Source organism: Mustela putorius, unplaced genomic scaffold (assembly GCF_011764305.1).
Source record: "Mustela putorius furo isolate JIRA1106 unplaced genomic scaffold, ASM1176430v1.1 tig00000997_pilon_pilon_pilon, whole genome shotgun sequence".
In the NCBI taxonomy this organism is placed as follows: domain Eukaryota; kingdom Metazoa; phylum Chordata; class Mammalia; order Carnivora; family Mustelidae; genus Mustela; species Mustela putorius.
In genome coordinates, this window is record NW_025421527.1 from 3829325 (window position 1) to 3898694 (window position 69370).

Sequence of the window (69370 nt, forward strand, 5' to 3'; positions counted from 1 at the left end):
TGCCCCAAACCTTAAATTTATATTCTGAGAATCACAAAATTCATTTGTTTCAGAAACCTGGGGGGAAAAAAAAAAAAAAAAAACAGAAAAGCTTAGCGAAGTTTTTAGAGAAATTATCTAAAATTGCACTATCTAGTAATAAGCCGTTTTAACTTTTTCCTCTAGTTTTTTTCTCCGTGTATTTTAACACGATGAACACCATAATGGAGATGATCTTCTTTTTTTTTTTTAAGATTTTTATTTATTTATTTGAGAGACAGTGAGAGAGCACGAGCGGGGAGAAGGTCAGAGGGAGAAGCCGACTCCCCGTGGAGCTGGGAGCCTGATGCGGGACTCGATCCCAGGACTGCGGGAACGTGACCTGAGCCAAAGGCGGTTGCTTAACCAACTGAGCCACCCAGGTTCCCTGGAGATGATCTTTTCTTGTACCTGGTATTTCTGTTGAACTGTATCTGCATCACAGTATGTCTACACTGAGCACCTTCATAAAACCTGCATCTCTCTCACGTGCACCCGTCACACACTGAATCATACCCTTGGTATCAGACATACAGTTTACATCACGTGACCATCTTTGTGTACACCTTTTGTCTGACAACATTTTACAAACTCTTGACGTCACAATTCCTATCAGTGGAAATTAGTGTCTCCTTATCTGTTTGAAATAATAGTTAATTAGTTTTGGAACTGTGAACCAAGGTGCTTGTATATAATTATCTTCTTATAACTATTTTAGAAATGATACCATATTTGATGGAGGACCTAGTGGGTTTGGTTGTGTTGAACATTAGAGTTCATACTCGGAAAACCTGATTAAAGAGAATGTTGTCAGTTTTCAATCCTTGGAGGAATGAATGAGTAGGTTAGTAAATTTGGATTTTTATCCTTGAAGACAAAATGGAATGGTGATGAAAAATGATGTTCATATATGGCCGGCATGGTTTGTATCTGCTCAAGTGTGTGTTTACAAAGAAATAAGGTCAGTGTAAAATAGGAATGACTGAGAAAATAAATAAACAAACCTGTACTACATCCTGACTAGTGTTCGATGGGTGTCTTCCCTCCCTGTTGGTCTTATATCCTGTAGTCTTGGCAAACCCACTTAAGAGCCCCAGGAATTTTCTGTAAATTCCCCAGGATATTCTATGCAGACAAACCTATAAAGAGGGTCCATGATGATCTTTGAGTAGAGCAGACTGCCCTCCACAGTGTGGGTGGGCCTCACTCCATCAGTTGAAGGCCTCAGCAAGAGCAAAGACTGACCTCCCGTGAGCAAGGAAGAATTCGACAGCATACGGCCATCGGACTGGGAACTGGGGTATTGTCTCGTCCTTGTGTCTCCTCTGACGACCTTGGACTTGAACCCCAGCAGCAGATCTTCCCTGCATCTCAGCCTGGCTCACCCTCCCCGCAGACCTGACTCACCAGCCTCTATAACAGTGTGAGCCTTTCCTTACAGCGCATCTCTCTGGATCTATAAGCGTCCTATACTGCTGGTTCCTGCAGAATCCTGACTACTACCCACAGCACGTCTCTTCCTATCTCCTTCCTGCTAACCCAGCTCCCTCAGCACAGACTAGGAACACTGATTCCAGAGTGACCTGGGCCTTCAGTCCTGCGTCCAGTCTCCTGTCTGAGCAGCACCCATCTGAGTGCTCCCTGACCTTCCTCTGCCTGCTCCTATTCCTACCCCATCCCAGCACACACACTGAATGGCCCCACAGAAACCACACCACCTGCTGTCCACACCGGGCTTCAGTTTCCCCATCGGCTGATTTTCCTGAGATCGTCTCTCTCACCCTCACTTCTTCCTACCCCTTCTCCCACTGTCAGTGACTGTCCCAGTGAGTGTCACATTTCCCTTCTTGTCATAGGGTCCACACAGCCTGAGGAGACTCCCAGGGCATCTTCTGTCCCAGGGGGACCTCAGCAGGTGCATGGACACCACACCCAGACCTGGATGCAGAGGGAGGACAGGCGTGGGGAGGAGCCGAGCTGTGATGCCTGGACAGGCCTGTCCTTCCAGATCCTCTGAGCTTCTCGGGACAGAATAAGGTAACGCAGGATATCAGCGCTGCTCATCAGAACAGATTTTCTGTGTAGAAGTTTTTTAGTAAAATGTTGTGTCCAACAGTAAAGGGCCAGCCGGGAAGGAGAGAAATGTTGACAGACACTGACACGCACGTGCCCAGTGGCCATGGTCCAGCTACGGCATGACTCTTCATTGGCCGCACAGCCAGAGGTTGGAGGAAGGCTTGAGGACACAGAGGTGATGAGTCCCTGAGAAGGCACTGGACACGTGGTCTCCGAGTGGTTCAGTCCTGCCCGTCCATGTTAGAGGGTTGTGGGAAGGGAAACTGTATATCCCCATGATGCAGAAGATATAATCTGGGTGGATGGGACTTGAGATGTCCATAAATCTCTCAGTGCATCTTGTTCCTTCTACTGCGTCCCCATCCAGGTGGAGTGGAGAGGGACCCAGATGTTTCTGGCCACTCCCTGTCATCTCACTCCCTTCCAAACCTCCACAATCATGGGCATTAGTGGGATAGACCAGATCTTGGGTCCTGGTCAACTCTCCTCCAGGGGAGACTCTCCAAGACTCTAGAGCTCCTGCTTTCCTGATTTCTTTGGCAAAAGTGACCAGATAAAGTCTGTGTGAGGAACAGTCTCTCCGCTCCCTCTTCCCTTTCTCAGCTGCTCCCTGTGCAGCTCACAAATGCAGCTCAAGCTCATGGGGGTCCTTTGTTTCCGTGTCATTTCTCCCTCACGAGCCTGCAGGCAGTTTGAGGGCAGAATCGTCCCCTTGTTCTCTGTCCCATCACCTGTGACGTGGACAGAGCTGCTTCCTGGTACCTGTTCAATATTTGTTGGTGGGAGATGAGGAACATCTGCTCAGAAATCATTTGTCCCTCGTCTGGGCTGCTAGGAAAGCCCACCCAAGCCCCCACATCAACCAGGTGAAGTTGAATGTCATTGTCCCTGCAGATGACCTACCCTGAGATGCCCACATGGTTCTGCCAAGACAAGCTCCTATGTTTGGACCCACTCAGTGTGCATCCAGCCACGGACCTCAGCTGTCCTGGGATCATAGCTGCTGGGATCATGTCTCAGTCCATCTGCCCTCATGCTGACCTCCCATGGGGATTCCATCACCATGATATGACCAATGAGAAGGAAGTAGCAGACATACTACCTGTCTTGGTATGCAGAAGAGCATCAGAAAATTGATTATAAATCCCATGATAATCAAGGTCTAGACATTACAGGGAATGTTCTGGAGGTCCATTCATTTGGGGAAGCATCAGCTTGTAACTTCAAAATTACCTCATGTCTAGTGAGTAGATGTGACCTGGGTCTGGATAGTCTTGGGCTCCCTGTGGGGCAGCCAGTTCCACTCTCAGACCCTGATGCTCCAGGTCAACCACTTCCTGGGAGGGGGCCAGATCAGAGGGGCAGCTCCGAGGTGGGCTTTGCTGGGGGCTCAGGAGGCAGGAATGAAGGAGGGAGGTGGGCAGCAGGGGACTATCTAGTATCCACATCTTAATTTCTCCAGACTCTTGAGGGTTGAGGGGGAGAAAGGGGTACTAGGTCCTGTCTGGGATGCCCTCACATCCCCAGGACGGGCAAACCACCCTCAAACCTCTCTTAGGGACAGCAGGCTTTCTCCTGCTTGGGAGCCGAGGCTGAGATCACCGGCAGATCAGAGTCTCACTTTCCAGAGTCCTGCTTTGTCGGGAGAGCTCTGTCTACAATCTCAGGCCCTGGTGTGCACCCCGCCCCACTCCCCAGTGTGCTTGTGTCCCGGCTAAGGAGAGTGTGTGTGTGAGTGAGGGGCCAGGACAGCCTCCCAAGGCCTCTGCACTGACCAGCTGGGCTGTGACACTGTCTGCGGGGGCTTGGGGACAGGGTAAGGGACCCTTCCCTTCCTATCTGGGGGTGACCTTTCCTATAGCTCTTTCCAGGCTCTTGTGGTGGGAGGGGGTCTCCTGCAGGACGCCTCATGTGAACCAGGCCCTAACTTGGGGTCTACAGCTCTTCACAGTGCAGACAGGGGCTGAGCTCTGCAGTCAGAATCACTGGGTCACTCATTCTGCTTCTGCCTCACATTGATGGGCAGATTCCGGGTGTGGCCACAGAGAGCTCGCTCACTCCCCTGTGCTCCCACCGCCCCCACGCCCCGGCTCTCCACACAGACGCGGACACTGAGGGAACCTTTATAAAAGCTCAGGTCCCCTTTGTGCATCAATGAGAGAAATCACACCACCACGGTCGCTACCCAAGCCAAGGTCGCTACCCAAGCCAAGGGCGCGAGCACAGGGCGCGCAGAGACGGGACGGATCAGGTGCAGGAGCCCGAGAGATGGTCGTCCTCGCAGGTCAACGCACAAATGCAAATCGAACATTCTGGCCACCCTGTTTGCCTGTCAAATGAACGCATTTGTGTCTGTGGTGTTGAGTCCAGAGTGCAGTGACAGGGCAAGAACAGGCTCTCTCCTGTCTTATGGGCCTAAGTGTTCAGCCCTGGGGCAGCCTTAGGAATGACCTGACCCCAGCCCTGAGCTCTCCAGGTGTCTGCGGGGGAAGCTGTGCGAGCGGCGCCCCCTGGTGGAAGGGGCCGCAGCGACAGCCGCCTGCACCCAGGGCTCCCAGCCTCCCCTTCCTGGGCCACGGGGAGCAGGTCTGTCCTGGACACGTGAAGAGAAGACAACGCAGCCCTGCCCCAGCCCAGGCCAGCTCTGCTCCGGCCAGAGCCAGGTCTGAAAAAGACTGTTCAGAAGCCAAGTTCTGTCCCAGTGCCTCCCCTGTCCCCTGGTTCTCTCAGCTGTCCAGCACGGGGTGGGTTATGGGGCCGACTCTGAGGCCCCTCTGGCTCAGGCATCCTGGGATTCTCGGTCAGGATGGACCCGATGGGGCCCTGTTACCTTCTGACCTCCATCTCCTACCCGTCTTGCCTGGGCTCATAGATGCTCCAGCCACTCTGACTTCCTGCTCCTGGAACAGAGCAGGCAGGTCCCACCTAAGGACCACTCCATGGGCTGTCACCTGCGCCACGAAAGTGATTCCCCAGATGTCCACAGTCACTCCTCACCTCCTTCCAGTCTTTTCTCAGAAGTCTCCTTCTTGGGGAACCTGTTCTGACCTCCTGGTGTAACCTGGAAACCACACTGCCGGGTGCTGAGCCCCCCACCCTGCTTTTCCATGCAGAGCCCTGCTCGCCATATGGACTGTGGTTCCCGCACATGGCTTTCCCCATGGAGGAACGGGAGGAAGGCAGGGGGGAAGGCAGAGGGTTCGCTGGGTGCACTCGTACGTACATACGTGTGTGTGTGTGAGAGAGAGAGAGAGAGAGCACCTGGAGAGGAGCTGGTGCACAGTAGGAGCTCATGAACTGTTGGCAGAAAGATGAGTCCACCATTGAGGAAGGTCTGGGTCGTGGGCTGACGTGTCCCCCCTAAACAGCTCACGCTCAGTGTATGGATAGGGTCATGCTACTGTAACCATACAGGGGTTCAGGGAAAGGAGCTTGTGGCCCAGGAGCTGCCCTGTGGGGACAGCAAGAAGGGACAAAGGACACGTGAGGAGAACTCAGCACAGCTCTGCCGCTGTCACTCAGTGTGTCCACACTCGGGCCCCCGATTGACCCTCATTAGTGATTCTCGTGGGATCCAGGGACATGAGCTGTGAGAGACGCTCCTCAACACGGGATGGGGGGCCGAGGTCAGATGAATATGGAAACGCGACAACCACATCCCTCCTGAGATGTTCACCGCCCCGACTCCAGGGCAACGTCAGTTTTATCCTTTACTCTGAGATTCACAACATGTATGATCACGGGGTTCAGGTTCCTTCTTCCTTTTTTGGAGCAAAGTTCCTTTGGAGCTCCTGCTCTGTCATCACGAGCCATCACCTACTCTGGGAAATGTCCACTAGAAGAGGAAGCTGAACCCTGAGCCCAGCACCCACCCTTTGAGGCCCCCACAAGCAGCAGCAGGTCCTGGGTCTGGGCCTGCTGGGGCAGGGGTGAGGCAGGTGCTCACTAGGGTCGGTGGGGGGTGGGAGCAGCAGCCTTCTCTGGCAGGACCTCTGGAACCAGGCGGTGGGAGATCGGGGAGCAGAGCTCAAGCAGGCGGGGCTCTGAGCCGGGACTGGGTCTAGATCACCTTCCCGGGATGAGACCAGACAGGCCTGAGGCCCTTTGTCTGCGGTGATGCCCGTGGGAGGAATCTTAGGTTGCTTCGGGTGCGGTCAGTTACCCACATCGGGGCTTAGTGTCCAGAGGAGAGTTGTCCCAGGTCCACCCCAAAGCTTCTGGAAGCAGAGTCGTCCCCCCATCCAGCAAACATCCTTCTGCACCCACGCCCTGAAGGGCCCGTGTGACAGCTGAGGACACAAGAGGGAACGTGTGTCCTTGGTCTCAGGGGCCTGGATTTCCTACGGAGACCCCAGAATGTCCCCCAGCGGGACTGGGACGCACAGTCAGGGAGGAGGAGGTGTTGGTCCTGCACGTGCTGTCCACGTTCATGATGCCACGGGTCTGGGACACGGACCTGCCCACGGTCCTGGCATCTCAGGGCTGAGCCCTCTGGCCGTCACCCCGGGCAGCGTGGCCTGGCTCTGCCTCCCACATGTGGGCTGTCCTGGCTTCTCCCCTCTCCCCTCTGGGATTGTTCTCAGTGAGTAGCAGACCAGATCTGTCTGCTGCGGGATCCTGCGGTCACCGGGTCTGCAGGCGCCTGTCCTCAGAGGCCCTCAGTTAGGGCTTGGCCATGTGACCCGCCCTCCCCCAACTCACAGGGACCCCCTGGCCTGAATCAGAGAGCTGGAGGGGCCGTGAGGGACTGGGGTCTCTCTCTCCACCTGTTTGCTCCCCTCCCCCATGCCGAGGTCCCCCTCTTCACTAACCTCCCTGGAAGCCTATGAGGGGAGACCTGGACACAACAAGGATCCCCAGGCTACCCCCTCCCGATCTGTCCTTCCACCAGGCCGTCACTGCTATAAAGTCTCCTGCACGAGGAGCCCGTTTTCTCAACGCAGATGAACTTCAAGGCCACTCCAGACCAGCTGCTGGGCCCCCTTGGAACTCGCTCCTGCAGACTCAGGACAGGACCCCCGAGCACAGGGAGCGGTATCCTCTGGTTACGGCTGCAGGCCCTCTGTCAGGAGCAGAGACCCGGCCACAGGGCCAAGGTGCCTGTCTGCCCCTGCCTGCGGCTCCTCCTGGACCTGCTGGCCGCGTGCACCCAGCCGCCCCCTGACGGGGCATCCTGCTTCCCTCCTCCCAGGCCCCTTCCTGCCCTGTTTCCCTGTCCCTGGGCTGCTCCAGCTCCCAGGATGACAGACAATGCTCAGGAGCCTCTTCGGGGTGTGGGGGGGTAATCCTCCCCCTGCCCTGCCCTGCCCTGCCCTGGAAGGGTCTGTGCTTCTGCCTCCGGATAGCCTGTGCGTGCCCCTAGAACAGCGACTCAGCTTCCCCATGTGTTGCATACAGTAGGCGCTCATGACCTGTGTGTGCAGGTGAGCTGAGGTGGGAGGGCTCCTCTGCAGGAGTCTCTAGCGGCAATTCGAACCTTGGCCGCCAGGTGGCGTGGGTGCCTGCGCTCAGGGCAGGCTTGGGGCGCACAGGGGCTGCCCATGGGGGGGCTGCGGAGCCTCTCCCTTTGCTCCCAGACCTACCACAGGGCCAGGTCGGGGTAGGGGCGCCAGAAAAACGCAGGGGCTGGCAGGTCGACAGGGGCCCTCATACAGACATGAAGCTGTGACCAGGAATCAGGGATTAGGAGCCCAAACTGGGAGATCCTCTGGTTGGGGGGAGTGGGGAGAAAGGAGACAACACGGTGGAGACATCTGAGAGGAAGGATGGGGTGCCAGGGACCCTGAGGGCACTTCCTGTCTGATCCCCACCTGGAGCGCTCACAGCAGAGGCTCCTGTCTGTCTTCCCCCTCCCAGTTGTGTGACCCTGGGCAAGTCACCCGTCCTCTCTGTGCCTCTGATTTCTGCTGAGCGCAGTGAGGGTGCTGATGGGACTGACCTCTTCAAGCTGTTCACAGGATTAAATGAAAAACCACATGAACTGGTGATTAGCATTATGTACTCAGCAAGTAATATCTAATTTAAAAGGTTGTCTAAGAGTCTGGCTAACTCAGTCAGAAGAGCACGCAATTCTAAATCTGGGGGTGGCGAGTTCGAGCCCCACATTGGGCTTAGAGTCTAATTCAAGAAAATCAGTCTGAAGTTTGTTAGCTTAAATATTGAAAATTAATGACACAGAGGAAATAAATTGTTCTATGTTCTCTCGGGCAGAGAGCTCCTAATGATGAAGTTCATGTTGTACAAATATGATTGAAAATTGATGCAAATGTTTCCAGAATGAGAGTCTCCCTCCCACCTGTGTGTCCCACAGCCCCTCTGCTCCAGGGCAGCCAGTCCTACCTTCTGTGTTTCTCCAAGTTACACTGTATCTATAACCTATAACCGTTACCTTGTTGAAATGGCTACATTGTATCTATGCTGTATCTACATTATCCAACTCGGATCCATCAGTACTTTATGTCCCACCAAGTAACATCAGTGCGAACATGTATCCTGATCTCAGAGATGTCCACAGTGAGGACTCCTGAGCCCAAGTATCCTTGATGAGCAGGAGCCATCAGTCCCCTGCCGTGAGCCCCCCTGGCACTGCTTGTCCACGATGTGTCATTAGTGCTTTGAGTCCTTACCCCCACTTTTAAGGGAATGGCCTCACGTTCACAGGCTTTCTTTCTGTTTTGTTTGGCAAATGTGAGCCATCAGTCCCTCCCGTGAGCCTCCTTCCCAGTCATGCCTGCGACTCTCTCCTGGTCTCACTTTATTGACTCTGTGGCCTTTGTCCCCTCCCCTTCCTGCTCCTGGTTTAAAGCCTAAGTCAGTCTTTACTTGTCCCTCAGATTCCCAGACTGTTCCCTTGACCACTACCTAGTTAAGAGTGCCAGTCCCCGGAAGTGTCCTGTCCCCTCCTTCCCCTGCTGGAAGTTGACCCCCCCCCAAAGGCAGGGCTTCTGTCTCCCTCACCGGTGACCCCCATGGGGCCTCAGTCCATAGCAGGGAGTAGGGACTGAGCTGCAAGGGACCTTGGGGGCTCCTGGCTGGCCTGGTTAGGGTCCTGACACCTCCATTTGGGGCCACAGACCTTCTGGAGAATCTGAGGAGAGCTCGAGAGCCCCTTCCTAGAGAAACACTCACATTTGCCAAACCAAACAGGAAGAAAGCCTGTGAACGTGAGGCCATTCCCTTAGAAGTGGACTCAAAGCACTAATGACACATCGCGGACAAGCAGTGCCGGGGGCAGACGGTCAAGGTCACCATCCACAGTGTCAGGTGATCTCTCCCTGGGACAGGTGCTGGCTTCCTCTGAGGAGACCCCTGCAGATGCTCCCACTGGCTGTTTCCTGTCAGTTTCTTGATTTTGTTCTGGAAGCTGGGATATCGTCGGGGTGCAGCGGTGGGGCACCGAGCGGTATCTTCTCCATGACGGGGGGGAAATTGCACCTGACACAACCCTGCTGGGACGCGGTCGGACCTCTTGTCTGGGTGTCGAGCTGGGGGCTCCGAGTTCGGCTAGATGGGGCCTCCAACCTTCTCCGGGTTTTGCAGTTTCTCCAGGTTGGTGACACTTCACAGGTCAGGAGGGCCAAGCCCCTTCCTTAGGCATGAGGCCAGCAGACAGCCGCCCTGCAGAGATGCCAGGAAAATGCAGAGCACCGTGATGCCCCTACAACAACATTTCCAATTCTGTAAGCATCACCTGGAAGGCTCACCTTCCAGAAATTAAGAACACCAGAGGCACAGATGGAGATGGACTCTGGGGTGGAGGGGGGGGGGTGTCCCCAGATGGCCAAGGCAAGAGCTGACCCACAGCTTGAGTCCTTTCTGGGGAGCCCAGGGAATAGGATTCTGTGTTTATTTGAGGCAAGAGTGCCACACATACAAGGACTCCTCATTGCCATGCTGTGGAACCCATCCTATGTCATGAACTGCTGGAGGCAACCCAGAAGGACTGGCCATGGTTTCTTTTGACTGTGGGGTCAGTAGGGCCCATGGTCTCCTCCTGCCCATTGGTTCTCAGTGTTCTTCTGCTCTGGGGTTTGGGACAGTCCCCATTCTCCATAAAGTTCCAGCTTCTTCCCGAGAGCGTTTCCTCCTGTCCAGGCTGTCCCTGTCCTGTGGGGTGCAGACTGGGGTGATTGGACTGGCCAGGGAAGTGGTCTGCATGAGAGATGCCAGAGTCTGGAGAAGGATTGACTCAGGAGCTGGGCAGCCATTGGAGGCTCCCGAGAGCTGTGTGGTCAGAGTTCTGATGCCAGGCTATGGAACCTCGTCTCCTGGAAGCTGCCATGCTGGCCTCCTCCTGTGGGGCTGCACACTCTCCGCCTCACCTCCGCGGAAACTCTCCCCACCATTCCCTGCAGAGCAAGGCACTCCGCACAACCAGGGCTTCCCTTCCAATCTTTCTCCTGCACAGCAGAGCATCATGGAAACCACATGGACCACTAGTGAGCTGGGGACTGTGGATGCTTGAAACGGAGACGCTCTCCTACCAGATGGACATCCTTCCGGCAAATCCTGACCCCGGATCCCTTCCCTAAACTCTGATGGCTTGTGAGCCACACAAGGCCCTGATGGGGAACTGACAAGGAAACAATCAAGGAAAAGGGACATATTGAAGAACCATCCATGCAGAGTAGACTGAGAGCTAATGTCCACAGTGCAGCTAGAGCTCTTCCAAACATGAGCAGAAGACCATCAGCCCAATGGAAAAGTCTAGAGAAACTAGGAAAAGTCAGAGAAGAGACACAAATGATCACTTAACAAATCAGAGAATTTTTAAATTTGCTAATATTTAAGATATGTAAATGAAACACTGAGTTAATGTCACATAGACTGGTCATCACGGAAATGCAAAGCAAAGCAACTAAACTCCACTGCATACCTGTTAGAATGACTGAAATCTGGACCCCTGACAGCACTGGATGCTGGTGAGGACGAGCAGCAGCAGGAGCTCTCTGTCACGGCTGCTGGGAATGCGAGACACTGCAGCCACTTTGGAAGACAGTTTTGTGGTGTCCTAGAAAGAAAACATACTTCTGCATATGATCCAGCAGTCGTGCTCCTTGCTAATTACCCAAGGGCTGAAAACTTAGTTCATACTAGAACCTACATGCTGATGTTTTTAGCAACTTGGACCGTAATTGCCAAAATCTGGAAACAGCTAAGATTTTTTTAATTTAAAAAATATTAATAATCCTGGGAGTTGATTGGGTTTCAGAGATGGGCCCTCTCATACGCTGCTGGTGAGCTTCAGTTCACACAATTTAGGGAAAATGTGACAGCACCTGTGAAAATATATAGGGACATATCCTGTGCCCCAGAAATTTATCCTTCTGGATAACTCAGAGTAGCAAACAGTCATATATACACAAATAAGTTCCATCCAGCCGTTTTTGAGGTAACAAACAGTCCAAGTGACCACTGATGATCTCGTGCACCAGACACTGATCAAAGGAAACCTGCAGACCTGTGCACTCCCCGAGCTCAGTTTTGCAAAAATATTAGACAGACAGATGTGTGCACAGGAATGATCTAGACTCAACTACATATGACTCAGGGATTTTTGCAGAGTCGATCAGGGTGACCCTTCCTCACTGTCTACAACGTATGCTTCTACATTATACACATCTTGCACGGTGCTCAGATCCTCCCTTTAAAAAGCAGACTTTATTTTCAAAGAGTACTTTTAGCTTCTCAGGAGCACCAGGCAGAAGGGACAGGGATTTCCTATAAGCCCTGTGCCAGCACGCATGCACAGACTCCCCATTATGAACATCCACCCGCAGACTGGGACATTTGTCACAGTGAAGTCACCTCCCTCCACGTCATCATCACCCAGAGCCCGGAGTTTACCTCAGGGATCACTCTTGGTGTTGTTGAGTTTATGAGTTTGGACAAAGGTACAAAGACATGCGTCTGCCATTATAGAATCCTGCAGAATGTGTTCTTTGGCCTAATATCAAATGATCCACCTCTTCATGACTCTCCCCCCCACACACCCCTTGCAAACACAGAGGCTTTTACTGTCTCCATCATTTTGTCCTTCAGAGACAGTCAAGTAGTTGGAATCATACAGTGTATGCACTTTTCAGATTGGCTCCATTCATGGGCTAATATGCACTTGCATTACCTGCAGCTCTTTCCCTGGTTTGATAGCTCACTTCCGTTTCATGCTGAGTGATAGTCCATCGATGGACCCACTGATTTCTTTCTTCATCTAGTACAAGACATCTTAGCTGTTTCCAGATTTTGGCAATTACGGTCCAAGTTGCTAAAAACATCAGCATGTAGGTTCTAGTATGAACTAAGTTTTCAGCCCTTGGGTAATTAGCAAGGAGCACGACTGCTGGATCATATGCAGAAGTATGTTTACTTTCTAGGACACCACAAAACTGTCTTCCAATGTGACTGCAGCATCTCGCATTTCCAGCAGCTGTGACGGAGAGCTCCTGCTGCTGCTCGTCCTCACCAGCACCCAGTGCTGTCAGGGGTCCAGATTTCAGTCATTCTAACAGGTATGCAGTGGAGTTTAGTTGCTTTGCTTTGCATTTCCCTGATGACATATGGTGGGGAGATCTTTCCAGATGCTTAGCTCCCATCTGTCTGTTTTGGGGAAGGAGTTTGTGAGTGCCTTTGGCCTAGTATATAATTGGGTTGTTTTCTTATTGAGTCTTCAGAGTTCTTTATATATGTTAGATAAGAGTTTTTTATCAGACTTGTCTTCTGCAGACATTTTCCCCCAGTCTGTGGTCTGTCTTTTCCTTCTTATGACATTGTCTTTTGCAGAACAGGTGTTTCATTTTACTAAGTCCAACTCACCTCATCTTTCTTCCATCAACTGTGACTTTGGTATTTTTTCTGAACATCATCACCAACCCAAGGAAACCTAGATTTCTCCTGTGTTATCTTGTGGGAGTTGCATAATTCTCCATTTCATGCGGGGGTCATTAATCCACTCAGTTAATTTTTGTGAAAGGTGTAATGTCTGTGTCTCGGTTCCTTCTCTTGTCTTTCTTTCATCCTTCCTTCCTTTCTTCCTTCTTTTCTCTCTCTCTCTTTCTTTCTTTCTTTTCTTTTCTTTTCTTTCTCTTGTGGAAGTCTGGTTGTTCCAACGCCATTTGTTAGAGAGATGGTCTTTCTTCCATGGTGTTGTCTTTGCTCCTTTACTAAGGTCAGTTGACTTCTCTATGTGGCCCCGTGCCTGGGCTCCCATTCTGGTCCATTGCTCCACTTGACTCTTCTCTTGCTGATAGTGTGCTGTCATGATTACTGATGGTTTATAGTAGGTTTTGAAGTTCAGTGCTGTCAGTCGTCCACGTTTGTTTTTCTGCAGTGCAGTGTTGGCTACTCTGAGCCTTTTTCTCCCCATACATACGTTGGAATCTCTTCATCCACATCCACAAAGTAACTTGCAGGGATTCAGATTGCAATTGCACTGAATCTATGGATCAACTGGGGAACAACTGATATCTGGACAATAGTGAGTCTTATTATCCATGAACATGGACTATCTCTCAGTGTATTTAGTTCTCTGGTTTTATCTACCAGAGTCTTGTCATTTTGCTCATAAAGATCTTGTGCAAATTTTGTTAGATTTAGATTTACATAGTTTATTTTTGGAGTGTCAGTGTAAACAGTCCTGTTTTCATTTTGAAATTCTTTGGAATTTCTTGGAAATTTTGAAATTTCTTTGTAATATAAGTGAGGTATATAAGTGAGGTATATAAGTGAGCAGGTGACTTCGGTACAGTGACCTCATGGGTCCTGCAACTGTGCAACCATCACTCGTCAGATCTAAGGCTTGTTCTCCTCCTCCTGTTCTTCCTCTTCCTCCTCCTCTACCTTTTCTTCTTCTTCTTGTTCCTCTTTTTTTGTTGATTCTTTTGGATTTTCTAACCATATCACCTGTGCCCAAACATAATTTTTAATTCTTCCTCCTCAGTGCATATTCCTATTTAATTCCCTTGTCTTGCTGTCTTAGCTGGGACTTCCAGTCCAACCCTGAAAGTGGTGGTAGGGGTCCTCCTGCCTCATTCCTTGCCTTAGAAGGAGTGCTTCCTATATCTCACCATTAAGTATGCTGGGAGCTGTGGTGTTTTTGGAGATGATCATTATCAAGTTGATAAACTATTCCTAGTTTACTACGAGCTTATTATCCTGAGTGGGCCTTGGGGCTCGCCACTTTTGGAGTCTAAGAAAACAATGCAGAATATGTACTCGGTAAAGGAACACCACTTAGGCAAGTAAGACACATGGGCACAGGTGGACCCAATGTCCCCTGCTCTCTGGGACACAGAGTAAACACCAGAATCTAGTCTACCTACACAAATATCATATATAACTTCCAAGCTTCCAAGAACAATTTAGAACAAACTAGTTTAAAGCAAAAGGATTCATATCTCTTTTCTACACATATGGGAGTCAGAGCAGCTCTGGGGAAGACCATCTCTCACAACCAGACAAAGGTATAGCTTCCTAAAGGATAAGCCACAGAGTTCTGGGAGGAAAAATGGCTGCTCAGCTGAAATGAATGCTTGACTTGTCCAAGAACACTGACTAGTTGTCTGGACCCCAGGGTGAGCTACTGCTGAGCCCCGGGCACCACTATGAGGTCAGATGGTTGTGTTCTCCTTCTTCAGCAGGCCGTCACCATTGTTAATATAGTTAATGGCTGTCACTAATTCCTGGAGATGCGGATGCTCTGGTTCCCTGTCAGCCCCACCCCCTCCCAGTAGCCCCCCCCCCGAGACCCAGTCCTCAGCAGCAGGCACATCTCCAGCCTCAGGGAAAACTTCTTTTACGAGCTCAAGTATGTGTTGCCTACACCCCCCTCTGCACCATGGCTCCCACTCTTCCCTGCTTCTGGAACACATGTCCCCTTCCCTCCATTTTGAAATTAGGGGACAGTTAGGTAACACACCTGCAGTACAGGGGGTGTCATTCTTCCTAAAACACAACCTAAGACGTTTTGTGTCTTTTTTCCATTTTCAGTGTGTTACTGTTGTAGGAAAAGCACAAGTAAAACGATGCGCAAGAGTCATCTCCTGTCCCGCCCTCTCTGTCATCCAGACCCCTCTGCAAAACCATCACGTCCAGTTCTCAACTATTGATTTTGTCATTCACCTCTGTGCTTCCAGAAAATGTTCTTTTTTAAAAATAATGTTCTTATGTTGCTGTTCTTGGGTCAGTTTCAGGCATCATGTACTTTCTAGTACGAAAGATGAGGATTTTCCTCTCTTCCGTGGCTTTCCCTCAACTTACTCCTTCCCACTAACACACATGACATGTTTTTGGTTAAACCAATTGTATTTGTGATCTATATTTCTGTAAATAGCTCAACTATTTAGCATTTGTTATGAGCTAGTCACCTTCCTTATATGTGAACATGAAACTATTAATTAATCCAATAGATACTATAGTTATAATATAGTATAGTTTAGTTAGAGTATATTACAGTATTGGATTTATAGGTGATGACAACAAAGTGCCTCTTGCTAGGGTTTGTGAGATCGTGCAACCAATAAAGGGCAGAGCTGGGATCTGAGGCCAGACAACAGGTCTGCTTCTGGAATCCGAGCTTTGACCGCCGGACGATCCCACCTCCATAGCCTGTTCATGGAATGCTGACTATTGTGCTCAGTGCTGGGGCACGCGAATGCACAAAATTAATCCCCAGCCTCCGAGAACTTGTATTTTGGGGGACACTGGAAATAAACAAGTGGCCGAGTAGACATGAGGTCGGGGGTGCCCAGTGGGAGGAACACAAGAAGCAGAGTCAGACCGGGGAGCTGCTGTTCAAATGAGTCTCCCTGGGGAGGTGACAGAGGCTGAGCAGGGGTGAGTGGGAACCTCGGACAGAGGTGGGTGGAAGGACATTGCAGGCAGAGGTGAGGTGAGCCAAGGTCCGGAGCCCAGAACCTGCCCACAGTGCTGGAGGAGCAGCCAGTGGCTGGGGGCTGCAGGGGAGGGAGGGGAGCAGCAGGGAGGGGCCAGGGGAGGCAGCCTGAGCCCCTGGGAGCGCTGGGATCTTTCTAGGTGGGATGGGGGCTCAGCAGAGTATGTTGAGTGGTTGCAGAGGCTGGGTGTGAGGCTGACAGAGAGGCCCCAGTGACCATACATGGAGAGCACAGTACAGGGCCACATGGTGAGGGGGGAGCCTGGGAGAGGACCCGGCGGAGGGGCTGCTGGTGACTTAGCATCAGTTCAGAAGCGGGAGATCTGGCGCCAACGCCCCAGGCTTCCAATGCAGCTCTGCCCCCTCCTGGCTTCGCGGCCCTGGACAGTTTAGCAAGAGGAGCCCCAGGTTCTTCATGGGTAGAATGGAGACAGGGGTGGACATGGGGGATTCGTGAAATACTTGGGAAGCAACAGGCCTTCCTGATGGGTCGGATGTGGGGATGTGAGGAGGGGAGGTCTGAGGTGGCCCCAGGACCTGGGCTTGGGCACCGTGGATTGTGGTGGTGCCTCCAAGGGCATTCTGGAGCATACCAGAGTCTCCTGGAGCATGGGTGAGCTCACCAGCCTTGCACAGGCCCAAAGACTTGCCCAGTGACTCCTGCAGCAGCTCCCCGTCCCCACTGTGCTGAGAGCTCGGGGCTCAGGGCCATCCAGTCCTGTGTCCAGGGAAGGTATGGGGAAGAGAGACTCAGCCTCACTGTGACTGGTCCAAGAGCCCCCGCCTCCCCCGGCTGCAGATGGAGTCCCTGCATCTCCAGGAGGGTGTCCAGCCTGAAGCCCAAGGTCAGCACAGAAACAACGCTGCCCAGCATGTGTCCTCGGGCTCAAGGTCATGAGCTCCCTGCCCACCAGGGAGCTGTGTCCAGGCAGGATGGAAGTTTCCGGAAGAGCCTGAATGTGGGAGAAGCCACTCCCATCCTAAGCTGGGCTGGAGGTTCTGACCTGGGAGTGATGTAGCTAGTGCAGGGGAGCGGATGTGGCCAGCAAATGCCTGCTGTGGACCTCAGAGGCTGCAGAGACACAACCACAGGCTTATGTCCTCTGCTTGTGGGTGTGAGAGAGAAGAGAGCCTCGCTTCCCTCCCCCTCAGTGTGGCTTCTCAAGGTCCGGGAGGGACTCGAATCTAGAAAGACCAGTGGCCTAGGAGGCCTGAGACCTGGGCCTGGCTCTGCCCCTTCCTGGCGTCCAGACCAGGGGCTCATCAAATCACCTATGGGTCCTGACTGCCCATCTGTGACATGGACGGTAACCCTGAGCCCCACTGCCCCTCACAGGGAATGAGCTTAGGAACCACAGAGGCCTGGACACATGGAAGCCTGGTGACCTGAGCTGTTCTGCTGCACAGGATGGCGGGAGGGGACAGAGATCAGTGTCTGCAGGTATAGAAAGTCGCGGGGCTACCCCAGCATAGAGTGTTCCAGGCTGACCCTCCGGGGTCCCGGCCTGCAGCTACTGGGGTCTCCCTCCTAGGCCCTACACCCAACCCCAAGCTGGGGTTTGCACAAGCAAACAGTTCTCACCCTGAAAGGGCTCACTCAGGGCTGTAACGATGGGGACAGGGGCACAGTCGATTTGGTCCCCATCTCCCTGTGATGGGACGAGCTGCCCAGATCTGGACTCAGTCCAAGGACTTTCCGCCCATAAGGCTCAGGGACGGTCCCGGGAAGGGCTCTCCCATCACAGGGTGGGAGCGGGGGAACAGGCAGTGCCGAGGGCTCTCTGGGCTGAGGGGCACAGAGCAGTTCCGGGGGAGCCCAGACTGGATGCGGTGATCACTGGAGGCCACACACTGGGATAGGATAGCGGCGGTGACACGGGCTTTCTCAGAGTTCCTTGTTGGGAGTCAAGACCTTGACTCTTGCTCTGCTGGGTGACCTCTGGCAGGAGGACCAAACTCTTAGGACTCGGGTCTCACAACCATATAATGGGTTTAAGAGGCTGAGGATCTGAGGGTCTGAGAAGGTGAGGGGGAGTCAGAGAATGGGGGGAGGGGCACCGGCCAGGGGTTAGTGATGGAGCTGCTCCCCTGGGGTCCACGGGAGGCCAGGGTTCTCAGAGGATATAGGAAACCCTCTGGGAAGAGGAGGCCGGGCCTGAGTCGAGGCCACTGAGCCTGTGGCCAGAGGCACGTGTCCCTCTCCAGCCCTGCCTGTGCGTGAGCAGGCACCTGGGGCTGGCAGAGCCTCACAGGGAAGGGGGGCTGTGGGGCCGTTCTGTGGGGGGTGGGCTTGGTCCTGTGGTGGGGGGCAGGGCTGGTCCTAGGCTGCAGAAAGAGCCCTGGGGACCAGCAGTGGGGACGTGCCCGTGTGTGCATTGGGGTGTGGGGGTCACAGTTCCCAGGAGTGCTTTGTTCTAGGGCTCCTAGCTTCTCACTGTGACACCTGACAGTGAGGTTCCCAGAACATCAGACAGGAGATGTGACTCGTGAGATGGTGTAAAGACAGTGGACAGGCCCAAAGCAGGAGAGGCCCCGTGTCCTTGGCTCTAGGAGGGGACTCTGTGCCTGGCCATTGGCTGACACTGGCGAGCAGGGTGGCCCGGGCTGAATGGGAGCCCAGGGACACAGATCAGGGGTCCTGGGGGTGCAGGCTGGGGACGGGGGACCACCAGGCTGGTTGTGAGCACAGGGACGGGGTCTCTTCAGCACCGGGACTCCGAGAGGAGGCCGTCTCTACATTTATTCTGCTATTGCCTCCTTTTTTTTTTTTTTTTTTTTTTAACATATAATGTATTATTTGTTTCAGGGGTACAGGTCTGTGAATCATCAGTCTTACACATTCGCAGCACCCTCCACAGCCCACACCCTCCCCCGTGTCCATGACCAGCCACCCCATCCCTCCCCCTCCCCCTCTCCAGCAACCCTCAGTTTGTTCCTGAGATTAAAAGAGTCCCATGGTCTGTCTCCCTCCCTGGCCCCATCTTATTTCATTTTTTTCCCTTCCTTCCCCCTACAACCCCCTGCCCTTCCTCTTAAATTCCTCATATCACAGAGATCCTATGATAATTGTCTTTCTCTGTGCAGTTGTGCCTGAGGCCCCCCTGCAGGTGCTGAGCTAACCTTGAGAGATCAGAGTGGGTTACTCTAGGCTGGACCGTGAGGTCCCAGAATGAGCAGTCGGCCCCACCCCTGGGGTGTGGAAGACCCTAAGGGCTCTTCTCAGTGATGCTTTTCCTCTTTTCTAGATTCTGCGCTCTGGTATTTCCTCTGCAACCTCACAGGCCCAGGCAGAGTCAGCAGGGAGGCGGCCGGCCATGGGCGCCTGCTCAGAAGACCCCCACCTGTGCGGGGCCTCCTGGCTCCTGCGATTCACCAGCCTCCTCCTCAGTGAGTGGCCCGGGCCCCCTGGGAGGGAGGCCACTGGGCGGGCAGGGAGGCAGGAGCTCCCGGGCTGGCTGGGGTCTGTGCTGAAGAACCAGACGGAGCAGCTCCGTGAGGACGGAGCACACGCGGTGCGCTGGGTCAGAGCCCCAGGGTGGACAGAGGGAGCAAAGGGAGCTTTGGGCTGAGGCCAGGCTGGGAACCCCGACCCGGCTGCCTGGAAGGAATCCGTTCCCCCTCCCAGGGGGGTGAGGCCGGGAGAGCCTGGAGCCTCCTGTGGAGAGGGATGGAGGAGACACAGGAGTGGCTCTGGGGGACCCGGGGTGCGGATGGGCACCCTGCCTGCCATGCTCGGGGACCGTAGCCTCAGCAGCTGCCGTGTGCAGGAGGCGCCAACCCAGAGCCCCTGTCTGAGCTGGAGGGGCCGCGCTAGTCTGGCTCCTTGGGCAAGATGAGGCCCCGAATCCAGTGACATTCTGTTTGCAAGGGAAGGACAGGAGCCCCCAGAATTCAAGGGTCTGCGCCCACCTGCCGTGTGTAGGGGTGAGCCCGGAACGGGAGACTGCTGACTGGGCTCTCAGTGGGGGTGACCTGGGGGTAAGGGAGGGAAGCAGACATGGCTCCAAAAAGGGAACTGAAAGACTGTTTTACGGAGAGCCCGGTTTTCTGGTTCTTACCTCATCTAAGACCATCTGCTTCTGCGTAACATTTTAAATAAGAACAAAGGAGAAAATACTGTGCTCTTGGGATTTTTGAATTCTGCAGACACCTGGAACGCTTTTATTGTCTGTAATGTTTGCTGTGAACACATCAGCCCCTCCGTGCCTGTAGGATTCTAGGAAATTTTTGGATATCAGAGCATTTGTAAATAGAGAGATAAATCATTAGAAAAAGAGCTTTGCAAGACCCTTTTAGTAGGGTAACTTCCCGTCAGCAACTGGTGGGCTTTCTCTTTTCACTTTCATTGAACTGGGGAAATATGAGATATTACCTTGAACGTCCTCCATAAACATCTGGATTGTAAAATGAAAAATGATAGAAAAAAGGAGGAAGGAATGAAGAAAGAAGGGGAAAGGAGGGAAGGAAAAGAGGCAGAAATGGACAAAATGTTACATTGATGGTTGAAAGTCAAGTTGCACGGAGCACTGGGTGTGGTGCAAAAATAATGAATACTGTTACGCTGAAAATAAATTTTAAAAAATTTTTTAAAAATAGGAAAAAAAAATGAAAGTTAAGTTTCATCTTATTTAAATAAACTCCGACTCTCTTGCTCACAGCCACCCCGTCCCTGACCTTCAGTCCCTCTTTGGGGTCAGCACGGTTTGCAGATCTGAGCACTGTCGCGCTTTCCTCCTGTCCTGCGTCCTGCGTGGGCTTCCAGCTTCCTCAAGCTGATGTTCACCGTCCAGCCTCTGGGCCGCTCCTCCCCTGCAGCCTGGGGGCTGAGCCTCCTCTCTCCCAGGTTCCCCCCTTTCCAGCAGGTGCAGGTTAACCCTCAGGTAGCCCCAGTCCCTTCCCTGCTAAAGCCCGCCAAGTACTTGAGTCTCCTCTCCCGGGGCAATATTTGGGGATGAGACTTCAGATCTGCTCGGAGGCCCACTGACCAGACAGCAGTGCTGGGAGGGAGGAACCCTGGGCAGGGCAGAGGAAGCTGGGGGAGGGCAGGAAGAGGGCCCGGGGAGGGCTGTAGGGCAGTTTCCTACAGGGGAGGCACTGGTCTGACAAAGTGGGAAGTCCCCAGGACTGATTCTGCAGTGGGTGAATCCAGAACAGTTTTCTCCTGAGGGAACCCCACCTCTCCGAAAGGTTCCCTCAATTTCCCTCCAGCTGTGACATCCTGGGATTGCGGGTCTCCCCCTGGACAGGACTGTCCTGTGGTTTCTCCGAGGCCTCTCCTCCATGTCTCCCTCCTGTCTGTCCTCATCGTGTGTCCTGACCGGGACGGACAGCCGGGGAGTCTGCTTGGGCCCCATCAGAACCCAGAGCCCAGGACCACCCGTGGTCACCTCCTCCGCCCTCCACGGGGGGAGGGATGCATCTTCGAGGCTCCCTGCAGTCCTCGGGCCTCCGCTGTCTCTGTCTCTGCTCCTGAGCAGGTGTGCACCCCGGTGTGCACGGCCCACTCCGAACAGTGAGCTGCCTCGGCCGAGGTTGGGGGGGTGGGGGGATGGAGCAGCCGCTCAGGAACAGCCTGACCGGAGCCATGCAGCAGCTGCCCATGGTCCGTAGAAACGCCGACCTCCATGAACCTGTCCCCTGGGGCAGACCACTCTGACACACACAGGGGCACTGAGAGCGACAGTGTGGGCTCAGAATTCCTGGGGAGCAGCAAACAGGCAGGTGCAGACCTGGGGGAAGATCTGCTGTCCCTCAGGGAGCCCCAGGCACCGTCCCCTTTTGGAACAAGGGCGGCTTCTCAGACTCGGGGCGGGCGTCCTGTGTGCACCACACTCTGCGTATTTGTACACGAGATGGGCCGTGGCCGTGGACTGGGTGGGGACGCGGGTGTGACCGGACACTGTCGTTCTGTGCATTAATTCTTGAGGAGCCGCCAGGCTCATTCACAGGAGAAATGTTCCTTAGATATAATGGGACATAATGTTCTCATCAGTCTGGCGAAGGGCAGAAAGCTTGATCACCGTGTGCCGGTGGGAACCTCAGCATTATTGGGGGGAGAGCGGTTGGGGTCACTCTCAGGAGGCGATGAGCAGGGTCTGTCCGAGGCTGAGATGGAGCTGCCTTTGGTCTAAGACCCACTAGTGGGTTATCCCAGTGTCTGCACACCCACAGGGACTGTCTACACCACCAAGTGTGATGTTCGCACACCCACGTGTGGCACATATGCAGCTGCCTGTGGTGTGTACACTCGTGTGCTGGATACGCGGTCATGTGCGACCTGTACACACACAAGTGTGGCATGTGTAGCCCAGCGAGTGCTGTAGACACACCTGTGTGTGATGCGTGCACACCTGAGAGCGATGTGTGTGTCCCCGTATGTGAGGTGCATGTGCCCACATGTTGTGTGCTCCATAACATGTTGTACATGCACCTGTGCGTGACACATATGCCCCGTGTATGACACATAGTCCCCGTGTATAACATGTGTGCTCTGTGGGTGACGTGTGTGTCTGTGTGTGCAACATGCATGATTCATGTGTGACACATGTGCCCCGTGTATAACACGTATGCCCCATGATGATGCACATGTACCTGTGTGACTTATGGGCATGGAACAGGACAGATATGCCCCTGCGTGTGACTCCGTACGTCCCTGTGTGCAGAGCCTCCAATCCCAGGCTGCTCATGGGACCTGATGGCAGGAACCAGAGCCACCTGACCTCCCGTCACACGTGGAGGGAACTAGAGCCCCACGTGCAGCCGGACAGCTGTTCATGAGACGTCCCCGTGTGCAGACGCAGGCTAGAGACTATGCTAGAATCCCTTCTGGTCCCAAGCCGTGCAGAGAAGGGGGGAGCAGAGCAGCGCAGGCGGTGTGGGGTCGTGCAGGTGGAGACATACATAGGCACCTGTCAGTGCAGAGACCCCCAAAGGAGGGACACACGGGAACCTGGAACAGCAGCAGCCTGTGGGAAGGGCAACACGGCAGTGGGGCTCAGAGGTCGGGGAGAAGCTGCATTTCCATGTCTAGTGCCCACCTTTACTAGAATGTGGAATCTGCTTAAAATCTAAGACAAAAGCTGCTGAGTGTGGCTGAAATGCAACTTTCTCACCTTGGAAAGGGCACGACACTCCACACCTGCCTGCGTCAGGGGGTATCCTGGGATCCCGAGATGCTCAGAATCAGACGAAGCAGTAAACGTAGGGAAACGGCCTCACGTTCATGGGGAGCCTGTGGTCTCCGGTGAGCGAGCGGCAGGTGGCCCAGGTACCTGTAAACTCCCCACAGCCCTAACACACTGGGGAGACGACAAGGAAGCAGTCACTGTGGGGCTTTCTCGTGTGTCGTCACATTTAATCCTTGCAGGAGCCCCGGGGACACACTCACATCCCGTCCTGGTGGTTCCCATGTGGGAGCTCCAGGCTTAGACACTTTAGGAAATAGCCCGGGCCCGCTCACCCAGTGAAGGGAAGATCTAGAATGTGACCCCAGGTGTGTCTCACCCCAGAGCTCACACCCTGTGACCTGCTGTCCAGGAGCCCAGGCAAGGCCCCAGGAGCCCTCACTGGGGCTACGTGGGGTGGGGGCTGCATTCCTGGGCTCCTGCCTCAGTTTCCTGGGCTGCCGAAACAGGACAGTGTAAACCCTTAAACAACACAATCTTTTTGTCTCCTGGTTCTGGAGGCTGAGCCCAAAATCAAGGTTTTGGCCAATTCGCTTTCTGAAGAGAGGGCTGGAGCACTGGGCTGTGGGACGCGTGGCACTTGTGTCCCGACGTGCTAGCGGGACTGGAGGGGTGCAGTATGGCTGCGCCCGACTCAGTGGAGCCTGTGGGAGCCGTGTCAGGACCCCACCCCTCCCTGGCTGTTGGCCAGAGCCTGCCCTCCGTCCCTCCCCATGGGGGTCTCTCCACGGGGCTGCCCACAAGATGGCAGTGGGCTTCGTCACAATGAGCAGGACACAGGGTGAAAACAAGATGGGGTCACACTCCTGTCGGACCCGCTGTCCCTGAGGGCCATCCACGATGTTAGCGACACTCTGCTCCTTAGAGGGGAGCCCTGGGGGCAGACCCCCTCCAAGGGCAGAGCTCACACAGCCTGTGGGCACGAGGGGTCTCTGCAGCCCCGTGAGAACCTGCCTCCTGCACAAATGCACTCGCTGTGGCGCCAAAAGGTGCTCGTGCTTCAGACCTGAGATCTCCTGACATTCGTCCTCTCGCTGTCAGGGGTCAGGACACTGCAGGAGAGCAAGTTCCCGTGACCTGTTCACGGGGACACTCCCCTGGGACCGGGAGGGATTCCAGCCTCGCCTCAAATTCATGGCATCTCCTGTCTTCCCAGTAAAGGGGGCACACGGGATGGAATTCAGGAAGATGGGCTCTAGGGTTTCCTCCTTTATTCCTAATGAAAACCACCATTGTTTTCTGTGTCCTATGGCCTAGGTGTCTGCAGCGCTGTGACCCAGAGTCCTGGAGCCCGTGGGTCTGCCGTGGACGATTCTGGAAACCCTGTTCCTCTGAAGGGGACTCTGGGAGCTTCTGTGTTGTTTCACATGATCAAAAATCCGTATTTACCTCCAGGAGCCAAGCTGGAGAGTATTACTTGGGGCATTATAAATCAAAAAATGTACACACCCGTACTCCAAGTCAGTCCCGGGTTAGATGGTCCACGATGGCTCAACTGCCAGGAGAAGTTCAAGAAGAGGGTCCATGTGGTCAACACAACGACCCTGAGGATTGACAACCTGACCCTTGAGGACAGTGGGCTGTACCGGGCTCAAGAGTCCTATATGAGAGGAAGACAGTATGACCAGGATTTCCACCTGACGGTCTACGGTACGTGGCGGCCCCTCCCCCAGCCCCACAGCTGACCCCCTTCCTCTGTCCCCGGGAGCGTCCGAGCGCCCCGCTTGCAGGATTCCTTCCAGACCGCAGCCTTCGGACTCGATCTTCTCCCCAGAAATCCGATGCTGTGAGGTCAGCACAAGTGCAGGCAGAGCTGAGACTCACACCAGGGACGAGTCACGTCTGTGCTTCAGGAGGGAACACGGAATGGGGAGAAACGGGGATTTTGCCGGAACACTCGTTGTCCCCGTAGGACTCAGGGTCCTTGGTGGGACTCTTATTATCTAGTGTTCCTGTAACAGGTGACAGCACCTCAGTGGCTGACCACACCACCCCCTGGGGTCCTCCTGGGCTGTAGGGCGGGAGTCAGACCCCAGAGCCTCTGCCATGAGGTCCAGGTGTCAGCGGGGCTGTGCTCCTCTCTGCAGGGTCCGGGGAGAATCCACTTCTGCTCCTGTCCCCCCTTCTAGTGGCTATCACATCTCCTGGACCATGGCCCATTCCTCTCCCTTCCCAGGTGGCACTGGTGGGGTGAGTCCCTGGCACCGTGTCCCTCCCACCTCCTCTCCTGCCTCCTCCGACTTGTGAGGACCCTGTGATCACACGGAGCTTGTCTGGGGAATCCAGACCATCTCTAGTTTAGGATCAGCTGGTTTTCAGCCTCAGTTCCCCTTTGCCCTGGAACCTAAGACAGCTGCGGGCTCTGAAGGTCAGCACATGGCCATGGTTGGGGGACACTCGTCACCTAGCGGGATCCGGAATCCTGCACGTGTGGTTCGCCCCGTCCCCTCGTCCTTCTCAGTCCAGCCGAGTCAGCTCACTCACGGACTGCACGGTCCCCCTCTGAACCCCCACGGATGGAGAATTCACAGGGTAGCCCTTCCTCAGACCCTCAGGGAGCAGCTCGCTCTGTGTGCACCTCTCCCCCCTGCACAGGGAGACGTCCTGCCCCAGAGAGAGAGGGGCCTTTGCAGATTCAGGTCCTGGAGATTTCCAGGTAGACTCTCAGACTGTCCCTTGTCTTCCTGCTAGACCCCAAGTTCAGTGCATATTACAAAAATTGGGGTGGCCTTTCCTAGGAACCACCACCATGTCCCCCACTGTGGTCTTTCCTCGATTAGCCTGGGACCAATCTCTGGGCTCCCAGAGCTGGCCGGTGGCCATCCGCACCACGGGCTGTGTGATCCCGAGAATTATCTGAGCAGGAGTAGAGCCGGGGCCTGGACCAGGACAAATCCTTGTGTTTTACACTTAACCATCCTGTAGGGGACGCATCACTTTCTTGGAGTTCATGGTTTTCAGGCAGATGACTCCAGCATTTAATTTCTCAAGGGAGATTTGTAAGACGTGCTCAGTCTAGCGAAATCGCATAGAGCTGAACTCAGTGGCTCCCTTCCTTACTGGCACCTGCTGTTTATTTGGGTCAATTCTCTTGTTATCTGTAAAATGCAATCAGTGTCCTTAGGGGGAGGAAGCCAGAGCGTCAGGGAGAATCCGCAGGAGGAAGCAGGAGCCGTGATGTTCTACACTCACCTGAGACTGTCCTCTTGTCCCTCCCAACCCAGAGCCTGTTCCCCGTCCCCAGATCCGGGCCACAGTTGTGTCCCCCATACCAGGCTGGTGCAACCTCACCATGGAGTGTAACACCACAGAAACCAGGGAGGACCTGACCGTGTCCTGGGAGAGTGAGGGTCTCCCCAGGGACCTGGAGCAGAGACCGGCCCCAGGACCAGCCCCCAACCCCTGGACACTGGTTGTGAACCTGCCCCTGAGCCAGCCCAGCCCCAGCCTCACTTGTGTGGTCAGCAACCAGGGGGACAAGAAAACTGTCACCCTGGATCTTGGGGACCTCTGTGATCATGGTGAGTGCACCTGCCAGAGGGGAGGGACATTCTTGGGGTCAGGGAAACCTGGGTCAGGGTTCTCAGCTTTTTCCCCCCACATTTATATCACCCCGGCCTACCTGGCCACCCCATCCAGGACTCTGGCAGGAATATCCAACCTGCGTCTGCCCTTTGGGGTCTCTCCCTGTGCTGCTCTCCAGCCCTCACCCCTGCTGGTCCAGGCGGCAGCCAGCAGGTACCTCTCCCCGCCCTCATCCATCACCATGAGTGTGTCCACGGTGGCTTTCAGGAAAAGCGAGTTGGGGATATCGGTGGTCTGTGCCATCTGAGGGGTCTGAGCAGTGATTCCTGCAGGATTCAGGGTTCAGGGCTCCTCTGCCCATTTCTGGTCTCACGGACACATGTCACCCACCTGCTGGCTTGCATTCCCAATGTGTCCCGCTCTCCTCCACTGCCAGCCTCCGCTCAGGCCCCTCCCTCTGCCCTCAGCCCTTCCAAGTCAGGAGTCCCCCACTCCCCACTTACTCCCATCCAGGGACCCCCTCCCTGAAGCTGACTCTGGGGGCCTGTGACCCGGGCAGTCCCACAGGGCCACGTGCTGGGGGCAGTCCCAGCATGAACAGAGTTTGCACAGGGCTCTGCAGCCTTGATGGCTCAGGGCCCTGCAGGAGCTGCTGCTGTCCTGCCCTCACACCTCGTCTCCTCTAAGGAGTGGTCAGTGTCCCCACCCTGGGAGCTGATGCTCTGGCCCAGGATTAGTGTCCTGTGCAGGCTGAACCCCTGGAGGGCAGGGGCCATGTCTGCTGCTCCTTGGAATGCTTGTCCTAGGCTTAGCCTTGGGCCATTTGCTCACAGTCACTGTATCCCTAAATGAATGAATGACCTGGTTCCCTGTGATTCCCCTCACCCCTTCACCCACTCCTCCACCAGCTGATGGGAGACCTACTGCCTCCATATCCATGATCCCAGAGGAAGCTCATGGCTCACCGACCCGCTGGGCCCTCTGGAAACAGGCTCCTGCCTCCCTCTCATCCTCCCACCTGGCTCCCCCTACCTTGTCCCTCTCTGGCCTGCCCCAGTGGGTTCCAGCAGCTCCCAAGTTTGGGGAGCTGTCACAGCCATTCCTGGTCATGGCTCTGCACCCTGGCATGCCTCACCCTGAATATCGGGCAATCTCCTACTCCTCCCTCAATACCAGGTTTACCCATCACCTCCTCCAGGAGGCCTTCCCTGATGACCTGGGTACAGGCTGTAGCTCTAGTGCCCTGGGATGGCTCTGGCTGGCTGCTTCTGGCATGTGTCAGCCCTCCCCCTGCTGAGGGGCTCCTCAAGGGCGGGCACCATGTCCTGCTCCTCTCAGCACCCGGGCCCCAAGCAGGAGCTCAGGAACGGGCTGAGTGAGAGCCTCTGCCATGCTCCTCCCTGTTGAGCTTCTGACCAGGTCCCTTCAGAGTCTCCATGTGCCTGGCAATGGGCGTCCTCAGTTCTCTGTCGCCTTAACCTTCCTCACTCTCTGTGTGATGGAAACATATCCACAAGGACAGACCAGTGCTGCCCATTTGCGAAACATCCTGGTGTCTGTTGTGGTCGTGCTGCTGATCCTTGGAGCTGGGCTGTACCTTTGGAAGAAACGTGGGAATAAGAAGACCAAAGAGCCTGGGACAGGCAGGTAGCCCTTCTTCTTGTGGCCAAGACTTCCCTCCCCTACTATACCTTGAATTCTCTTTCCTCCTGCATTTTGCTGCTCAGGGATTGTCCCTGCAGGAGGCTGGCAGGTGTGGCCATGGTCATGGGGGTCATGGAGGGGGAGGGGACAGGTTCCAGGCTGAGACTCAACGTCCATCTGTGTGTGACTCAGGGGCAGGATCACAGGAGGAGTCCAGGGACCCGGATGGTGGCATCCACTATGCAGAGCTAAGCCATCAGGAGTCTGGAGACCACAGGGACAAGGTGAAGCTGGGAGAAGAGGCAGCCTGGGTTGTCCCAAGTCCCTCTATGCCTGGGTGTGTGCCTTCGATCCCAGTCATCTGCTGGCTTTTGTCTCCGTGTATCTGTAACCCTTTCCAGACAATACAGTATTAACTTAAGAACTTTCTCCTGGGGTCCATGCAGTGCTGGGTGCTGGGGAGGGGTCATGTCAGTAGCCCTGGATCTCCGTGGGTCCCTCTGCATCCCTCAGCTGTTCCAGGAACCCTCCGTCTGCATTGCAGGGTAGGGGAGAACCACATCTAGAAGAGGAGAACTCTCTCACTACTGTCTACAGTGAGGTCCGCAGGCCAGGCCAGGACATGACCATGATTTAATGGGAAGAAGCAGGAGAATCCCACCCTGGGGACCCCTGTCTCGTGAGTATGACGCCCGCAGCTCTGGCCCTGCCTCTTCCACCTCCGATGGCTCTGAGCAGGGACTAGATGGATCCAGCAATTCTTTCTGTGCTAAATCCTTGTGCACAAGCTCCCTGTGAGACACACACACTGGTTAACGCAGGGGAAACTGAGTAAAATTGGTCCAAACCTGTTCCAGGACCACTCAGCCTCTGCTACATGGCAACCCTAGTCGGCCCCCCTGTCCCTCTCATCTATACGACATCAAACTGGCTTTCAGACCCTCAGCCTCTGAGACAAATCATGGAGAATTCACAGCATCCCACCTGGACCCGTCTTGAGCACCCCAGCCGTCAGTCCTGCATGGAGAGCTCTTTACAGACAACATGAATTTGTAATTGTCCGCGCTTGTTGGAGACTGGCTCTGTGACACAATGTGCACATTTTGTTTGTAGGGAATATGGAAGAAGTTCTCTTGAGTCCTAGAAAAAGAAAAATACTGTAAGGTCCCCTCTTGATAAAGGACACACTTTCTCTCCTTCTATGCTCCACCATCATTCCCCCATGTGACAAAACTGCCTGCTGTTGGCCCAAATTAGTAATTCAAGCAGTGAAAAGTGGGTGTCAAATGCTCCATCCTCTCCATCTCACAGCTGAGCCGGGAAATCCAGTGGAAGCAGGTAGATCCCCTCAGATCAGAGGAAAGTAGAGAAACTTCTCATCCTAAAACCTCAGTGTCTGCACAGGAGTGCGCGCGCGTGCGCACACACACACACACACACACCAGCCTCCAGCCATGCAGCTGTCTGGTCAGAACTAGGGCTGTCCCACAAACACGCAGATCACAGTAGAAAGGAGGACTCGAAGTATCAGAGAACACTGTCCCATCAGGGTAGCTGCCAGAGCACGGCTGTGTCCCTGAGTCGTGTGGTCCGTTTCTGAGCTCAGCTCTGTTCCCTTCCGGGTCCCTACAACTCACTTGCTGGTGGGCGGGGAGCAGGGAGAAACCACGTCCCGGGCGCTGGGAAGCAGGAACTCCGGCAGGTGGTGACGCTGTTATTAGCCACACCGCACACGGTGGGTGACAGACGTTTGACGTGATTCCTATCCTCAGTGCAGCCCGGACAGTGCGGGGGTGAGGACTGGAGGTGAGTGAATGAGGCCACGGTACCCCCCAGAACCACGCGGGGCTCCCTGCCCCCCCGTCCCACCCTCTCACCCATGCCGTGGGCCTGGACTGGATGACTGTCCGCGTCTGCAGACCTCTCGGGAGCCTGAGTGCGCTCCCGGGACCCGGAGCACCGACCTCTAAATCTGTGTTCAAATCCCGACGAGTGTCATGACAGTCCCTGCCCTCCCTGTGACCTTGGAGCCTGCAGTCGTCGTGAGCTCACCTACTGTTCTTAGGAATTTCCTGTAGAAACTCTGGGATTTTCTGTCAGACACACATATAAACAGTGTCCATAATAAACACTAGTTTTCTCTTTCCCTTTCCAATCTGTATGTTATTTTATTTCCTTTTCTTGTCTTATCACACTGGTCAGACTTCCAGGGGATACTGCACAGCGGTGCTGAGAACAGTCAGCCGTGCTTCCTTCCCAGTATTCAGGGAAAAGCTAGTTTTCCACCACTAAGGATGCTATTAAGTGTAGGGTTTTTTGTAAATACGTTTTATTAGATTCATCAGTTTTATTTTCTCTGCTCTTGTCTTTCTTATTTTCTTTTTTCAAATTACTCTGGGTTTATTTTGCTCTTGTATTTCTAGATATAAAAGGTAAATGCTTTAACTATTAATTTGAGCATTTCTTCTTCTGTAATATCTGCCTCTCATAATATCTATTTCCCTATAGGCACTGGGTTAGCTTCTGGTCACACACTTTGATATCTTGTATTTTTCATTTCCATTCACTTCAAATATTTAAAAATTTTTCTCAAGACTTCCTCTTTGACCTATGGGTTATACAGAAATCTTTCTTAATTTCTAAGTGGAAATTTTTCTGTAGTTTGGGATATTAAATTCAATTCTAATTCTATTGTGATCAAAGAAATACGTTATTTCAAATCCTTAAACGCCGTCAGGTTAGTGTTATGACGCAGGACAGGATGTTGTATGGGGAGGCTCCTGAGTGCACTTGAAAGGAATGTGAGGTCTGCTGCTGGGGTTGAACGTTCTCTAAATGTCAGTGAGGTCGCGTGGGCTCAGGGTCGTGTTCGCTGGCTGTCTTCTTGCTGATTGTCCATGCGGAGAGCGGGTGCTCGGCTCTCTGACCGTGACAGTGGACTCACGTGCTTCTCCTTTCAGTTCTGTCAGCTCCTGCGTCATGGGTCCAGTGCTCTGCTGTTAGGAGCTCACGCACCTGGGGTTCTCCTCACTTCCTGCGGAGTTGGCCTTCCGTCATTCTGCACCACTCTTCACCCGGGAAACAATCCTTGCTCTGACGTCTACTCTCTCTGACGTTTACCTGCCCATCAAAGTGTCTTTGGATTCATGTTCGTGTGTTGTCATCATTCATCTCATGTGTCAAAGTGGCTGGGCCCCTAGTGCCAAGACTTGTGGTCAAGTATTATTCCAGAGTTTTCTAGGAGGAGATTTGGGATGAGATACACTTAAATGGATGAACTTTGAGTAGAGCAGACTGCCCTCCACATTGTGAGTGGGCCTCACCCCCATCAGTTGAAACCTGAGTGAGAGCAAAGACTGACCTCCCCTGAGCAAGGGAGAATTCGACAGCACACGGCCATCAGACTGGAACTGGGGTATTGTCTCGTCCTTGTGTCTCCTCCTGACGACCTTGGACTTGAACCCCAGCAGCAGATCTTCCCTGCATCTCAGCCTGGCTCACCCTCCCCTGCAGACCTGACTCACCAGCCTCTATAACAGTGTGAGCCATTCCTTACAGTGCATCTCTCTGGATCTATAAGCGTCCTTACTGCTGGTTCCTGCAGAATCCTGACTACTACCCATAGCACTTCTCTTCCTATCCCCTTCCTGCTAACCCAGCTCCATCAGCACAGACTGGGATAGAGTTCCAGAGTGACCTGAGCCCTTGGGTCCTGCGTCCAGTCTCCTGTCTGAGCAGCACCCATCTGAGTGCTCCCTGACCTTCCTCTGCCTGCTCCTGTTCCTACCCCATCCCAGCACCCACACTGAATGGCCCCACAGAAACCACATCACCTACTGTCCACACCGAGCTTTGGTTTCCCCATTGGCTGATTTTCCTGAGATCGTCTCTCTCACCCTCACTTCTTCTTACCCCTTCTCCCACTGTCAGTGACTGGACCGGGGTGTGTCCTGCTTCCCATGTTGTCACAGGGACACATCCAGCATGAGGAGACTCATAGGGAGCCTTCTGTCCCTAGAAGACCTCAGCAGGTGCATGAACACCACACCCAGACCTGGATGCAGAGGTGTGAGGGAGGAGCCGAGCAGTGATGCCTGGACAGGTCTGTCCTTCCAGCTCCTCTGAGCTTCTCGGGACAAGAAGAAGGTCACACAGGATATCAGCGCTGCTAATCAGAACAGATTTTCCTTGTAGAAGTTTTTTAGTAAAATGTCGTTTCCAACAGTAAATTGCCAGCCAGGAAGGAGAGAAATGTTGACAGACAGTGGTCCAGCTATGGCATGACTCTTCATTTGCTGCACAGTCAGAGGCAGGAGAGGAAGCATTGAGTACACTGGAGGTGACAAGTCCCAGAGAAGGCACTGGACACATGGTCTCCGAGTGGTCCAGCCCTGACTGTCCATGTTAGAGGGTTGCAGGAAGGGAAACTGAATGGCTCCATGATGCAGAAGACAAAATCCGGTGGATGGGACCTGAGATGTCCATAAATCTCTCAGTGGATCTCATTCCTTCTACTGCCCCATCCAGGTGGAGTGGAGAGGGACCCAGGTGTCTCTGGCCCCTCTACTCCCTCGGCCATCTCACCCCTTCCAAACCTCCACAATCATGGGTATTAGTGGGAAAGACCAGACTCTGGGTCCTGGTCAACTCTCCTCCTGGGGCAACTCTCCAACACTGTAGAGTTCCCGCTTTCCTGATTTGTTTGGCAAAAGGGAGCAGATGGAGTCTGCGTGAGGAACAGCCTCTCCTCTCCTCTCCCTCTTCCCTTTCTCAACTGCTCCCTGTGCTGCTCACAAATGCTGCTCGTGCTCATGGGGGTCCTTCATTTCCGTGTAATTTCTCCCTCACGAGCCTGCAGGCAGCCTGAGGGCATAGCATCTCCTTGTTCTCTGTCCCATCACCTGTGACGTGGACAGAGCTGTTTCCTGGTTCCTGTTCAATACTTGTTGGTGGGTATAAGGGCATACTTAATCAGAGGGAGCCATTTTGTTGTTTATGCAGTAAACTTAGATTGACCCTGCCCCCCCGCAAAGGAACTTACTTGCAAAGCCCAGATACAAGGGTGGGTCAGGCCAGGTGGAGACATCCAATCAGTGGGGCGCCCATACCATCTCCCTAGTTACTGGCCCCAGGTAGCAAAGCCCAGATACAAGGGTGGGTAGAGACATCCAATCAGTGGGGCACACATATATCTACTAGGGTGAATTGTAATTCAATTGACCGCCCATGTGTGACCTAACATAACTGTGCAGTTTTCTCTGTGTATTGCAATCTCATTGGCCACCGGTGTATAGCCCGGCTAAACTACCTCTATAAAAGTTAGTCTGTGAGGCTGGGAGGGGTCACCTCTTTGCAAGAGATGCCCCTGACTGGTCAGTTTGATTCTCGATGTTTGGCGTGAAATAAAGCTTTGCTTGACCTTTGCTTTGTATCAGTCTCGCTCCTTTGATTATGGACCCTAAGAGTGGGAGATGAGAAACATTTGCTCTGAAATCATTGGTCCTTCATCTGGGCTGCTAGGGGAGCCCACACAAACCCCCATGTCAGGTCACATGGAGTTGAGTGTCATTGTCCCTGCAGATGACTTACCCTGAGCTGCCCACGTGGTTCTGCCAAGACAAGCTCCAGGGTCTCCTATGACTGGACCCTCTCAGGGTGCATCCAGCCACGGGAACTCAGCTGTGCTGGGTCATAGCTGCGAGGATCATGTCTCACTCCGTCTGCCCTCATGCTGACCTCCATGGGGACTCCATCACCTTGATGTGACCAAGTGAGAAGGAAGTAGCAGGTATACTAGATGTCCCAACACAAAAAAAAAAGGTACCAGAAATGGATTACAAATCCCAAAAAAAATCAAGTGTCATGACAACATGATAAAGTTTCTCGTTGTCCAGTCATTTTGAGAAACATCAGCATACTCCTTCAGTTATTTAAGTTTTGGTTTATCTAAAGTTCTAGGTTTAGATATTTATTCTCTGTATCATTGTTTGTTTTCCACATTTTATACACTAAATATGGATTCTTCTCATCAGAGAAAACTCTTATTATTCAAATCTGCATGCCTGTCGTTCATCAGGCAATTTGAGTCCAGTGGTGTGTCCAAGGATTCAAAGAAATGAGGGACCCTGGGGGACACAAGTTGACCTGGTCACAATGCCTAGGTGGGGGATAGATCAGAGTGGAAGCTCCAGGGTGGGCGTTGCCGGGGTTCAGGTGGCAGGTGTGAGGGAGGGTGGTGGGCAGCAGAACTATGTGGACAGCAGGGGTTTTTCTGGTATCTACACTCTGATTTCTCCAGAGTCTTGAGGGTTGAGGGAGGGAATGGGGGAACCAGGGCCTGTCTGGGATGCCCTCACATTCCCGAGGATGGGGAAACCACCCTCAAACCTCTCTTAGGGACGACAGGTCTTTGCCCTGCTCTGGGGGCCGAGGCTGAAATCACCAGTAGCTCAGAGTCTCACTTTCCAGATCCTGCTTTGTCGGCGGAGCTCTGACTACAGTCTCAGGCCCTTGTGTGCACCCCTCCCACCCCACAGGCTGCTTGAGTCCCAGCTCCCAGCTGAGGAGGACGTGTATTGTGAGTGAGGGGCCAGGACAATGTCTCTGCATTAGTGACACCGTTTGCAGGCAGGGGTGAGGGGCAGTGTAAGGGGACAGTCCCTTTCTATTTGTTGGTGACCTTTCCGTGTGGTTAGAACCATTTTTAGTCTCCTATGGGGGTATGCTACAGGCAGCCTCTTGTGAAACAGGCTCTGACTTGGTGGCCTGGACCCGCTCATGTTCTGCTCATGTCACGGTGCAGAGAAGGGCTGGGGCTCTGCAGTCAGACCCAGTGGGTCACTCATTCTGCTTCTGCCCCATATTGGTGGGAAGATTCTTATTGTGTTCCCAGAGAGTTAGCTTACTCTCCTGGGCCCCCAACCCCCTTCCCTCCACACAAACATGGACACTGAGGGAACTTTTCTTTATAAAAGCTCAGGTCGCTCTCGCCTATTAGTGAGAGAAGTCGCACCACCACGGTCATTACCCAAGCCAAGGGCGGGAGCACAGGGCGCGCAGAAAGAGACGGATCAGGTGCAGGAGCCCGAGAGATGGTCGTTCCTACAGCTCAACGCATGAATGCAAATTGAGAATTCTGGCCACCCCGTTTGCCTGTCAAATGAACACATTTGTGTCTGCGGTTTTGAGAGTCCCGAGTGCAGTGACAGGGCGGGGACAGGCTCTCTCCTGTCTCCCTAGCAGCTGTATAAGAAGAAAAAGCTCCTGGTGGTCCCTGTGATGTGTCAGAGACCCTGAGCCATTTCATACGCTAATGCCTAGGGTCCCGCCAAATCTGTATTTCTTTCCTCTTCTACCCACAAATGCTGGGATTTCCTGATTCGGGTCCTGGGGCATGCCGGGTGGGTAAGCAGGCAGGAAGCTCTGCGGGGGTTCTTCTTGGAGACGCAGGTGGTCCAGGCTTCCCCTCTATGTCCCCGGAGCTCTGCCACTGTTGAGCCTGCACAATGTCTCTCCCCAAGCTCAGAGAGCCATGAGCGTGGCAGCGGGAGGATAGTCCTGGAAGCCACCTGTGCCCCCAGCAGACCCATGTGTGTTCTCTGGGCTGCCCAGCAACCACGCTGGCCGGACATGCCCCAGAGAAGGGGGGCAGGTGTCCCTGCCTCAGGCACAGGGACGTCACCTTACCTGCTGCCAGAGCCAGGCTGCCCAGAGTCCCCCATGCTGGGAGAGGACAGGGGTTTAGCTGGGCCTGGTGGTTCTCCCAGGGATGTCCTTTCTGTCCTTCAACACTGACAAATAAGACTCTTTCCTGGGAACACGACTTGGAGTCAGGCAGATTTGGGCAGGAATGGCTTCATGACGAACTCGTTTTTATAAACAATCGAAATTATCTGATCCAAGTTCACTTCTACTTCTTTTTCAAAAGGATGATTTTTAAAACAGTCAAAGGATATTGTATCACACTGCCATATATAAGTGTAGGTCTCTGCAAGTCCGTGAGGGACACTGTCGTGGACGGATGTCTGCACGTGTCCTCGAGGCAGGACACAGGACCGTGGGCAGAAGCCACCAGAGTGCAGAGCTCCTCCCAGACTCTCATAGGATTGGATTCAGTCCTCTTCCTGTGTGTTTTGTGTCTTCCAGAAGGGCACTGGGAGCGTGACCACCGGGAACCTGGAGCCTATAAGGACTGTGGCACCGTCTTTCTAGTGGTTTTTCCCAGGCTTCCCGGAATCAGAACTCCATCTCCTTGTTCCTAGTAAAGAGTCTGTCCTGCAGTCTGGGAGAAACCCCTCCGCAAATTGGTTCAATATGAGTGAGAAAGACAGACAGACAGACAGACAGACAGGAGTGGGGCGGCTCGCAGACCCTCAGGTGCGCAGGTCACCAGTCCTGCTGGGTGAGCTCCTGCCTCCGTCTTCACTGCACAGTTGGTCTCTGGAAATTCCCTCAGTCCCAGCTTTTCCAGAGGCCTGGCCACTTGCCGTCTCTTTGATCATGTGGTTCCTGTTCACACCCCAGCATCGCTGTGGGGATCCCGCTGTCCCCCACTTCAAGGTGATTTGTCTGAAAGATAAACCCCTGAGTCCGGGGGGGCCGAGCACGCACAGGATCTCGCCTCTGCCGTCTTTCCCCTCCGCCTCCCAAAAGCCCAAGTTCCCAAAAGATGAAATTAGAATCAGGAAATGACCATAAATACAAAGGAACTGAAACAAAATTTAACTTTGGTGAACCTTATACAGATACACCGAACCCTCAGGTGAGAGGGCGATTCTCTGGGAAGCTCATCTGCCGCGAGGACCCCAGAGGGGAAAGAGCGTCGGAGCGGGTAAGCCTCTGCTTGGGAGCAACTCGCTGCCGTGTGTCTTCCTCAGCCCCAGACCCCCCCACACCGCGGCTGACCCTGGATGGGGGGTCATTCCCCACACCAGGCACCTTTGTGGTTCTTGCATCCCTACTCGGTGTCCTAGAGTCTCAAGCAGTCCTGACGCCGTGTCCCTGCAGCTCAGGCCAGACCCCACGGGGTAGGGTTCGAGGTCTCTGCACCGGCACTGGCACTGGGACGCCAGGCAAGCTGTGGTCTGTGCCTCTGTGCACCTGCCGTGACTGGCAGGTTCCCATGAGCTGCTTGTCTGGTTGGTTATTTGCTGGAGCAGCTCACGCGACAACGGGGACTCAGTCCCTTCCAGCCTAGAGCTTGGTTTGCAGAACGAGCCGGTGACAGAGGGGCCGAGAATGAGGCATGTGGGGAGGGGTGCGGAGCTGCCTTCCCTCTAGGTGAGCCCTTCCCCCACAGCGCCTGTGTGTTCTCCCACCCAGAAGCCCTTTGAGCCCCGATCTTTTGGGGTTTTCTGGAGACATCGTTACATGGGTACCGCTGATTAAATCCTTGACCACTGGGGACTGGGGAACTCGTGCTCCAGCCCTTCTCCCTCCCCAATGGTCAGTGAGTGGGTCCCTAAGTTCCCACCTGCTAACAGGGTTCACACCTCAGCAGCCGGCCCTTGACCTTGGCAGTTTTCCCAAAGTTATGTCGTTACCACAACTTCAGGGGCGGCTGTAGGGGCTTGTCGTGAACAACCCGACACCCAATCCACCTTCACGGCTCTGGCCCGATTGCAGGAACTGGGAGCCATCCTGAATATAACAAGACATGCCCCTGGGTTCCCATATAGGACCTGACCAGATTCCGGGGTCTGCGTGCCTGGGATAGTGCAGGAAGACTGACACCTGCTTCTGTTATGAGTCACAAGAGAGGATTACATTATTGTCCAAATAATGACATTGTCTAGGACCCACTCTGAATTTTTTAGTATAATTATAATTAGTTATTTTCCTCCTCTGGCTCTGTGGCCGCACACTCAGCAGGTGTCCCCAGCGGCTCCTTCTCCGTCTCTCTTTCTGACCCTCCTCCTCTGCTGGTCAGTGCCAGGCCCTCGGCTCTCCCCTGGCCATATTTCCTCCCTCGTGACTTTAGAGACCCCCAGGGCTCTCAGCAGCCCGGCCATGCTGAGGCAGCAGCTCCAGCCCTGACGGGACCCCCACCCCGACTGCCTGATGAACTTCTGCTCTCAAAGCCAAGTGACCATGCGGAGCGCTGAGTGCCCGGCTCCTGCCTCCCCGCCCCCACACCAGCTCCTCCCTGGGCTTTCTCGATACCTGCAGCTCAGGAACGTCACAGCGTCCTACAGCTGCTTCAGCCGAACTCCTGGAAGTCACCTTGCATTCTCTTTGCCTCCCCTCTGGGGTCCGAGCACCAGTGAGCCCTGGTTCCCAGGTCCCTCCCCTTCTCTCCCATGGCAGGCCTCTCTCCCTGCACCTGCGCCAGGACCTCCTCCGGGAGCTCCCTCATCCTGGTCTGGTCCGTGTTATTTCACCGCATTTAGAAAGTTCTTCAAGTGCTTTGTACATAGTGTTTCCCTATAATTTTCAGTGTTGTTCTTATCCGTGTTTATGCCTTGATCCTCAGTCCTAATGACAATTACGTAGAACTGCAACCTTTGTTCAGACCTCGGTATTCTGCTTCTGGTTGGGGTTGATGTTTCTACATCAACTTTTGATGCTGCTGATTGACCTCCTTCGTCATTGTCATCGTGCACAGAAGTCAGGACGACGTCTGCTGGCTGCCAGCGTCCGGCTTGGCTGCCACAGGCTGAAGCAGGTGGGGTCTTGCTCTGGAACAGGAAGTCAGGCGACAGCAGAGGCTGGGGTCAGGCTGTCTGCTCAGCGGGGTGCCGGGCTCCCGGGCTGCCCCATCTTTCTGCTCCACCGTCCTGGGCGCTGGGTCTTGTCCTCCTGCTTCGTCCTCATGGTCCCGGACGGCTCTGTCTGCAGACACCAGCCCACACAGAAGATGGCCAACGAGAGAAGGACGAAGGCCAAAGTTGTTTTGTCATAAGACTCTGACTTTCCAGGACTGAAGACCCTTCCTTCCATCCAGCACAATTCCCCTACCTCAATGGTCAGTCCTGGGTCAGTCCTGGGGAAGACTGGACCCCAGCTCTGAGCTCTCTGCGGTCCGAGCAGGGGAGGCCAGGACAGACAGGGCCGTGGGGCTGAGTGTGCAGGGAGCTGCGTGCCAAGCTGGCCAGGGGCTGTCCGTGTCAGGGCAACCTGGGCTCTTGCCTCCCCTCTCGTCTGTGGGGGGCCTGTCCCCCAGAGAGAAATATTCTTCTCCAGGAAGCATGCATTTGGGCCGCTAACCCTGGGACCCTGCAGTGTTTTGGTTTGGATTTTCTGGTTTGCTTTCTGACGTTTCTCCAGCTCCATATCGGTTGTTCGGTCCGTAGGAACTTACCCCTCTCTGTGTGGTCTGCTTAGCGTGTTCTATGTGAACCTGGATTGGGTTTGTTGTGAGCGTTGTGACAGCTGCCCTCATGTTGTCGACGTGTCCCTTGTTGATGGATTCCAGTCTCTTGCTGTTCCCCTTCCTGCCCTGTTTCCTGTCCCTGGGCTGCTCCAGCTCCCGGGATGACAGTGCTCAGGAGCCTCTGGGTGGAGGATCCTCCCCCTCCCCCGCAAGGGTCTGTGTTTCTGCCTCCCCATAGCCTGTGCGCCCCCTAGGACAGCGACTCAACTTCCCCACGTGCTGCATACAGTAGGCGCTCATGACCTGTGTGTGCAGGTGAGCTGAGGTGGGAGGGCTCCTCTGCAGGAGTCTCTAGCGGCAATTCGGACCTCGGCCGCCAGGTGGCGCGGGTGCCTGAGCTCAAGGCCTGGAGGGGGGATGCTCAGGCAGGCTTGGGGGGCACAGGGGCTGCCCATGGTGGGTGCCGCGGAGCCTCTCCCTTTGCTCCCAGACCCACTACAGGGCTAGGTCGGGGTGGGGGCGCCAGAAAAACGCAGGGGCTGGCAGGTCGACAGGGGGCCCTGGTACAGACACGAAGGTGCGGCCAGGAATCGGGGATTAGGAGCCCAAACTGGAAGGCAGGAGCCCAGGGGAGTGATCTGGGGTGAGGTCCTGATGTAGGAGCGTGCAGATTCTGGGTCAATGTTCTTTGGGGCCGGGATTGGGGTGGGTTACCTTTGGGAATGGGAAGCCTGCGAGATCCTGAATGTGAGATCTAAGCTCTAGATCCGGGTGTCTGGAGTGAAACAGCCTCAGGAGGAGAGAGGGCCCCTGTCGCCCCCCAACATGAGATAGACCCCAAGACGTGAAATCAAATATCCAAGAGGGGAGGTGGGATAGGGTCCTAAAGCGGCAGGCCTTTTGGGGAACGCACCTGGCCGTGAGAAAATGTTTGGATCCCTGGACATGAAGCCTGCCTGGAAAGACTGAGAAAAGTTCGCAGCAAACTCCACTCCCCAGTGAGGTGTCTGTCACCCTGTCGTGCCCTGCCTCCTCCCCTCTCTGGACTGGCTTTCTTTCCTGGGGAGTGGACGGTCACCCCGTCAGGCAGGTGGAGACACTCTGACAGGAAGGGTGGTGTGCCAGGGACCCTGAGGGCACTTCCCGCCTGGTCGCCACGTGGAGCGCTCACAGCAGAGGCTCCTGTCTGACTTCCCCCCTCCAGGCTGTGTGACCCTGGGCAAGTCACCAAGCCTCTCTGTACCTCTGATTTCCACTGAACCCAGTGAGGGTGCTGATGGGACTGACTTCATCAAGCTGTTCACAGATTTAAGTGAAAAACCAGATGAATCGGTGATTAGCATTATGTAATCAACTAGTAATACCTCATTTAAAAGGTAGTCTGGGGGCCTGGCAGGCTCAGTCAGAAGAGTGGGCAATTCTAGATCTGGGGGTGGTGAGTTCGAGCCCCACATTGCACTTAGAGTCTACTTCAAGAAAAAGCAGGCTGAAGTTTGTTAGCTCAAATATTGAAAATTAACAACACAGAAGAAATAAATTGTTCTGTGTTCTCTTGGACAGAGAGCGCCTGAGGACGAAGCTCATGTTGTACAGGCATGATTGAAAATTGGAGCACATGTTTCCAGAATGAACATCTCCCTCCCAGCTGTGTGTCCCACAGGGCTCTGGTCCCGGGGAGCCCGACCTATGTTATGTGTTTCTCAGAGTTACACTGTGTCTATAGCTGCGACATTGTTGAAACGGCTACATTGTATCTATGCTGTCTGTGACATTGTTGAAATGGCTACATTGTATCTATGCTGTGTCTACACTATCCAAAGCGGATCCATCACCACCGAGTACCATCAGTGCGAACATGTATCCTGATCTCAGAAATGTCCGCAGTGAGGAAACCCAAGCCCAAGGTCTTGACGAGCAGGAGCCATCAGTCCTCTGCAAGGAAAGTCACATTCAATTCTCTCTCTCTTTTTTTTAAGATTTTATTTATTTATTTGACAGAGATCACAAGTAGGCAGGGAGGCAGGCGGAGAGAGAGGAGGAAGCAGGCTCCCCGCTGAGCTGAGAGCCGGATGCGGGACTCGATCCCAGGACCCTGAGATCATGACCTGAGCTAAAGGAAGAGGCTTCAACCCACTGAGCCACCCAGGCACCCTGTCACATTCAATTCTGAACAATTTCTTAGGGCATTTACTTCTTTGTTTCTAAAAATGTGCTTTTCAAAAAATAATGGTCTTACATTACTATTCGCAGACCATTCAGGCACCATGTGCATCTGGTATGAAAATTGAGGCTTTTCCTCTCTTCCGTGGCTCTCCCTCCCCTTCCTTCCTCCAACTAACATACACATGGCATACTTTTTGTTAAAGCGAGAGTATTTGGCATTTATTATAAGCTACTCACTTTTCTAAGATAAAGATAAAACTACTTTAGTAGTGAAGATAGAAGTGAAGATAAAACTACTAATTCAACCAATTAATACTAAATATATCTAATTTTTATAGAACAAAGTGCCTCTTGCTAGGGTTTGTGAGATCGTGCAGCCAATAAAGGGCAGAGCTGGGATCTGAGGCCAGACAACAGGTCTGCTTCTGGAATCCGAGCTTTGACCGCCGGACGATCCCACCTCCATAGCCTGTTCATGGAATGCTGACTATTGTGCTCAGTGCTGGGGCACATGAGTGCACAAAATTAATCCCCAGCCTCCAATAACTTGTATTTTGGGGGACACTGGAAGTAAACAAGTGGCCGAGTAGACATGAGGTCAGCGGTGCCCAGTAGGAGGAACACAAGAAGCAGAGTCAGGCCAGGGAGCTGCTGTTCAAATGAATCTCCCTCGGGAGGTGACAGAGGCTGTGCAGGGGTGAGTGGGAACCTCGGAGGTGGGTCGAAGGACATTGCAGGCAGAGGTGAGGTGAGCCAAGTCTCCAAGCCCAGAGCCTGCCCACAGTGCTGGAGGAGCAGTCAGTGGCTGGGGGCTGCAGGGGAGGGAGGGGGCAGCAGGGAGGGAGTGGGGGAGGCGGCCTGAGCCCCTGGGAGCGCTGGGATCTTTCTAGGTGGGATGGGGGCTCAGCAGAGTGGGCAGGGCATGAGCCTGACAGAGAGGCCCCTGTGGCCTTGGGTGGAGGATACAGTGCAGGGTCACATGGTGAGTGGGGAGCCTGGGAGAGGACCCGGCGGAGGGGCTGCTGGTGACTTAGCATCAGTTCAGAAGCGGGAGATCTGGCGCCAAAGCCCCAGACTACCAATGCAGCTCTGCCCCCTCCTGGCTTCCCGGCCCTGGACAGTTTAGCAAGAGGAGCCCCAGGTTCTTCATGGGTAGAATCAAGACAGGGGTGGGACATGGGAGATTCGTGAACTACTTGGGAGCCGACAGGCCTTCCTGATGGCTCGGATGTGGGGATGCAGGAGGAAAGGCCTGAGGTGTCCCCAGGACCTGGGCTTGGGCACCGTGGATTGTGGTGGTGCCTCCAAGGGCATTCTGGAGCACAACCGGGGTCTCTTGGAGCATGGGTGAGCTCACTGGCCCCACACAGGCCCAGGGACTCGCCCAGTGACTCCTGCAGCAGCTCCCCGTCCGCACTGTGCTGAGAGCTCGGGGGTCGGGGCCATCCAGTCCTGTGTTCAAGGACATGCATGGAAGGTGTGGGGAAGAGAGTCTCAGCCTCACCGTGACTGGTCCGAGAGCCCCCGCCTCCCCCAGCCACAGACCGAGTCCCTGCATCTCCAGGAGGGTGTCCAGCCCTAAGCCCAAGGTCAGCACAGAAGCCACGCGGCCCAGCACGTGTTCTCGGGCTCAAGGTTGAGCTCTCTGCCCACCAGGGAGCTGCGTCCAGGCAGGATGGAAGGTTCCAGAAGAGCCTGAGTCTGGGAGTAGGCACTGCCACCTTGAGCTCTCGGGGTCTGCCCAGCAAGCCCCCTTTGTGGGGGGAGACCCTATGAATGGTCGGGGGGATCCTTGGGCTCCGGGGTGGACAGTGGACCCCAGACAGGGCAACCTTTATTTCAGATGAATAAACTGGCCTTTTACTTTGTGTATCATTCCTGACAACACTGCGGCAGCACGAGCATCACCACGTCTGCACGTTAGTAAAGATTATCGCAATTCCCGGCATGGAACAGCGTCCTGAGCACAAGACGGGACTTTGAGAGTCTCCGCTGGGGGCTGCAGAGCCCTGCGGGGACTTGGGCGACATCCCTGAACTCCGAGGGAGAAGGCGAGGCCACAGAGGACCCACAGGTTACACCAGGCGGGAGGGAGGTGATTGCAGGGCTGTGGGAATGGGGGCGGGAAGGGGTCAAGGCAGAGGAGGAGAGCCACCGGCACTAACAGAGGGTCGATCTGAAGGCACGGGATGGTGATCACCGGGTTACACATGACGGCTCCAACCCTAACCCAAGGTCACACCACTCATCCCGACACCCCTTCCCTCCAGCAACCCTAAGTTTGTTTCCTGATATTAAGGGTCTTACGGCTTGTCTCCCTTTCTGGTTTTGTCTTGTTTCATTTTTCCCTCTCTTCCCCTATGATCCTCTGGGTTATTTCTCAAATTCCACGTATCAGTGAGATCATATAATTGTCTTTCTCTGATTGACGTATTTCACTCAGCATAATACCCTCTAGTTCCATCCACATTGTTGCAAATGGCAAGATTTCATTTCTTTTGATGGCTGCATAGTATTCCATTGTATACATACACCACATCTTCTTTATCCATTCATCTGTTGATGGACATCTGGGGTCTTTCCATACTTTGGCTTGTGGACATTGCTGCTGTTAACATTCGGGTGCACGTGACCCTTTGGATCACTAGGTTTCTATCTTGAAGGTAAATACTCAGTAGTACAATTGCTGGGTCATAGGGTAGCTCTATTTTCAACTTTTTGAGGAACCTCCATGCTGTTTTCCAGAGTGGCTGCACTTCCCACCAACAGTGTAGGAGGGTTCCCCTTTCTCCGCATCCTCGCCAACATCTGTCATTTCCTGACGTGTTAATTTTAGCCGTTCTGACTGGTATGAGGTGGTATCTCACTGATGTTTTGATTTGTATTTTCCTGATGCTGAGTGATCTTGAACACTTTTTCATGTGTCTGTAGGCAATTAGGATGTCTTCTTTGCAGAAATGTCTGTTCATGTCTTCTAGGGCCGCAGTCCTTGAAGGCAGCACAGATGCGGGTCAGGTTCAAGTGCTTGCGCTCACCGTCTTCTTGTGTCTGAGAGCAGACGCCTGAATCTGAGCCGTACTATGTGTCTGCCTGTGTTTCCCTGGACAGCAAGATGCTGACAGGGATGTGTGTTTGGGCCCAACTCCTACTGGGCTGTGCCTGGTCCTCAAGGTCTGGGGCACCAGCCAGGACAGGATAAACCATGCCCTTACCTGGTGACAGTGTACCTGGCTGCTAAAGGCCCCAGGAGAACCCACAGAGAGCAGCTCCCTGCCTTCCCCAGAAGCTGGATGGGACCCTCGGGAGAAGTGTCTGTTCCAGAGCAGGTGTTGAGCGGGTCAGTTGCCTGGGAAAGCACCGCGGGCTCAGGGACGGCAGCATATGGTCGCCGGGGCCGCCCGAGGAACATGTGTACTCAGTAAACACTTCTGAAGGGTCAGCACAGATGGCTGCCACACCCAGTTTAGTGGGAAGCTGCTGGTCTTATCCGGCACGTATGTGAACCCCCACTGTCCTCAACGGGAAGGTTGCGACAGAGGGAGGCAACAACATCTCCTCTCAGCTGCCCACCCTGCGCCTGCACCAGCCTGACACCGGGACCACCTGCCTCCGCTGAGCACAGGACCCCAGACCCATCAGCAGGGGGAGGGCAGGACCCAGTGTGGGTGGGACAGGAGAGGCTGCTGGGGCCCCGTGAGCTGCCTCTGGAGGGGTCAGCAGACAGGTGTGGGGTTAGTGATGGAGCTGCTCCCCTGGGGTCCACGGAAGGCTACGGTTCTAGACGTTATGGGAACCCATCTGGGAAGAGGGCGCCTGGCCTGACCCTCCACATGCAGCCAAGACTCCGAAGCTGCTGAGCCTGCGGCCAGAGGCGCGTGTCCCTCTCCAGCCCTGCCTGTGTGTGAGCCTGGCCCAGGCCTGGCAGAGCCTCACAGGGAAGGGGGGCTGTGGGGTTGCTCCTGTGGGGGTGGGATTGGTCCTGTGGGGGGCAGGGCCCGCCCTAGGCTACAGACAGAGCCCTGGGGACCAGAGTGGGGACATGCCGTGCGTGCACTGGGATGTGGGGGTAACTCTTCCCAGGAGGCTTTGTTCTTGGGCTCCTAGCTTCTCACTGCGACACCTGACAGGTTCCTAGAACATCAGACAGGAGATGTGACTCGTGAGATGGTGTAAAGACAGAGGACAGGCCCAAAGCAGGAGAGGCCCCGTGTCCTTGGCTCTAGGAGGGGACTCTGTGCCCGGCCATCAGCTGGTGCTGGCGAGCTGGGCAGCCCAGGCTGAGTGGGAGCCCAGGGACAGAGGTCAGTGGTCGTAGGGGTGCAGGCTGGGGACGGGAGACCACCAGGCCGGTTGTGAGCACAGGGACGGGGTCTCTCTGGCACTGGGCCTCCTAGAGGGGGGCTGTTCCCACATTTATCTACAGTTATCCCCTGAGGCCCCTGCGGGTGCTGAGCTCACATGAGTGATGGGAATGGTTTAGTCAAGACTGGCCAGCTGTGCCCCAGGAACTAACAGTCAGCTCCGCCCTGGGTGGGGAAGGGCTTGGACCTCTTCTCAGCTAAGCTGTTCCTCATAGGCCCAGGCAGAGTCAGCAGGGAAGCAGCCGGCCATGGGCGCCTGCTCAGAAGACCCCCACCTGTACGAGGCCTCTGGGCTCCTGCGATTCACCAGCCTCCTCCTCAGTGAGTGGCCTGGGCCCCCCGGGAGGGAGGCCGCGGGGCGGGCAGGGAGGCAGGAGCTCCCGGGCTGGCTGGGGTCTGTGCTGAAGAACCAGACGGAGCAGCTCCGTGAGGACGGAGCACACGCGGTGCGCTGGGTCAGAGCCCCGGGGTGGACAAAGGGAACAAAGGGAGCTTTGGGCTGAGGCCAGGCTGGGAACCCCGACCCGGCTGCCTGGAAGGGAATCCGTTCCCCCTCCCAGGGGGTGAGGCCGGGACAGCCTGGAGCCTCCTGTGGAGAGGATGGAGGAGACACAGGAGCGGCTGCCGGGAACCTGGGGTGGGGACGGACATCCCCCGCCCCTGCCGTGCAGAGGGGACCGGCAGCCTCTGCAGCTGCCATGTGCAGGAGGGGCCGACCCAGAGCCCCTGTCTGAGCTGGAGGGGCCGCGCTAGTCTGGCTCCTTGGGCAAGATGAGGCCCCGAATCCAGTGACATTCTGTTTGCAAGGGAAGGAAAGGAGCCCCCAGAATTCAAGGGTCTGCGCCCACCTGCCGTGTGTAGGGGTGAGCCCGGAACGGGAGACTGCTGACCTCTGATCTGGGTGGGGGTACCTGGGGGGCAGCAGAGGGGGCCCCAAAAGAGAACTGAAAGACTGTATTAACAAGAGCCCCATTTTCTGGTTCTAACTTCATCGGAGTCCATGTGCTTCTGTGGAACAAATGAAATAAGAACAGAGGAGAAACCAGACCTCCAGAACCGTGAATCCCGGGGACGCTTGGGAGGCTGCTGTGGTCTGTACTGTTTGCTGCGACGCACCAGCCCCTCGGCTCCTGCAGCGATTCTAGGGAAATTCCGGAAACACTGGACACTTGGAAACAGGAGGGTCACTCATTAGAAAATGACCTTTGCCAGTCATTGAGACCCTTTTTTGAACAAAATCACTTCCTGTTGGTAAATGCAGGCTTTCTCTTCTTTTCAGTCGGTTTAACTGGAGATACAAGGGGAAGTTACAGGATTCGCCTCCATAAAGATCAGGGTGAGAAGATTTTGTAAGAATGAAAGGAAGGATGACAGGGAAAGGGACAACATTTTAGGTTAATGGTTGAAAGTCAGATTCCATCTGATTTACATAAACTCGGACTCTCTAGCTCACAGCCACCCGCCCCTGACCTGTCCCTCCTTGGGGTCAGCACCGTCTGCAGATCTGAGCACTGTCGGGTCTTCCTCCCGTCCTGAGTGGGCTTCCAGCTTCTGGGCCGCTCCTCCCCCGCAGCCTGGGGGCTGAGCCTCCTCTGTCCCGGGTTCCCCCCTTTCCAGCAGGCGCCGGTTAACCCGCAGGCAGCCCCGCGTCCCCGCCCTGCCAAAGCCCGCCGAGTACTTGAGTCCCCTCTCCCGGGACAGTAGCTGGAGGTGAGACCCCAGATCTGCTCAGACCTGGTGACCAGACAGCAGAGCTGGGAGGGAGGAACGTAGGGCCGTGCAGGGGGAGGGCAGGAAAGAGCAGGGACGGGAGGGTGCAGGTCATCGCCCTGCAGGGGAAGCGCTGGGCTGGGAGAGATGGAAGCCACCTCAAGGTCTGGTTCTGTCCTGGGTAACCTAGACCAGTCTACCCACCCAAGGGAGCCCCTCCTCTGTGAAAGGTCCCCTCAAGACCCTCCAGCTGGGACATCCTGGGATTGGGGGTCTCTCCCGGATGGGACTGTCCTATAGCTTCTCTGAGGCCTCTGCTCCGTGTCTCCCTCCTGTTCTGTCCTCGTCCTGCATCCTGACGGGGACGGACAGCTGGGGGGTCTGCTTGGGGCCCCTTCAGCACCCAGACCCCAGGACTACCAGTGGTCACTTCCTCTGCCCTCCGAGGAGGAAAGGATGCATTTTCGAGGCTCCCTGCAGTCCTCGGACCGTCTGCTGTCTCTGTCTCTGCTCCTGAGCAGGGTCTGCTGAGCTCCCGCCCCGGTGTGTGGACCCCAGTGTGCAGGGCCCGCTCAGGACAGCGAGATGCCGCGGGGACAGGGTGGGGGGGGGGAGTGTACCGTTGAGCAGCTCCTCAGGAACAGCCTGGCCAGAGCCGCGTGGCTGCTGCCCATGGTCAGCAGAAACGCCAGCGTCCATGTCCCTGTACCCTGGGACAGACCCCTCTGACACACACAGGGGTCACTAAGAGCGACAGTGTGGGAACAACCCTGCGGGCAGGTTCTACCCTGGGGACAGATCTGCTGTCCCTCAGGGAGCCCCAGGCACTGTCCCCCTGTTGGAACAAGGGCGGCTTCTCTGACTCAGGGTTGGTGTCCTGTGTGCACCACACTCTGCGTATTTGCACACGAGATGGGCCCTGACCCAGGACTGGGTGGGGACGCGGGTGTGACGGACACTGTTGTTCCTCATGAGGAAATCCCGTCCCAGGAAGAGTCAGAGTCCAGCCCCATCCAGGCCCCCAGGAAGCCCGATGGAACGACACAGATGTCCTGTGTGTGCGCGGGTTCGTCGTGTTTGTGGCCGACAGAGAGGACGCACGTCCTTCACGGTGCTGACTTTCAGGAGGATGCGCCCCCTGAATTTCTGCTTGACTCAGCCCAGAATCCATAGGATAGCGTTGAATGAGCCCAGAATACTGTCCAGTCCCGAGACGACCCGCTGAGGAGAGGGGACAGGCACACACCGAGCGCAGGCGCGATAGATTGTTGTCACCTGTGCGCGGGAGGAGTTCCCGTCCTTCCTCCGTCTCCACCACTCTGCCCAGCAGCTCGGGGCACTCAGCCACCTGGGGACAGGGACGGGACAGGGACGGGACAGGGGCCTCGGAAGCCAGCTGCTGTGGACACAGCCAGGAGTGTCCTCTCGGTCAGGAAGGCCCCAGCCGGACTTCGCCTCCCCGTGGCCGCCTATGGGATCGCGCCCTGGGTGTGTGTGTCCCAGGGCCCATCCCTGATCCCAGGAGGAGCCCCCGAGAGGGGCAGCTGGGGGAGAGACCTGGGCTCCATCCTGAGCCTGGGAAGGCCGGGCTGGTCCCAGAGCGCTTGTCAAGAACCACCGTGGTGGTGAGAGCAGCTCACACGGATGGGAACGCCTTCCTCTCCTGACCTCCTAGCGCCCATTCTGGGGGCAGCACGGCTAGTACGTCCCCATCCCAGAGGAAAGGCCGAAAGCACGCGGGCCTCGTGGGCTGCTCCCATCCACTTGCTCACGGGGACAGAGGACCTGTCTCAGGCCTCCCAGACCCTCCCCTCCAGGCCACCAACCGCCCTGCTGCACCAGACCTCCCCGGGGTTGAGACCCAAGCACGGTCCCTGTGTGTCAGACTCAGAGCGGAATACTGAAGAAAGAAGGTTCCAGAAGGAAAGAAGAGAGGATTAGGAGCACACTCTGATGGGGGGGGGGGCTGATCTTTTTATGTGAGGGATAATCCGGGAAGCTTACAGGATCCGCACGCATAACTGCGTGAGGACAATAGCAGGGACATTAGTCCGAGACAATGCTGAGATGCAAACCCAAAACTATTCATATTATTTTTCTAGAAAACAGGCTGATCTTATCAATATAGAACTAGCTCTGAGGTGCTAAAAAGAGAAACACAGGCACGGGCCGAGGACAGGAGCAGACCGCTCACAGCGGCCAGAGGACATCAGCAGCTGTGGGACGTGGTGACCGGGTTCGTGTACAGAGAAATTCTCATTAGAATATGAGGTCACAGCACTTTCTCTTACCAATTTAGCAAAGATCAGAAAGTTCGGGGGGCACATGGGTGGTTCAGTGGGTTGGAGCCTCTGCCTTCGGCTTGGGTGGTGATTTTGGGGTCCTGGGATCGAGCCCCACATCAGGCTCTCTGCTCGGCAGGGAACTTGCTTCCTCCTCTCTCTCTGCCTGCTTGTGATCTCTGTCTGTCAAATAAATGAATAAAATCTTTTTAAAAAAAGAAAAGAAAGAAAGAAAGTTCGGTCACCGCGTGTTGGTGGGATACCAGAGCATTACTGGGGGGACAGCTGCTGGGGTCGCTCTCAGGGGGGCGATGAGCAGGGTGTGTCAGAGGCTGAGACGGAGCTGCCTTTGGCCGATTAGACATTCCATGGGTTATCTCAGTGTCTACACACCCGCCTGTGAAGCACATACGTGCATGTTAGGCAGGCACACACTCACATGTGACACGTATGTCCTGGGTATGAGTCCACGCACCCACAGAGGCGGATATGCCCCCCCAGCTGACGTCCCTCAGTCCCTGTGTGCAGAGAATCCATCCCAAGCTGCTGGTGTTTGCAGGGACAACATCAGTAGAACTGTCCCACGAGGAGGGAGCAAGAGCCCCGTTTGGGCCGTGGCAGCTGTTAAATGACGCACTTCCATGAGGGTAGACCCTGCAGACCGGTGGCCAGAGGCTGCCCTCTGTCCCTCCCCATGAGGGTCTCTACACAGCCCACAACACAGCGGCAGACTTCGTCACAGCGAGCAGGAGACAGGGTCACAGCACGACGCGGTCACACTCCTGTCAGACCTGCTGTCCCTGAGGGCCGTCCATCATGTTAACAGTGCTCTGCTCCTTAGAGGGGTGTCCCCAGGAGCGACCCCCTTCCAGGGGCAGAGCTCACACGGCCTGTGGGCACGAGGGGTCTCTGCAGCCCCGTGAGAACCTGCCTCCTGCACAAATGCTCTCGGTGCTGCCCCCGAAAGGTGCTCGTGCTTCAGATCCGAGATCTCCTGACATTCGTCCTCTCGCTGTCAGGGGTCAGGACACTGCAGGAGAGCAAGTTCCCGTGACCTGCTCAAGGGGACGCTCCCCTGGGACCAGGAGGGATTCCAGCCTCGCCTCGAACTCATGGCATCTCCTGCCTTCCCAGACTCAAGGGCGCACATGGGATGGACTTCAGGAAGTTAGGTTCTAGGGTTTCCTCCTTTATTTCTAATGAAAACCACCCATGTTTTCTGTGTCCTATGCCCTAGGTGTCTGCAGCGCTGTGACCCAGAGTCCCGGAGCCCCTGAGTCTGCAGTGGATGATTCTGGAAACCCTGTTCCTCTGAAGGGGATTCAAGGAGCTTCTGTGCTGTTTCTAGTGATCAGAAATCCAGAATTACTTCCAGAAGTCGAGCTGGAGAATATTACTTGGGGCATTATAAATCAAAAACTGTACACACCCGTACTCCAAGTCAGTCCCAGGGGAGATGCTCCACGATGGGTCAACTTCCAGGACAAGTTTGAAAAGAGGGTCCATGTGGTCAACACAACGACCCTGAGGATTGACAACCTGACCCTTGAGGACAGTGGGCTGTACCGGGTTCAACAGTCCTATACAAGAGGAAGACAGTATCACCAGGATTTCCACCTGACGGTCTACGGTATGTGGCGGCCCCTCCCCCAGTCCCATAGCTGACCCCCTTCCTCTGTCCCTGGGAGTGTCTGTGCGCCCCACTTGCAGGATTCCTTCCAGACCGCAGCCTTCGGACTCGATCTTCTCCCCAGAAATCCGATGCTGTGAGGTCAGCACAAGTGCAGGCAGAGCTGAGACTCACACCAGGGACGAGTCAGGTCTGTGCTTCAGGAGGGAACATGGAATGGGGAGAAACGGGGATTTTGCCATAATACTCATTGTCCCCATAGGACTCAGGGTCCTTAGTGAGATTCTTACTGTCTTGTGCTGCTGTAACAGGTGACAGCACATCAGTGGCTGACCACACCACCCCCTGGGGGTCCTCCTGGGCTGTAGGGCAGGAGTCAGACCCCAGAGCCTCTACCATGAGGTCCAGGAGTCCGCAGGGCTGTGCTCCTCTCTGCAGGCTCCGGGGTAGGGGCCCCAGTATCCCCTGGCTTCTGGACCCTTCCTCCCCCATCACAGGTGGCACTGGTGGGGTGAGTCCCTGGCACCGTGTCCCTCCCACCTTCTCTGCTGCCTCCTCCCACTTGTGAGGACCCGGTGATCACACGGGGCTTGTGTAGGGAATCCAGACCATCTCTAGTTTACAGTCAGCTTGTTTTCAACCTCAGTTCCCCTTTGCCATGGAACCTAAGACATCTTCAGGCTCTAAGGGTCAGCACATGGTCATGGTTGGGGGACACTCGTCACCTAGCGGGATCCAGAATCCTGCGTGTGATTCTCCCTGCCCCGTCCCCTCATCCTTCTCAGCCCCAGCCCGAGTCAGCTCACTCACGGACTGCACGGTCCCCCTCTGAACCCCCACGGATGGAGAATTCACAGGGTAGCCCTTCCTCAGACCCTCAGGGAGCAGCTCGCTCTCCCTGCGCCCCTCCCCCTTGCCCAGGGAGTCGTCCTGCTCCAGAGAGAGTGGCCTTCGAAGCCTCAGGACCCGGAGATTCCGAAGACTGACTCTCAGTCTGTCCCACGTTTTCCGGGGAGGACCCCAAGCTCAGTGCTCACTAGGAATGGCCTAGTGACTCCCACCGCGGTCTCTCCTGGTGGAGACTGAGTCTGATCTCTGGGCTTCCAGAGTTGGCCAGTGGCCGTCTATACCATGGATTGTGTGGTCCCAGGAACCCTCTGAGCAGAAAAATCAAGACCAGGACACAGAGAAGGGCAAATCCTGTTCCTGACTTCTCCTCATTCAGGGGGACACCCACTCTCTCAGAATTCATGGATTATTGGGGAACCTCCAGCAACTATTTTCTCACGACAGATTAGTAAGACATGCTCCGTCTAGTGAAATCGCATAGAGCTGAGCTCAGTGGCTCCTTCCTTTTCAGCCCCTCTGTATATTTGGGTCAATTCTCTGTGATCTGTAATGTGCAATCCCTGTCCTTAGGGGGAGGAAGCCAGAGCTTCAGGGAGAATCCGCAGGAGAAAGCAGGAGCTGAGATGTTCTCCACTCACGTGAGGTTCTGTCCTCTCATCCCTCCCTCCCCAGAGGCTGTGCCCCGTCCCCAGATCCGGGCCACAGTTCTGTCCCTCACACCAGGCTGGTGCAACATCACCATGGAGTGTAACACCACGGAAACCAGGAAGAACCTGACGGTGACCTGGGAGAATGAGAGCCTCCCCAGGGAGCTGGAGCAGAGACCGGCCCCAGGACCAGCGCCCAACCCCTGGACCCTGGCTGTGAACCTGCCCCTGAGCCGGCCCAGCCCCAGCCTCACCTGTGTGGTCAGCAACCAGGCGGACCAGAAAGCTGCCTCCCAGGACCTTGGGGACGTCTGTGGCCGCGGTGAGTGCACCTGCCAGAGGGGAGGGACTCTCCCGCAGCTCAGGGTGACGGTTCGAGGCTTCTGTCCCCCATGTTTATGTCACCCCCTGCTGCTTGGTCACCCTGTCCAGGACTCTGGCAGGAACATCCAACCTGCATCTGCCCTTTGGTGTCATTCCCATGCTGCTCATCTGAGGGGTCTGCAGGATTCAGGGCTCCGGGCTCCTCTGCCCGATTCTGGTCTAACAGACACACGTCACACCCACCCGCTTGCCTGCGTTCCCGATGTGTCCCACTCTCCTCCGCTGCCAGCCTCCGCTCAGGCCCCTCCCTCTGCCCTCAGCCCTTCCAAGTCAGGAGTCCCCCACTCCCCACTTACTCCCATCCAGGGACCCCCTCCCTGCAGCTGGCTCTGGGGGCCTGTGACCCGGGCAGTCCCACAGGGCCGCGTGCTGGGGGCAGTCCCAGCATGAACAGAGTTTGCACAGGGCTCCGCAGCCTCGATGGCTCAGGGCCCTGCAGGAGCTGCTGCTGTCCTGCCCTCACACCTCGTCTCCTCTAAGGAGTGGTCAGTGGCCGCACCCTGGGAGCTGATGCTCTGGCCCAGGATTAGTGTCCTGTGCAGCCTGAACCCCTGGAGGGCGGTGGCCATGTCTGCTGCTCCTTGGAAGGCCTGTCCCGGCCTCGGCCTCAGGCCCTTTGCTCACAGTCAGCGTGTCCCTGAGTGAATGAATGAATGAATGAATGAATGAATGACATGGTTCCCCGTGAGCCCCTTTCCCTCCATCCCCTCCTCCACCAGCTGCTGGGGACCTTCTGCTTCAGTATCCCTCATCCCAGAGGAAGCTCATGGCTCAGGTACCCACTGGTCCCTCCGGAAACAGGCTCCTGCCTCCCTCTCTTCCTCCCACCAGGCTGCCCCTACACGGTCCCTCCCTGGCCTGCCCCAGGGGGTGCCGGCAGCTCCCAGGGCTAGTGACTTGTCACAGCCATTCCTGGTCATGGCTCTCCATCCTGGGATGCATCACCCACCCTGAATACTGGGAAAATTCCTACTCCTCCCTTGCCCATCACCTCCCCCAGGAGGCCCTCCCTGATGACCTGGGTGCAAGGTATAAGCTCTAGTGTCCTGGGATGGCTCTGGCTGGCTGCCTCTGGCATGTGTCAGCCCTCCCCCCCGCTGAGGGGCTCCTCAATGGAGGGCACCATGTCCTGCTCCTCTCAGCACCCGGGCCCCAAGCAGGAGCTCAGGAACGGGCTGAGTGAGAGCCTCTGCCATGCTCCTCCCTCTCGAGCTTCTGACCAGGTCCCTTCAGAGTCTCCATGTGCCTGGCAGTGGGCGCCCTCAGTTCCCTGTTGCCTTAACTTTCTTCACTCTCTCTGTGCGATGGAAACATATCCACAAGGACAGACCGGTGCTGCCCACTTGCCTGGTATCTTGGCATCTGTGTGGTCGTGCTGCTGATCCTCGGAGCTGGAGCTGGGCTGTACCTTTGGAAGAGACGTGGGATGAAGAAGCACGTGGAGCCTGGGACAGGCAGGTTGCACTTCTCCTTCCCATGTCCAGACACCTCCATCCCTCGTTGAACTCTGGGCTCCTTTTCAACAACATTTTGCTGCTCGGGGATTGTCCCTGCAGGAGGCTGGCAGGTGTGGCCATGGCCATGGAGGTCATGGGAGGGGGGGAGGGTACAGGCTTCCAGGCTGAGACTCAAGCTCCATCTGTGTGGGACTCAGGGGCAGGATCTCAGGAGGAGCCCAGGGACCCGGATGGTGGCATCCACTATGCAGAGCTGAGCCAGCAGGAGTCTGGAGACCACAGGGACACGGTGAGGCCAGGAGAGGAGGCATCTGGGTTCTCCCAAGTCCCTCTGTGCCTGGGTGTGTGCCTTCAATCCCAGTCATCTGCTGGCTTTTGTCTCCGTGTATCTGTAACCCTTTCCAGACAATACAGTATTAACTTAAGAACATTCTTCTGGGGTCCATGCAGTGCTGGGCACTTGGGGTGGTCATGTCAGCAGCCCTGGGTCTGTGGGGGTCCCTCTGGGTCCTCTGTGTCCCTCAACTGTTCCAGGAACCCTCCGTGTGCATTCCAGGGTAGGGGAGAACCACATCTAGAAGAGGAGAACTCTCTCACTGCTGTCTACAGTGAGGTCCGCAGGCCAGGCCAGACCATGACCACGTTTTAACAGGAAGAAGCAGGAGACTCCCGCCCCGGGGACACCTGTCTTGTGAGCATGACACCTGCAGATCCGGTCCTGCCTCTTTCCCCCTCCGACGGCTCTGAGCAGTGCTCGCTTCGGCAGCACATATACTAAAATTGGAACGATACAGAGAAGATTAGCATGGCCCCTGCGCAAGGATGACGACGGCTCTGAGCAGAGACTGAATAAATCCAGCACTTATTTCTGTGCTAAATCCTTGTGCACAAGCTCCCCGTGAGACACACACTGGTAGATCAGGGAAACTGAGTAAATAAATTGGTCCAAACCTGTTCAGGACAACTCAGCCTCTGCTATGTGACAACCTTAAACAGCCTCTGCTGTCCCCTCATCTGTTCAACATGAAACTGCCTTTCAGTCCCTCAGCCTCTGGGGCAAACCGTGGAGAATCCCAACATCCCCCTGGGCCCGTCGTGAGCACCCCCAGCTGTCAGTCCCGCGCTGAGAGCTCTTTACAGACAACGTGAATTCATAGTCGTCCATGCTTGCTGAGGGCGGGCTCTGTGACCCGCACTGTTCGGACATTCTGCTCGCTGCTAACTCATTGAGTCCTCGTGGACTCTCTGTGCAGTGGGGATCCTTGTGTCCACTTTACAGATCAGTAGAAGGAGCCAGAAAGGCTGACTCTCCAGGCCGCACGGTTGGGAGCGCCAGAGTCAGGACTCAGCCCAGGGAACGGAGCTCCAGGCCCGTCTCTCCGGGACTCGGCTGGCTGTCCCACGTCCTGGCCAGCCTCCTTCTGTCCTGTCCTGCTGGACAATGGTCCGGCTCCTACTGCTCAGCACAGACAGAAGTTTCTAGTTCCTGACAATGAGCTTTAACTGACGCACAGAGTGACAGCCACGTCCCCTCTCTGCTGTCCCCACACAGGACGCTGAGCTCCTCGGGGCTCAGTGAGGACTTTTCCTGCAAATCAGGGCCCTTCTCTGGGGACGTGTCCTCTCCTGCAGGCCTCTCTCTGGCTCGTCCCCCTGACCCTGCCGGCTCCTCCCCTGCAGTCCTCACCCGGTCCCTGTGCTGCCCCTGCTCCACACCTGAGCCTGCACCTTGGCCTCACCTTACAGGGACCCTTAGAACACCAGGAGGTGACCCCCATGTGACACCGTTGGTGCCCCTTTCCTGATCCAACCCCCTCTCCTCGAGTTCCCTGACGGCCACTCCCCTGGACCCGGGCCCACCTGCCGTCCTGCCAGACTCTCCGCCGTCCCCCCAGGGCCGCTCTTCGCTCACAGGGCGGTGCTTCCCAGGGTTTGGGCAGGACCCTTCCCATCCCCCGGGTCCTCCTGTCTCTGGGGCCCCGGCTCCTGGGGTTCAGGGGCCAGTCACACTGCTGATGCCCAGGGAAGCCTCCCCACCCACGCCCTCTGCCGAGCCCCATCGCTGACCCCCAGCCCCACCGGCCACACCCCTGCCCCTGTGTCCTCTGCCCTCTCCTCGCAGGGTCACGTCCCCCACTTCCCTTTCTGTAATACCGGGGACCTGGTGAGAAAGAGCAGGAGCTCCTCTCCCACAGGAGGGAAAGCAGAAGCTGTGATCACGTGTGTAATCGGGCAATGAAAGTGCATGTTTGTGTTGGGGGGGAGCGTGGGAGCTGTTCACCTGAGCCCAGGGAAATACTGTAAGGTTCCTTCTTATTCTTGGTAAGAGACACTTTCTCTCCTTCCATGCTCTACCACTGTTCCCCCAGGTGACAAAGAAGCCTGCTGTTGGCCAGAATCGGTAACTCAAATAAGACAAAGTGTGTCTCAAATGTCCCTTCCTCTCCATCTCGCAGCTGAGCCTGGAGATCCACTGGAAGCAGGTAGATCCCCTCAGATCAGAGGAAAGAAGAGACACTTCTCATCCTGAAAACCTCAGTGTCTGCACAGAAGCGCGCACACACACACACACACACACACACACACACACACCATTCAGCCATTCAGCTGTGTGATTCAGAACTAGGTTTATCCTACAAATGCACACATTACCTTTTTTTAAAACTTTTTTATTATGTTAGTTGCCATCATTAATTTTTGATGTAGTGTTCCATGATTCATTGTTTGTGTATAACACCCAGTGCTCCATGCAATCCGTGCCCTCCTTAATACCCACCACTGGGCTCACCCACCCCCTGCCCCCCTCCCCTTTAAAAACCTCAGTTTCCTTCCCGGAGTCCATAGTCTCTCATGATTCATCTCCCCCTCCAATTTCCTCCCCTTCATTTTTCCTTTCCTTTTCCCAATGTCCTCCGTGTTACTCCTTACGCTCCAGAAGCAAGTGAAACCATATGATAGTTGACTCTCTCTGCTTGACTTATTTCAGTCAGCAAAATCTTCTCCAGCCCCATCCATGTTGATATAAAAGTTGGGTTACTCGTCCTTTCTGATGGTTGAGTAATACTCCACAGTAAATACGGACCAATCTTCTTTATCCATGCATCTGTTGAAAGGCATCTCAGCTCTTTCCACAGTTTGGCAACTGTGGCCATTGCTGCTATGAACATTGGGGTACAGATGGCCCTTCTTTTCACTACACCTGTATCTTTGGGGTAAATACCCAGGAGTGCAATTGCTGGATCTTAGGGTAGCTCTATTTTTAACATTTTGAGGAGAGACTTCACTATTTTCCAAAGTAGCTGCACCAACTTGCATTCCCACCAACAGTGTAAGAGGATTCCCCATTCTCCACCACCTCTCCAACATTTGTTGTTTCCTGCTTTTTCAATTTTTGTCATTCTAACTAGTGGAAGGTGATATCTCAATGGGGTTTTGATTTGAATTTCCCTGAGGGCTACTGATGTTGACCATTTTCTCATGTGTCTGTTAGCCATTTGCATGTCTTCTTTGGAGAAGTGTCTGTTTATGTCTTCTGCCCATTTTTTGACTTGATTATTTGGATTTTTTGGGTGCTGAGTTTGAGGAATTCTTTATAGATCTTGGATACCATTCCTTTATCTGTAATGTCATTTGCAGGTATCTTCTCCCATTCCATGGGTTGCTTCTTTGTTTTATTGACTGTTTCCTCTGTGCAGAAGTTCTTTATCTTGATGAAGTGCCAAAGCTCATTTTTGCCTTTGTTTCCCTTGTCTTTGGAGATGTGTCTTAAAAGAAATTGCTGTGGCTAATGTCAAAGAGGCTACTGTCTATGATCTCCTCTAGGATTCTGATGGATTCCTGTCTCACGTTGAGGTTTTTCATCCATTTAGAGTTACCTTTGTGTATGGTGCAACAGAATGGTCGAGTTTCATTCCTCTCTATATAGCTGTCCAATTTTCCCAGCACCATTTATTAAAGAGACTGCCTTTTTTCCATTGGATATTTTTTCTTGCTTTGTCTAAGATTAGTTGACCATAGAATAGAGAATCCATATCTGGGCTCTCTATTCTGTGTTTTTGATCTATGCGTCTGTGTTTGTGCCTGTACCATGCTGTCTTGGTGATCACAGCTTTGTAACGTAGCTTGAAATCAGGCAATGCAATACCTCCAGCTTTGTTTTTCTTTTTCAACATTTCCTTGGCTATTCAGGGTCTTTTCTGATTCCATACAAATTTTAGGATTGTTTGTTCCAGCACTTTGGAAAATGCCATTGGTATTTTGATTGGGATGGTGTCGAAAGTTTAGATTGCTCTAGGGAGCACAGACATTTTAACAATGTTTGTTCTTCTGATCTATGACCATGGTGTGTTTTTCCATCTTTTTGCATCTTCTTCAATTTCTTACCTAAATGTTTTGTAGTTTCTAGAGTATAGACCCTTTACCTCTTTCATTAGGTTTATTCCAAGGTATCTTATGGTTTTTGGTGCTACTGTAAATGCAATTGATTCCCTAATTTGTCTTTCTAGAGTTACATTGTTAGTGCATAAGAAAACAACTGATTTCATTGCATTGATTAGAGCAGAGATCAATGGAGATGGACTAGATGACTCTCCATGTCTGCAGACCACTCAGAAGCCTCAGTGCACACCCCATGACCCAGAGCATGGACTTCTCAATCTGTGTTAGATCCTGATAAATGTCATGATGGGTCCCTGCCCTCCCTGTGGCCTTGTATCCTGCAGTCTTGGTGAACTCACCTATTAGTCTTGGGAATTTTCTGTAGAAACTCTGGGATTTTCTGTCAGACACACATATAAACAATGTCCATAATAAACACAGGTTTGCTCTTCCCCCATTCTGATCTATATATTATTTTATTTCCTTTTCCTGTCTTATCACACCGATGAGAATTCCAGGAGAATGATGCATAGCGGTTCTGAGAACAAAAAGCCTTGCCTCCTTCCCAGTATTCAGGGAAGACCTTTCCATTTCCACCACTAAGGATGGTATTAACTGCAGGGATTTTTCTAAATATGCTTTTCACTTCCATCAGGTTCATTATCTCTGCTCTTATCTTTCTTATTCCTTTTTCCACTTGCTCTGGGTTTATTTTGTTCTTACTTTTCTAGATTCACAAGATAAATACTTATATTATTAACTTGAGCATTTCTTCTTCTGTAATATCTGCCCATAATTATACGTATACTTCCCTATAGACACTGGGTTAGCGTCTTTTCACACACTTTGATATCTTGTATTTTTCATTTCCATTTATTTCAAATACTTAAAACTTCCCTCAAGAATTCCTCTTTCACTCACAGGTTATTAGGGAGTAGATGTTTAATTTCTGCATGTTTGCAAATTTTCCCGTTATTTTTCTGTTTACAAATTCGACCCCAGGGGCACCTGGGTGGCTCAGTGTGTTAAACATTTGCCTTTGGCTCAGGTTGTGAGCCCAGAGTCTTGTGACTGAGCCTTGGGTCACGCTGCCTGCCCAGCAGGGAGTTGGCTTCTCCTTCTCCGGTGCTCAAGCTCCCTTTCTCTAACAGTAAGTAAAATCTTTTTAAAAATTCGACTCTAGGGGCACCTGGGTGGCTCAGTGGGTTAAAGCCTCTGCCTTCGGCCCGGGTCATGATCCCAGGGTCCTGGGATCAAGCCCTGCATCTGCTCTCTGCTCAGCGGGGAGCCTGCTTCCCTTCCTCTCTCTCTGCCTGCCTCTCTGCCTACTTGTGACCTCTGTCTGTCAAATAAATAAAGAAAATCTTAAAAAAAAAAAATTCGACTCTAATTCTATTTTGGTCAAAGAAATACATTATTTCAAATCTTTAAACACTGTCAGGTTACTGTTATGACCCAGGACAGGACGTTGTCTGGGGAGGCTCCTGAGTGCACTTGAAAGGAATGTGAGGTCTGCTGCTGGGGTTGAACGTTCTCTAAATGTCAGTGAGGTCGCGTGGGCTCAGGGTCGTGTTTGCTGGCTGTCTTCTTGCTGACTGTCCATGCGGAGAGCGGGTGCTCGGCTCTCTGACTCTGACAGTGGACTCACATGCTTCTCCTTTCAGTTCTGTTAGCTCCTGCGTCGTGGGTCCAGTGCTCTGCTGTTAGGAGCTCATGCACCTGGGGTTCTCCTCACTTCCTGCGGAGCTGGCCTTCCGTCATTCTGCACCACTCTTCACCCTGGAAACAATCCTTGCTCTGACGTCTACTCTGTCTGACGTTTACCTGCCCATGGAGGTGCCTTTGGATTCGTGTTCGTGTGTTGTCATCATTCATCTCATGTGTCAAAGTGGTTGGTCCCCAGTGCCAAGACTTGTGGTCAAGTATGATTCTGGACTTTTCTAGGAGGCGATTTGGGATGAGGTACACTTAAATGGATGAACTTTGAGTAGAGCAGACTGCCCTCCACACTGTGGGTGGGCCTCACCCCATCAGTTGAAACCTGAGTGAGAGCAAAGACTGACCTCCCCTGAGCAAGGGAGAATTCGACAGCACACGGCCATCAGACTGGAACTGGGGTATTGTCTCATCCTTGTGTCTCCTCCTGACAACCTTGGACTTGAACCCCAGCAGCAGATCTTCCCTGCATCTCAGCCTGGCTCACCCTCCCCGCAGACCTGACTCACCAGCCTCTATAATAGTGTGAGCCATTCCTTACAGCGCATCTCTCTGGATCTATAAGCGTCCTTACTGCTGGTTCCTGCAGAATCCTGACTACTACCCACAGCACTTCTCTTCCTATCCCCTTCCTGCTAACCCAGCTCCATCAGCACAGACTGGGATAGAGTTCCAGAGTGACCTGAGCCCTTAGGTCCTGCGTCCAGTCTCCTGTCTGAGCAGCACCCATCTGAGTGCTCCTTGACCTTCCTCTGCCTGCTCCTGTTCCTACCCCATCCCAGCACCCACACTGAATGGCCCCACAGAAACTGCATTATCCTGCTCTCCGCACCAGGCTCTGGTTTTCCCATTGGCTGGTTTTCCTGAGATCCTTGCTCTCACCCTCACTTCTTCTAACTTTTTTCCACACTCTCAGTGACTGTCCCAGTGAGTGTCACTTTTCCCTTCTCATCAGAGGGACACACCCAGCCTGAGGGGACCCCCAAGGAGCCTTCTGTCCCTAGAGGACCTCAGCAGGTGCATGAACACCACACCCAGACCTGGATGCAGAGAGAGGACAGGCGTGGGGAGGAGCCGAGCAGTGATGCCTGGACAGGCCTGTCCTTCCAGCTCCTCGGAGCTTCTCGTGACAGAAGAAGGTAATGCAGGATATCAGCGCTGCTCATCAGAACAGATTTTCCTTGTAGAAGTTTTTTTTACTAAAATGCTATTTATAACAATAAAGGGCCAGCCAGGAAGGAGAGAAATGTTGACAGACACTGAAACGCATGTACTCAGTGGCCGTGGTCCAGCTACTACATGACTCTTCATTGGCCGCACAGCCAGAGGCAGGGGAGAAAGGCTTGAGGACACTGGAGGTGACAAGTCCCAGAGAAGGCACTGGACACAAGTGAGTGGTTCAAGTCCTGACCGTCCATGTTAGAGGGTTGCAGGAAGGGAAACTGAATGGCTCCATGATGCAAAAGACAAAATCCGGTGGATGGGACCTGAGATGTCCATAAATCTCTCAGTGGATCTCATTCCTTCTACTGCGTCCCCATCCAGGTGGAGCAGAGAGGGACCCAGCTGTCTCTGGCTCCTCTACTCCCTGTCATCTCACCCCCTTCCAAACCTCCACAATCATGGGCATTAGTGGGATAGACCAGATCCTGGGTCCTGGTCGACTCTCCTCCAGGGGAGACTCCCCAAGACTGTAGTGTTTCTGCTTTCCTGATTTCTTTTGCCAAAGAGAGCAGATAGAATCTATGTGAGGAATGGTCTCTCCTCTCCCTCTTCCCTTTCTCAGCTGCTCCCTGTGCAGCTCACAAATGCTGCTCAAGCTCATGGGGGTCCTTTGTTTCCGTATAATTTCTCCCTCACGAGCCTGCAGGCAGTTTGAGGGCAGAATCGTCCCCTTGTTCTCTGTCTCATCACCTGTGACGTGGACAGAGCTGCTTCCTGGTACCTGTTCAATACTTGGTGGTGGGAGATGAGAAACATTTGCTCAGAAATCATTGTCCCTCATCCAGATTGCTAGGGGAGCCCACCTAAGCCTCCACATCAGATCTCGTAAAGTTGAATGTCATTGTCCCTAAAAAAGACCTATTCAGAGCTGCCCACATGGTTCTGCCAAGACAAGCTCCAGGGTCTCCTATGTTTGGAACCTCTCAGTGTGCATCCAGCACTGGGACTTCAGTTGTTCTGGGATCATAGCTTCTAGGACCACATCTTACTCCATCTGCCCTCATGCTGACCTCCATGGGGATTCTGTCATCTTGATGTGACCAGTGAGAAGGAAGTGGCAGATACACTCAATGTCCCCACACACAGAGAAACACCAGAAATGGACTATACATCCCAAGAAAAACAAGGGTCTTGACATCATAGTATAGTTTCTAGGGGTCCAATCACTTGGGGAAACACCACATACCTTTTTAAATTTAAAAAACAAATTTGTCTCCCCCGTATGCCCTGTCGTGAGTAAAGAGACACCACACTTCATAAGCATGTTTGTGTATCTGGAGCCAAACTTACCACAACTGGGTGTGCTCTATCACCATATTTACTAGTAAACCACTCAACAAAGGGTTGGAAGAACAGAAGATTCCTAGCTGGTGCCAGCTACAACGTAAGTAGCTCTGCTCTTGATTCTCATGGTCCTGGAGCCCCACAGGTGTTTGAAGGGGTAACTGAGCTATTTAACTGCTCACTGGGGCCTGATAGAGCCTCTGACATTGAGCAGAACCCCATCTTCTTTGGAAAGTTACTGTTATTTCATAAGGTTTTAGACTTGACATTGGGCTCTAGAGGGCACTTAGTAGCTGAGCAAGGGACACACCAAATGACCATATTCCCCTGCCGACTGTCCTCAGCCATGCTTTTTCTGACCCATGAAACCACACTATTAGTCATGTCTACTTCCCTTCCATTATCACATGGAAGTTATATACAAGCATAGGTTCCAGCAGGACCTGGGGACACACTTACCATCCCGGTGCACCTGCTCCTGCTACCAAGACCACTTCTAACACTGGTGGGGACAGACCAAGTGGACAAATGGAGATCCACACCGCATATGTCTACGCATGGTTATATGCTAAATAAAACATGTCCAACTCTCCTACCCTGAAATCTCCTGTAGCATACAGGAATGAACGCGTACATTCCAAAAAGTCACTCATGAAGAGGTAAGCTGGACATTGGTGTTAATCCGATGGAGCCACAAGTCGTTACAAAATCAGAAACTTTCCTGGGGGGGCAAGGAGGCCTGTATCCAACCTAGGCTGAGGGGGACTTCCCCCCTGCCCCACCCGAAGCACAGAGTCTCCTGAAGCCTGTGTGCTGCTGCTGGGGGACCCCCCCCCCGCAACCAGGCTGGCTCTGGCACCTCTGCTGGAGGACACCAGATCCTGGGAGCAGCAGGCATTTGCAGAAGCACAGGGCCAACACCCGAAGGCAGGCCACAGTGTGGTTTGGAGGCAGACAAGGGACAGGAAGAGAAGGTCTGCAAGGTCCACTGTCAGAGACCATGTCTGGGTTTAAAGCTGCCGATGCTTCTTTCTCCATGAAGTCAATGCTTGGCGGGATTCCCACGGCTGTTTGGTACGGCGAGACCTGCATGTGAGGCTTCTGAGCACACATCAGCCACCAGGAGGGAGGGGCCTCCGCAGTGGTGCTGGGATTGGAGAGATGTATTTACAAGAGCGTGACAGAAAGTTGCAGACCATTGTGGGAGTCTTCAAGGAATTCTTACAGGGAGGCCGAGACGTCACCAGATGGGCCTCCAAAGTACTGTTCTTGGTGCAGCAGGAGGAGGAAGCAGAGCTGGTGGCAAGTCACCAGCAACTGGGGTGGGTAAGGGACATCCGTCAGGCTCAAGGATCGGGTGGAACGCAGGGACGCTGAGCCTCTTGGGCTAGAATTGTGCAAAGCAGCCTTCCAGGTGGGGGACAAAGAATATCCCAGCCACGGGAGGGGCTCAGCCCAGCTGTGTAGGGAACACTGTCAGATGCAAGGGCCACTAGTTAACCCTCGTGCACATGGGATGGGCCAAGGAGCGTCACCGTTACCAGCACCTGGCAGTCCTGGAATTTGTGGTGCAGATTCAGGCATATTAAAGGGCTGCCCGGATCCTGGCAGGCAGGAAATCCTACTGGTTTGTTTCAAGTTCAGGCAAGAAAGGAGGTTATCAGCACCAGCACCAGAAGCAAAACCCATCCTGGGAGTCCAGGAATTAAAGGCAGGTCATGAGGGGCTGTCAGAGTGATGGCTAGATTTAGACGGAGAGGTAAAAAACCCAGTAGATGAACTTTTCTGCTCCCCTGGAAAGAGGGAGGAGACCTAGGACAGGGTGCTCTCTTCCAGTGGGTAGGGAGTGAGAACAGGGCTGTCCCTGCCCCGCAGCAGGCAGACCACGTGAGCAGACCAGCTCTAATGCCCTAATGCGGCCAGATTTGATCCAAGAACAGCAGCACACAACCCCTCTCGTACCCCCAGTACATCTGGCTGGGACAAGGGGACCCTGCCTAGCTCGGCGGGACAGGTAAAGCTGTGTTTGGTGAACTGGTACCCCTGAGAAGAGGGCTAGAGCCACAAGGGACCACAAAGTTACAGGGACAGAATTGTTGCAAGTGTCCCAGAGAAGAGTTCCACCCCCATATTAGAAAAAGGACAGAGCATGAGATCCCACAGGACAGGGCAGCCCTGAATCCCAGCAGTTATGGCTTGTCTTCTCCTTTCCCACCTTGGGAGACAGAATGTGCAGGGAGCTACAAGGACTCCTCCAAGAAGATGTGATGAGACACGGAAAATTTTGTTCCCAAGATTCCAAGGTTGAGGATCAGACCAGTCCGAAGAGGATGTGGGACAAGCATTTGGAGTGGAGAGGCTGGACTGCCCTTAGAGGGAGGTCACTTGTAAGACAGGCTGTCTTGGAGAAAGTGCACAGTGAGGGGTGCCGACCAGGTGGTCAGGCCTCACGGACAGCCCCCTTAGGGAAGCCTCTAGATGCTGGAGAGAGTAACCAGCTGGCCAGGCAATTCACTCAAGGAGAGCATTTCAGCAGGATGCCAACAGGCCAGATCTGAAACCGTTGGGGTTCCTAACGGATAAGGCAGGGAGGGAACCAGGAGGAGGAAGACTTCAAACGTTATTGAAGCCTGAGGTCAGCTTGAACTGATGGTGCTCCTCCCCTGAGCCGCTCCTCCCCCAAGGACACGAACCCAGACAGAGCCCCTCACTGTGAACCCTACATGGGAATTGAGCCAGCAGATTCCCAGAACATTCTGAACAACCACTTCTCTGTCTCTCCCCTCACGCAGCCCTCGGGACTGACAAGCATCCTCCTTGGGCTTCTCTTCTTAGTTTGGATTGTACTCTGTTTGCAAGAAACTCATTTTCTCCCATGTCACTGGAGCCATCTGCATCGGGTCGCTCAATGTTTCACACGTCTCTGGCTCAGGATACTCTCCACAAGCCCAGTCTCATGCGGACAGTTGGGATGGGAGAGAAGGGAAGTCTTTCCCCTGGACAAATACCTTTTCCTCAAAGACCACAAGTTGTAAGGAGATGCTCGAGTTCATGATCTGCTCTCTATTCTTTCCATCTCTAACCATATATTTGGTGTAATAAAGTCAGTTACGAAACTGACATTTCCCAGACCTTTGTAAGAAAAGGAGCGCTATTGAAATACAGGTAAGAATTCGCCAGGTGGAATTTGAGTAAAGCCCTCTCACCCTTCCCCTCTTTTCTTCCTTGTGGTATCAGGACCTGGTACATGATGGCTAGAGTCACAGCAGCCATTTTGTGACCTTGAGGATGGAAACCACACAGTAACCCACAGAAATACAGAGGAAGCCTGGAACCTCAATGCTTCGTACAGTTACCATCTCTGCCCCGAACTGCCTGCCTTCAGGTTTTTTTCTGAACACAAGAGAAAAACAAGTCCATCGTTTGTTTAGGTCACCATGATTAGCTCTCTGTCACACACAGCCAGTGCACAGGAGCCTCCGTTATTCGTGATTTCATGTTCTGCGGTCAACCGCAGTCAGGAAGTAGATGAGCCTCCTTCTGATGCATGCTCAGAAGGCCAGCAGTAGCCTAACACGCTGTCACAGAGTGTCACAGAGCCGGCAGCACTCCCCTCCTCCTCTCATCACATGGGCATTCTATCATCTCACGTCCGCATGTGACGGAGGAGGGTGGGTGCAGGACAGGAAGAGATTTTGAGAAAGAGACCACATTCACATAGCTTTTACACAGCACCTTGTTATGATTGTTCCATTTTTATTCGTTACTGTTGTTAATCTCTGACTGTGCCTAATTTGTAAATTAATCATTATCACAGTCTATGTATATAGGAAAACACATAGTATATATAGGGTTCTCTCTGTGTTTCTGACATCACTGAGGGTCTAGGAACAGGTCTCCTGGGGAACATTGGCTGTAACACAGCTTTAAAATAGAGGAATAATATAAGCATTCTAAACATCCCTCGCTTCCCCTTCCCTGAGGTTTTCCAGATCCGACCCCAGTCTCAGTAGGCGAGACCCTGATACTCAACCTCTTTCTCAAAGCGAAACTTGAGCAGGGCTCTGCTTGAACACATCCTCCCACGCTGCCAGAGAACCAGCATGTAATTCAAATATTCTAAATTCCTATAAAAGAAGACATGGAGTCAACCAGAGTCAAGAACTACAAGCTGTGTATAAACCCCCAGATTATGTAAACAGAAAGAGCTAATGTGCTCCATTCTCACCGAACTAGGAACGGAAACTGCCATCTGCTCCCGGCGCTGACTGGAGACAAGGTCAGTTTCAACTCCTCCTTGTCATTTACAGGAAAGTGCTAATAAAATTGAAAACAGGATGTTTACCTTCAGAATGACTGGGAGGTAGAGAAACAAAGAAAGTCTATGCGAGTAGTGGTCCATCAATTATAGGGCCGGATGCAAAAAAATAAGTTAAAAGATTTTAAGCAGGCAATCTCACAACAAAGTATTTATTAATTTGTGAATGACACATTTTAAAGCAGATGCCAAAAATTAAATCCTATCAAAATACAAGCTATCCATGTCTTTGAAACAAACCATATGTTAATATCTTGCCACGGATGGTGACTTTATACATCAGCTCGTCCCTCGAGGCTCCAAACGCATTTAGAGTGAGAGCGCTCACAGCCGCAGAGGCCAAGCCAGAGTTCCTACGGTCTTCTTGACTCTTTTGCAAGTCTGAACGTCTGAATTTAAAAATTCAGGGTAGGGACCTCCAGAAGCTAGGGAAATTTCAACGGTTTACATTACTCCTCTGTTTCAAAGCCACATTACAGCAAACATCCGTGTCTGTTAGAAACACATTCAGAAGCTAGTCCGAGAGATCTCATCCTAGTGACCTAAACATGCAAGAATCTGTGGCCAGCTTCTGGTCTGATTTAATCGAGTGATCTGGGCAGCCTCATAGCATGCAGACAAGTCTGCCAGGCCTGGGACAAGAGCCATCTCCCTTATTTCGTTGTGCTTCTGTGACCATATATGGGTTCAGGGAAAGGAGCCTGTGGCCGAGGAGCTGCCCTGTGGGGAGCGAGAGGACAGATGCTGAGGACTGTCCAGCCCAGACCTCCCAGGGAGACCAGGGATAAAGGAAGCCCAGCAGGAGGGACAGACTGGTCAGTTGGGTGGAGGTCCCCAGGAAGCTGGGCTGGCCGGAGCCCTGCAGGGGTGCTGGGCTCAGACGGTGCAGGAACCTTCTCTGCACCCATGGGCCTCCCCAGGTTCTGAGGAGATGGTGTTGGAATGACTAATGGGGGGGCAGGGTTAAGAGCAAGGGGAGGTCTCCAGGAAGCTAGACCCCCAGACCCCAGGAGGACAACATTCATGACCCGGCAAGGAGGGTGGTTTTCACCAGCCTCTCCAGGCTCACAGTCTCTGAGGGTCCTGATCCCTCCTGGGAGACCAGCCTGGGCTTCTCAGGTCAGCAGCCTTGTGGGTCTGAGTCGCACGGGTGGTGCTGGCCCCAGAGTGACTCAGCCAGTGCAGGGGGCGGCTGTGGTCGGCAAAAGGCCGCTGTGGACCTCAGAGGCTGCAGAGATGCCACCACAGGCTTATGTCCTCTGCCTGCGGGTGTGAGACAGGAGAGAGGCTGCCCTGGGTCAGGCCTGGCCTCCTTCCCCCTC

The 69370-nt window shown here is 54.1% G+C and overlaps 2 protein-coding genes and 1 non-coding gene across 10 annotated transcripts; all 3 read left to right on the plus strand.

Moving 5' to 3' along the window:
• The first annotated feature begins 19215 nt into the window (after window positions 1-19215).
• On the plus strand, window positions 19216-33635 carry LOC123393739 (SLAM family member 9-like). Of its 2 annotated transcripts, XM_045086677.1 has the most exons (7): window positions 19216-19369; window positions 24424-24816; window positions 26391-26687; window positions 28209-28338; window positions 28528-28619; window positions 28880-29014; window positions 31296-33635. In XM_045086677.1, exons 1-6 carry the CDS (start codon window positions 19297-19299, stop codon window positions 28882-28884), a joined length of 990 nt encoding a protein of 329 aa, XP_044942612.1. In that variant the 5' UTR covers window positions 19216-19296; the 3' UTR covers window positions 28885-29014; window positions 31296-33635. The 2 variants fall into 2 exon arrangements, with proteins under 2 accessions (XP_044942612.1, XP_044942611.1); XM_045086676.1 differs by having other exon boundaries at window positions 26391-28338.
• Window positions 33636-41735: 8100 nt separating this feature from the next.
• LOC101687034 lies at window positions 41736-56093 on the plus strand. 7 transcript variants are annotated; one of them, XM_045086669.1, is made up of 8 exons: window positions 41745-43883; window positions 46386-46491; window positions 51400-51792; window positions 51917-51982; window positions 53212-53610; window positions 55001-55126; window positions 55327-55418; window positions 55782-56093. In XM_045086669.1, exons 2-8 carry the CDS (start codon window positions 46419-46421, stop codon window positions 55905-55907), a joined length of 1275 nt encoding a protein of 424 aa, XP_044942604.1. In that variant the 5' UTR covers window positions 41745-43883; window positions 46386-46418; the 3' UTR covers window positions 55908-56093. The 7 variants fall into 7 exon arrangements, with proteins under 7 accessions (XP_044942600.1, XP_044942601.1, XP_044942603.1 ...); XM_045086670.1 differs by having other exon boundaries at window positions 41749-43883; window positions 55686-56093; XM_045086672.1 differs by lacking the exon at window positions 55327-55418 and having other exon boundaries at window positions 41741-43883; window positions 55686-55809.
• Window positions 55880-55988, plus strand: LOC123393760. Its single transcript, XR_006608613.1, has one exon. It is a non-coding gene; the product is annotated as a U6 spliceosomal RNA (small nuclear RNA).
• Window positions 56094-69370: the final 13277 nt, after the last annotated feature.

What these genes read in the sequence shown, in the direction of transcription:
- LOC123393739 (XM_045086676.1), top strand. Translation starts at nt 19,297, where the DNA reads ATGGGCGCCTGCTCAGAAGACCCCCACCTGTGCGGGGCCTCCTGGCTC. An exon ending in ATTCACCAGCCTCCTCCTCA is followed by an intron (nt 19,370 to 24,423) that starts GTGAGTGGCCCG and finishes CCTATGGCCTAG; the next exon opens with GTGTCTGCAGCGCTGTGACC. An exon ending in TTTCCACCTGACGGTCTACG is followed by an intron (nt 24,817 to 26,390) that starts GTACGTGGCGGC and finishes CTCCCAACCCAG; the next exon opens with AGCCTGTTCCCCGTCCCCAG.
- LOC101687034 (XM_045086665.1), top strand. Translation starts at nt 46,419, where the DNA reads ATGGGCGCCTGCTCAGAAGACCCCCACCTGTACGAGGCCTCTGGGCTC. An exon ending in ATTCACCAGCCTCCTCCTCA is followed by an intron (nt 46,492 to 51,399) that starts GTGAGTGGCCTG and finishes CCTATGCCCTAG; the next exon opens with GTGTCTGCAGCGCTGTGACC. An exon ending in TCACACCAGGGACGAGTCAG is followed by an intron (nt 51,983 to 53,211) that starts GTCTGTGCTTCA and finishes CCCTGTCCTTAG; the next exon opens with GGGGAGGAAGCCAGAGCTTC.